Raw genomic sequence first — 72,089 nt, 5'->3', positions numbered from 1 at the left:
TAATCCTCAGGCACACAATGTTGAACAATGTTGGACATCATGTTTGGCTCACATGTGCAAGTGTGAATGATTGAGAAATGCAACTGTCAGCAAGATTCATTTTCTTTTAAAGGTTTTCTGCTGGATCATTTCAAAATGGTCATTTATGCATGTATATTTCAGAGACATCTTGTGGTAAGACATTACAAAGGGGTGTGATTTGCAAACTTAAAGCAGCTCTATTACTAGATTTCACAAAAAAACTGTACACATTACTAACTTGATCTTTAGGAGATGATGGAATAGCTGTCTAATCATTTTTGAAAGTTTAGCTCATTTTCATCTCACCTAACCTGACAGACAACTGCTAAGTATCTCTCCTCGCTGCTGCTGCTGCTGGGATCTCCCACCACTCAGTATAAGCAGCTGTCAGGTTGGGTGAGAAGAGACTGAATACACTTGGCATCTTGAGGAATTTCATTTTACAGTAAGCTCATAGAATGCTAATCTTAATATAAATATTATAATGCCAATCTGATGTCCATTTTCAAAGTAAGTTCATCAGTCTCATCAGTTCCAGTAGATCTATTCAATAATGTAAATAGTTTGAATTGTGAAATCTGGTGATCTGCTTTAACACATAGACAGAAACTAGACACAGAAATAGATGCATTACTACAGGTAATGCAAGAGGTGCAGTTGCCATGTAGCTTGAGAGGAATCAAAGATCCCTATGTCACATAAAAAGACACCTGTATCATAAAAGTTTGCCCTCTGATAGCGACAAGCTAGATGATTTCAGGCTGGATCTATTAGAGGGCTGTGGAGTGGGAGAGAGCATCTTTAAGAATCTTTAGAACGACTTCCATTATTCCAATGGCAATTTTGGAAAGAAGCAGATGAGGGACCAGACCTCCCACAATGGGGCATGAAAGTTCCCAAATAGGGTGTAACAACCTTGCTCGCATCGCTGCATGGCCTCCCATTACCCACTCAGCAACTTGCTCACTGCTCTAAGCCATGCTGTGATTTCTGTCTGCTGCCAGCTCCATGCTCTGTGCTCTATTCCTCTGCTCTCCTACATGCTTCCTGGCTGTGTGTGTATAGGGGGGCAGCGCCAGAACTGTCTGGTTCATATGGAGTCAGGGTGCACCTGTCTAATATGCCCCTGACCAATTACCATGAGCCCTCTAGTATTTAGGGCAGCTCCATCCACTGGAACCTTGCCCGTGCAATATGTTATCTCAGTTGGTTTCTTGCTGCTGAGTAAGCCAGGCCCTGTAATATGTCTTGCCTTCTCTGGAGGCCTTATTGCTAAACTCTGTGTCTCTGTACCTTGCCTAGTACTTCTGTCTGCCCTCCAGGAGGAAGAATATCCTGGTCTCTGTGTCTTTGTCCTAGCTTTGTCTTGTACCTGTCTTGCCACCTCCAGGAGGCAGAATTTCCTGGTCCCTGTGTCATTGCTCCTTGTCTTGTCTTGGTCTTAGCCTAGCTTTGTATCTGTGTATACTTCATTCCCTGTACCTTGTATAGTACTGTTTCCCTGTCTGAACTCTTTCCTGCCTCTGTCGGTCTCCTTGTCTGTGGTTCCTTTCCCTGCTGTGTCTTTCCTGGTGTCCTCCCTGTCTGCTTGTTCTCCATACTCTAGCAGTTCCGCTCTGTTCTGCCTTTGCTCCGCTCCTGCTGCTGCAGAACTTCTTGCTGCAGCTCCTTTCTGCTTACCTGTGGTTCCGCTCTGCTCTCCTTCTCTGTGGCACCTGCTGCTGCAGAACCTCTTGCTGCAAACTGCAGTTTCTCTCCGTAGACTTGCGGTTCTACCCTGTTTCGCCCATTGCGGTTCTACCCTGCTCCGCAACCCTGCGGTTCTGCTCTGTTTCCGTTCCATGTTCTGTGGATCCTTACCCTGCCCTTTTGTGATGGTTCCTGAACCTAGTTTTTGCATCTTCTGTCTGAACAGCTCTCTACCTGTTCCATCATACTCCACTCTTTCCTGTTAGTACCCATACCTGTTCCTCCTGTGTGAACAGGTCCAAACCTGTCCCATCATATTCCACTCCCTCCTATCAGCACCTGTACCTGCACCTCCTGTGTGAACAGGACCCTACCTGTTCCTCCATATTCCATTCCTTCCGGCCAGTACCAGCACCTGCTGTGTGAACAGGTCCCTACCTGTTCCTTCATAAGCCACACCTGCCTGCCTTGTGTCTCTGCCATGCCAGCCTACCCTGTGTATCTGCCATGCCAGCCTGCCCTGTGTCTCTGCTGGGTCAGCCTACCCTGTGTTTCAAACCGTGCCCACCAGCCCATGTCTCCGCTGTGCCTGCCTGCCAGTGTCTCAGCTGTGCCACCATCTCCCCAAGTGGGATCAGCAGCCACAGCCAGACACCACCCTAGAGTGGCACCTGGCAGCTGCCTGCTGCACAAGCATGACCTCACCATTAGAGGCTCCAGAGAAGACCAAGGCAGCTGTCTTAGTCATGCCCCTTCCAGGGTAGTCTGGTTTGTGGCACAGTGGGGCGACAACCCCCTGGCTTGTGCCCACCATTCAGGGCATGAGCGTGACATAGGGCAAATTAGACTAGAGTGTTGGTTTAATTGTAAATTGAAGGCATTGGCATGTTTATTGTGTGGCCCAAGACATTGTGATCCCAAAACAAAGAATGGTAAACACAACCCAGCAGCTTTGTAACTTCAGTTTGCTTACACCTTTAGACATTAGACACTGCAGCATCTAAACTTTAAGGCAAAGTACAGTCATAATATTCAAAACGAATAGTAAGAGGACTTTTCTCCAATTTAAGCAGGTAAAACTGTCCACACCATTAATAGTGGCTGCTGAATAAAAGGTAGTTTTTATTTTAGAATTATTAAATGGGAGTGGTATACTTATTCCCCTGCTTGAGGATGACCAATCATAAACAGGCTGCAACATACCAGAGAAAAAAGTACACACCCCTATAAAAGTGTAGAACAGGATTCATGCAGAGGAAAAAAAATCTCTGGCAATGCCCTCTTGGACTTAAAAAGGATTTCCAATACTTTAATATTTATGTCCTATATTTAGGAAAGGTCATTACTATCAGTCATTATCAGATCAGTGGGAATGTTTCATCTATCAGGATAAGTTGTTTCTGATGCCAATGGCGGCCAGGTGTAATGCCGAACTGCACTGCACAAATGTATGGTAACTGAACCCTAGATCTGCAGTACCTTGCTAAGGCAACTGTACAGTTAATGTACCTGTGTTTTTCTGTTCCACAACTGATTACATCCAGTTACTGCGGAAATTGCGAACAACTGATTTTAAAAGGAGCCAGGTAAAGCACCCCCACAGATCTGAGACTGATGACCAATCCTAAGGAAAGGCCATCAATATGAAAAGACTAGACAACTCCTTTTACATAAATTGTAACCTAAACTTTACAAGCTAATATCTCTTCAATGAAGAGAAGAAATTAAAAAATATAAACTACACTTTACTCAGCTCTGCAGCCACTGTTACTTGATGTTGCCAGTTTAACATCCTGAAACTAATGAAAGGTCCACCTTAAAGTGAAAGACCCAAAAAACATTATTTACTAATCTGTGCTAATAAGTTAGATGGGACCAAAAATATAAACATAATAGTGCCATAACAGCATAAATAGAGATGAGCAGATCATTTGAAAATTCTAATTCGCCAAATTTTCCCCAAATATTTGATTTGTCATAAATAAATTTGTGTGAATCTCAATACTGGAAAGCTTGTTGTGATTGCTCATAATACATGTTGGGGGAGAAGAGAGAGAAAGCTCCGCTAACCATAAGAGCTTCCACTCTACAGGAAATAGAGCGATGGGATCCTGCTTACCAAACGAGCTTACATTCTACTTTGCAGAAGAGATATAAGGGACTCTGTTGACTGTGAGAGTTTACATTCTACAGGAGAGAGAGGACCCCACTGCTCACACTCTTAAGGAGAGAGATAGAGGACCTAGTTTACCATAAGAACTTACACGCTACAGGAGGGAGAGAGAGAACCCTGATGACCAAAAGAGCTTACACTTGCTGCGCCCTGCAGGGCTGGGGAACTCGGCACCGGCCGGAGAGTTTTCCAGGGGGTTGTCACGGAAGCAATGACCCGGTCTGTGGCCCTGGGTGTGCAATGTAATAAAGGTGGGAAAAGTAATAGGGGAAAGTTTGTGATGCCATTAGTGGTGTTTGGCAATAAGAAGATGGCCGACGCTGCGATTCAGATCCACTGGGTTGTTGATGATGCAGCTGAGATTTTTCAGCTCTCCACAGGTAGAGATAGGCCCCAGGGCAGTCATACAGTTAAAGGCGATGGAAATGGTTGTAGTGTAGGGAAGCTGACACAGCAAATAAATCTGAGGACACAGCGGGGTACAGTTTTCACACTTTTACTCATGGTTTTTCAAGTTACAATCCCCAGCCGAGGTGCTGTGTCCTCCGGGTCAGTGGTCCAGCAAGCTCTCGGGTAATTTTGAGTATACTTTACCAGAACCCCCTTATGTTCCGTCTCTGGTCGTCTCCCACCTTTCCTGCCCTGCGCCTCACACACAGTGTCCCAAGCCAGCAGCCTCGGATCCTGTCAGGCAACATCCTCCTAGTCCCCTAGATCCTATGTGGCTGCCTTTTCAGCGAATGTATGTGGATTTGACTGTCGCACTTATAGTCACTACAGCCTCTGGTTTTCTAGCTGAGTCTTGCAGTATCTCCACTTGTCTGGGGTTGGTCGCCTCCTGTAACCTGGTCCCTCCACTCGACTACAGTCAGCGTCGATTCGGGCGCCACGGGTGGTTTCCTCACTTCCCATACCCCTAGGACCCCTTCTTACTCTCTGGAGCCCCTCTCTGACTCCTTCGTCACTCCTCTATTCTCTCTTGTCCTGGGACGAGCTACTCACTCTTCCAGTCCCTTCCACCAACTGTCCTCTCTCTTCCAACAGTCACTAACTCTAACTCCTCCCCATCTCCACTTCCTCCACCCACACTCTCTGCCTAGTTCCCCCCTGGCCTGGAGAGGTCTAGTGTTCAGTGCTAATGTGTGGGTCCTGGGTAGTGCCCCCTCCTTACCCAAGAGCGGAGTACCACACCTCTGGCTGAGGTGCAGTACCTCTGTGGTGACTGGACCCTCAGGTGCACCACACACTCCACACTGCTGAAGAGAAAGTGATGACCACATTGACCATAAGATCTTAAACTTTAAAGAAGAGGGAGACTTAGCCAGTGTCTTTGGAAATGTGCAGCAATAACATTCCCCAGCACTATTTGGCATTTGTATGTGGAGACTGCCACACACTGACCAATCAGAACTTTGCGGAACTAAGAGGAAGAGTTTCAGAGAGGTAGAGTCTAGACAAAGCACTGGGTCATGTGGCCTTGATGACGCAGTTCCCTTATATAAGAGGCCAGAGCATCAAGGCGGGAAGCGATTTGGCATCAACCGGTGAGATGATCAGGATTTATGTGCAGGGGGACACTAAGGACAAGATCCTGGAATAAGCCAGGAGGTCTGAACAAGCAGGTTAACGTGTGCCCATGAGCAGGTTCCAGACAACGCTGGTCAAGGTTCGCGAATCAGACCACACCAGGCAAAATCTGTGTTCTAGATCTATGCCAGGCAAGATCCAAGAACAGTCTGTGCCAGTCAACACTCGGGGCTCAGCCCCCATTCATCCAGGCTCAATAGATGACCGTTGCAGGTCAAGCACCGAAGATCCGGTGGGGACAGCTATTGGAAATGGACTTTCGTAGCGCTGAACGGGAAGCACAAGTGAGCCACACCATTACTTCCAGCACTGCTGTACGTCACAGAGTGCAGTCTGGGGTAGTGCAGCAGACAGGACAGGGACCGGCCAGTGTGAGAAAGGCCCAGACAATATTGTTTGGCTTTGTCAGAAGGACTTGCGGCCTACCAGGAAAAGATGGAGACCCCCACTAAGACCTAGAAGAAAGGAAGAGGAACATTATGATAATACGTTACATGTTAGTGGATATGATTATCATAGGAGATTTTCTAGATAGTATAGAGAACTTTCTATAAGAATCACAGTGTGTTGATAACAATATTGTATATTTCATACTGTATTTACTCTGTTCTATATATCATATCTTCCTGTTAAGCCAATCTCTCCTATTCCGACATCAGGCAAATTCAAATAAACAGTTAAGTCTGTTACTTTAGCTTTGTTCCTATCTGCATTGTGCATCCTGTGACCTGTTTACAGCTGGGCACAAACTGTGCTCTTCTGATCTCTCATGATCTAGGTCCTGACTACCATTTTACCAGGTATGATAATCCATAAGATGTCATAGCTGCAGGGCATTATGACAATGCAAAATGACTTTATACCGCTCTCTGATGCTTCAGAATAGTGGGGAATGGTGTACTATAGAAAACGCTGCTCCAGCACCTCAATATAATAAAATTCCTTCTTTAATTTGTTCTATAGATTCTATGACTAAAACCAGTGCATTCCCAAAACATGTAAGAAAACCGACATGGACCAGTGAACTATGTTTTAATCGATCTCAATAAAGAAGGAAGTAGTTCAATTTGAAATGGTATGTAGAATATTTTGCCAGACACGATGCTACATCCAATCTGTTTTATTTTTATTTTATAGAGACTATAAGACTGTAATTCTTATTTCAGCAATAAATATATTTCAGATTATCTAACCACAACAAGTAAAAAAAATAAAAAAATACATAAGTGAGGCTGGTTTCACATTCGCGTTAAAACAACGCTGCGCCCTGCGTCGTTAAGCCCCGCCCTGAGCCGGCTCCCTGCCCGCCCCATCCGGGATCACCGCCTACTTTCGCATTTGCACGCATGCGATCGGCGCACCCTTTCTTTAGCATAGGGTGCGCAGATCATGCGCTGCCAGTGTGAAAGTAGCGTGCTGCGTACTTTTGACGGTGCGCCGTGCGCGCCGAAATGCAACATGCTGCATTTCGGCGCGCACGGCGCACCGTCAAAAGTGCGCAGCACGCTACTTTCACACTGGCAGCGCATGATCTGCGCACCCTATGCTAAAGATAGGGTGCGCCGATCGCATGCGTGCAAATGCGAAAGTAGGCAGTGATCCCGGATGGGGCGGGCAGGGAGCCGGCTCAGGGCGGGGCTTAACGACGCAGGGCGCAGCATTGTTTTAACGCGAATGTGAAACCAGCCTGAAACATGATATGAAACAGAAACCTATAATAACTGCAGTATTCCATATCGGTAGGAAAACCCTGTTCCTCTATGGTTTTCTCGTATAATTTTACTCCAAACTTCTGATTTTCTAAGAACTGGGGATACAGTCAATTTAAAGATTGCACTAGGTCACTGTTCATCTAGAAAAATGGATAGCTTACCAATCTGTGGGTAATATAATAATTCAACTTAATAGTGTTATTAACACTAAAAATCAGCAACGAACTACTCATGCTATGGAGGCTACGAAAGTCACCTACTTCTTTCCGGATTTGCAAACTGTGCACAAATATTTATAAAGATGAAGCAATGCTGACACACCACTCTACATGCACCTGATTAGCAAGGGGTCATGGGTAATTTGCTGAGGGCAGCCTCTACTCTGGAAATACAAGTTATAATCATGTTTTCACAGAATTTTTAGGACATAACACATCTATATATAGTGTTCTGTTTAAAGTTTTAAAAAGCAGATATGAATTATTTTATAGAAAGAAATCATGACGGCATCACAACCCCAGAGCAAGGAGAGAATACCACAGAAGAACATCAGTTTTTATCAAGCTACTAAAATGCAGTGTATCTGTATTCTGATCTTTTTATTACTGCAATGCCAGAGATAAGATTATTAAAAAAAATATGCAAATGACATTTAGGTCAAAAAAGCAAGACAGATATTTTATAGTCTATGCAAACCTTTGTAGGAGAAACATCTTAAACAGAGAGAGAGAGCAACTGTAATCATCCCCTGAAACTTTGATTGACAGCTTTCTCTGCAGTATATGCATGTGCAGTATACGTGTGCATAGTAGGTTATCCATCAATATGCAGGAGAGTGAAAAAAGTGAAGTCACTGTATAGTGAGCAGCAGCTGTAGCAGCTCATTGTACCAACCCAATGACTGGAATTGAGCTACAAGGAAGACAGAAGTTCATTTTCTCCATGTAGCTGCTGCACCAGTAAGACAAACAGGCAGGATTTTAACAATATTTGCCTTCTGATTAACTCTGTACAGCGACATGTAAAGGTTTGGGCACCCCTTGTCAAAATTACTGTTATTGTGGTCTTTTACAGTCAAGTGGGATTTTGCCTTCCCTCTCTAGCATTCCTACAAGCAACTCTCACTGAAATTTTGCTTGGTCTTCGAGACCTTATCTTGTCCTCCACTGTTCCTGTTAACTGCCATTTCATAATTACATTTTGTACTGAGGAAAGGGAAACTTGAAAACCCTTTGCTGTCTTCTGATAGCCTTCTCCTGCTTTGTGGGCCTCCAACATATTAATTTTCAGAGTGCAAGGCAGCTGCTTAGAAGAATCCAAGGCTGCTGTTTTTTGACACAAGATTAGAGGAGGCTCAGATTTTATAAAGCTGTGAAATTTGCATCACCTAGCCTTTCCTAGTCTAATTAACATCTGAAACCATTGTCAAAGTTATCTTGGCACACAAATCTGCAAACTTTTGCATTGGCCCATTTCCTATTTGAATTTTTTTAACCCCTTCCTTACCAATGACGGAATAGTACATCATCGGTAAGGATCCCCTGCTTTTAGGTGGGCTCCGGCGGTGAGCCCACCTCAAAGCCGTGACATGTCAGCTGTTATGAACAGCTGACATGTGCCCGCAATAGGCGCTAGCGGAATCACCATCCGCTTGCGCCTATTAACTAGTTAAATCACGCTGTCAAAGCTGACAGCGGGCATCTAAATAGCACTTCTGGCGGCCGGGCCGGATGTGAGCTCATTGCCGACCCCCGTCACGTGATCGGGGGTTGGCAACGCATTGCACTGACAACCAGAGGTCTCATAGACACCTCTATGGTTGTTGCAGGCAGATCGCTTTGAGCGCCGCCCGGTGGCCGACGCTCAAAGCACAGCAGTAAATCTCCTACATATGGGCGACCTGCTCATCGCCCATATGTAGCAGAGCCAATCGAGTTGTGAATGCTTCAAGCCTCCTATGGAGGCTATTGAATCATGCCAAAAGTAAAAAAAAGTTTAAAAATAAAAAAACAAAAAAACCTAAAAGTTCAAATGACCCCCTTTTTGCCCCAATCAAAATAAAACAATAAAAAAAATCACACATACACATATTAGATATAGCTGCTTTCAGAATCACCCAATCTATCAATAAAAAAAGCATTAACCTGGCGTAGCGAGAAAAAAATTCAAAGCGCCAGAATTACGTTTTTTTGGTCGCCGTGACATTGCATTAAAATGCAATAACGGGCGATCAAAAGAACATATTTGCACAAAAGTGGTATCATTAAAAATGTCAGCCTGCCACACAAAAAATACGCTCTCACCCGACCCCAAATCACAAAAAAATGGAGACGCGACAGGTCTCAGAAAATTGCTCAATTTTTTTTTCTTTAGTAAACTTTGGAATTTTTTTTCACCACTTAGATAAAAGAGAACATAGACATGTTTGGTGTCTATGAACTCGTAATGACCTGGAAAATCTTAATGGCAGGTTATATTTAGCAATTAGCGAACCTAGCAAAAAAGCGAAGCAAGAAACAAGTGTGGCACTGCACTGTTTTTGCAATTTCACCGCACTTGGAATTTTTTTCCCGTTTTTTTAGTACACGACATGGTAAAACCAATGGTGTCGTTTAAAAGTACAACTTGTCCCGCAAAAAATAAGCCCTCACATGGCCATATTGTCAGAAAATAAAAATGTTATGGCTCTGGAAAGAAAGGGAGCGAAAAACGAAAACGAAAAATCGAAAAAATCTCCGGGACCGAAGGGGTTAAAGTACAAAGGAAATGTGTAATTTTTAATTTTAGGCCTCTTAGAGATGACTTCATCTTCAACTTGCTTAACTGTTTACATTAACAGCAATTTTGACCATGTGAGACCAAACTTTTACATGCAACTGTATATTCAGATAAATACTTCTATCTTTTTTTTTAGAAATTAATAGCAACCATTTAATGGCAGATAGCATTTGATTTTGTATTACTCTTTGTTCCCTTTTTTTGGATACCATTTTCTCATGATCTCAGTCAAACCCCCCATTATGTGATTACGTCAAGGAACTTGATTGACCTAAGAAGATTATTCTTTAGTCCGAGTTTCCAATTCATTTTAGGAGTATATGCACATAATATCTTTAAGGCCCTGGTGATTGTTTAAAGCAGTGGTTCCTAAACTCCAGTCCTCGCGGACCCCAACAGGTCATGTTTTCAGGATTTCCTTAGTATTTCACAGGTGATGGAAGTACCATCAAAGCATCAGGAATTCCCTCACATGTGTAACACTATGGAAATCCTGAAAACATGACCTGTTGGGGTCCGTGAGGACTGGAGTTTGGGAATCACTAGTTTAAAGCATAAAACACTCCAGGGAACTATAGGCCTTGTTTTTCCTGAAGTGTCTTTTTCATTGTCTCACTGTTTGTCTTTTTTGTGGCGGCTTTAACTCCTGCATTTTTTATTTAAGTTGCTTCCAATGGAAGCCACCTGATGAATGGACATATCACTTCTTTTTGTCACTTTACATTTTTTGAAAACCTGAGATAGTTAATAGACGATCAAAAGACAGAACAATTTGTTACACTGTATTTCATATGTTCATTCTTTTTAGTGTTTCTCTCGTGCTTTTTCTGGTGAGTTACTGAGCGGAACTACGTGAAAAAGGCATAGCGTGAACTTACCAGAAGAGTTTATTGACAAAAACAAAAAGGGTTCCTCAGACTTAGTTTACCCTGTATAAGACACACAGTGGATCTACCATCCAGATGTATTCTCGTAAAACACTAAAAAGTTCATAAAATATTGTTATGTTTTCTACATGTTATAGAAGTTACTTAGTAACATTCAATTGTTCTGAATTATAAGTAGATTTTTCCACATGTTTATAGCAGAACAAGGTCCTGGTCTTCATAAAATGGTTGCATGCTTCAATTAATTATTATTTATTAATACATAAATTCTGTTCTTCTGAGGATTTTCCGAAATGTCTCCAATGGTAATATGAAGTTGGTGATAAATTAAGCTTTTTTTGAAGTTTTTTTTTGTGTAATGTATGTCATATGGCATTTGCTTGGCTTCTTTTATGCCAGTAGATAAAGCAAATTCCCTTTGGATTAATTTAGTCCAGTCTATAGCAGTGATCTTTAGAAGTCAGTCTGCAGTTAAATTGACATCCCAAATTAAGCCGAAATTCCTTTTAATGTAGTGATCTTCTCCATGCGTTTTGATGAGCTTTGTCCAAGTACTTCGCCTTTATCAAGGTCTTTAACATCCAAAGCTAAACAATTTATAATATACAGTTTAATAGAAAGGAAAGGGCTCAAAACTCTCTAGAGAAATACGACCTCATAAAAAGTCTCAGCATAATTCATATTTGATTGTGGTTTCTTTTCAAAACTCTAATATTGAACACCCTGACTTCTGGTTTGGTTTCAATATTGCTGGAATAAACAATTACAGGGGTTTATATAAACTCTACAATCGGCTGCAATTATCCATTAACCACAATACTTTTCTATCAGTTTCACGTACATATATCAAGCCATATAGAGCTATAAAACAATGTTACACGCGTAACAAGAGTTACAATGGCTTGACAAGTTGGAGATGTTTCTGGCTGTTACATTTATTTGAAGGGTTTTTGGGGATATGTTCGAGAAATATATTTTGGCAGTACGTGGCTTCTGTAGGGAAGTGAAATTAAGTGAAGAATATATTTTGATATTATTTTCTAGCAATATAGTATAAGCAGAGATTGTAAAATAGTTTTGCAGGACTTAAGGCCCCGTCACACACAGCGAGATCGCTAGCGAGATCACTGATTTTGTGATGTCACAGTGATCTCACCAGCGACATCGCTGTGTGTGACACACATCAGCGTCCAGCCCCCCCGCCAGGTATCGCTGATCGTGCAGGATCGTCCTGGGCCATTTTTTGATCATTGGTCTCCCGCTGGCCAGCACGCATCACTGCATGTGGCAGTGGGAGAGCTACGATCAGCGATGCTGCACGTTGGTATCTAAGGTAAACAGCATGTATCTAAAAGCCGCACGGCTCTTGGATACCCACTGTTTACCCTGGAAACCAGCGTGCACGCTGGTATCTAAGGTAAACAGCAGGTAATAATAATCTTTATTTATATAGCGCCAACATATTCCACAGCGCTTTACAGTTGAACAGTTTCAAACACAACAGTCATAAGTAATAACGTTAACAATACAATAATTAAAGCGAAATAAGACGACCCTGTTCATGAGAGCTTACAATCTACAATGAGGTGAGGGAGATACAAAGTACAGGTGTGTATTTACAATTGTATATTTACAATGAAGGTCCAGCCATCTTCAGGGGGTGGGGGATAGATGGAGATAGTGAATGGGCTACACACCCACAAGCATAAAATGACTTTGATTACTGAATGTGATAGGCCGCTCTGAACAAATGTGTTTTGAGCGAGCACCTAAAACTATGCAAATTGTGGATGGTCCTAATATCTTGGGATAGAGCATTCCAGAGGATTGGCGCAGCACGGGAGAAGTCTTGGAGTCGGGAGTGGGAGGTACGGATTAGGGCAGAGGTTAGTCGAAAGTCATTTGCAGAGCGCAGTGGTTGGTTAGGCCGATAGACAGAAATGAGGGAGGAGATGTAAGGGGGTGCCGCACTGTGGATAGCTTTGTGGGTGAGAACAAGTACTTTGAATTGTATCCTGTAATGAATGGGCAGCCAGTGTAATGACTGGCGAAGAGTGGACGCGTCTGAGAAACGATTAGCCAGATGGACAACCCTGGCTGCTGCGTTAAGGATGGACTGGAGAGGGGAGAGTCGAGTGAGGGGGAGGCCAATTAATAGAGTGTTACAGTAGTCCAGGCGGGAGTGGATCAGGGCGACAGTGAGGGTTTTTGTTGTTTCCATGGTGAGAAAAGGGCAGATTCTAGAGATGTTCTTTAGGTGTAAGCAGCACGAGTGGGCAAGAGATTGTATATGGGAGGTGAAGGAGAGATTGGAGTCAAACATAACGCCCAGACAGCGTGCCTGCTGTCGGGGTGTTATTATGGTGCCACCCACGGAGAGGGAAATGTCAGATTTAGGGAGGTTAGTAGATGGCGGGAGCAGAAGAAGCTCAGTTTTGGAGAGGTTGAGTTTCAGATAGAGAGTGGACATGATGTTGGAGACTGTAGACAGACAGTCACTGGCGTTCTGTAGTACAGCGGGGGTAAGGTCAGGGGATGATGTGTATAGTTGTGTGTCATCAGCATAAAGATGGTACTGAAAGCCATAGCTGCTGATGGTCTGTCCAATTGGGGCTGTGTAGAGAGAGAAGAGAAGAGGGCCAAGGACTGAGCCCTGAGGTACCCCGACAGTGAGAGGTATCCAAGAGCCACGCGGCTCTTAGTTACCCACTGTTTACCCAAGATACCAGCTTGCACGCTGGTCCTGATCGCTGGTGAGTCTGTCTATGTGACAGGTCACGAGCGATCAGCATAACGATGTCCCAGCGATCCCATCCACGTCGGATCGTTGGTGGGATTCCTGGGACATTGTTGTGTGTAACGGGGCCTTTATTGGCCTGGTCATCAATCTGTGACCACTGGATTGCAGGCATACAAATCTCCTTATCTTACCCCTTCTTTTTATTAGCCGGACTGGCACAATGTCATGTGTGCGTCATGCTGCAATAATGACATTACACCAGCTGAACTACTCAAAAAAACAGCCAGGAGGTAAGGAGATTTGCATTCCTGGAAAACAGTGGTCATCGAATACTGGCCAGGTCGATGAACTAGAGTCTTGTGAATCAATTATTTTATCTGTAAGTACAAGCTTCAATTTTTTATTATTTTTGGAAAATGAACATTATGCGTCCTGATTTCAAGATATAAAAATGTCCATGTCTCAGTTTAAATAAAGTTGCAGAAGTGCATTAAGGCTAATCCTCATAACATACAGATTGCATGGTGGTTATATGGCTTACTAGTACAAAGGAGCACAGTCCCCATTCGCTGTATTTCTGTACTGGTTCTGTTGGACTCAGCATGTATCGAGATGTTATCTCTAAGAGCTATTTCATCTACGGAAAATAATTATTGTATATATGCTCAGTGGCTCAGAGGTTTGCATTGTAGGCTTCTTGCAGCCCAGGGTTCAAATCCGACCAAGGACAACAGTATTTTTAATCTATCCGCCTCAAACTAATTTCTGAAAGTTGCTGAGATTTGTAATTGTATATCTTTCTATTTAAATTTTTTTGCCCTTAACCTACAAAGGAGTGTCACATCTTTAAATATGTTATTGATCTTTGCCATGGAGTTGTCACCCGGCCATTGCCCTTATTATAAGGGTCTTGACACACATAAAAGACACAGCGTTTGGCATAAATATTAGAGATTTCTCTCACTAAGAATTTTTAATAATGAAAAGTCATTAATTTTAGATAATTTAAAATATACCTGTGGCTTTCAGGTGTTTAGCATAAAATATTATTAAGAAAGGAGAATGGCAGGAATATTTTTGTGGCTGAGACATCACAGTCACACTTGCCACTGCATTAATTGTGCCCTGCCCTCATATCAAGGGTGTTTCGTCTCGTGTAATTACATAGAAATTAGATGATCACCTATGAAAGAGGCCTTTGTAATTCTAAATATACAGATTTGCATTGCTGTTTTCGTTTTTGAGGATTTCATCTGCAGAAATAGATCTCAAGAAGAACTTTTCTCTTTTGGGATGATTTGCTTCCATTGTTTCTCAAGCGATATTGCGATAGGGTTAATTTTGAAGGCGATGACAAAAAAATGCTATAAAATCTTTCCGAAGGAAGTATAACATTAACTAAGTTAAACATTAACATATAACATATACAAAATTTCAGTAAGGTTTGCAAGATTAGATTTTTCTTTTCCGTGTGACCTTCTGGGAATGGAGACATAAGAGAGAACTAGGGTGGAGTGTCTAGAGAAGAGCTTATATAAATCACCCTCAGCTTCTTACTAAGACCCACATTTCCAAGGTCAAGTGTAAGAGGGCCACATCTCACCTCTAATGAAATCATTTAGACTCCGAGCGCTGTGACATTTCAGATATATTGAACGCTCTCAGTATATTTAGGCCCATATGAGAGAGGTCAGTCTCTAGGTCCAAAACATAAATTATTAGCAGAAGGGTTTTTCCCCATTCTCCGCTCTACGTTATGAATGAGTTACAACTCCTATGAGCAGCTAATTCCATCTAATTTTTCTTTCAGACCAGATTTTTAATATCAAAATATTTAATTAAAACCTTGCAAAAGGTTGAGACTTTATATTACATTTTTATTTATTATTATGCATTCACCTATGCTTAACGCACTTTTTTCTTTTTTTCCGTCATTATTAAATCCTTTTCGATTTTTAAAAGCAGCGACCAAGTATCTATAAATAAAATCTACTGGAATGATTCAAAATGACATTGTCAAAATTATAGAGTCATCATGTTTAATGTATTGGTTGCATGTTCTTTTGTGGTTAAAGTTGATAAGTTGATGTGATGTGGGTCTTATGAACCTGAAAAGCTCATTTGTAGGCAGACGACCATAGTGTACGGATGGCACGTAGTTTGACTTAAAACTGTAGAATACCATTATTCAGTCATGGTATTTGCTTGCACGTCGGATATGACTCTATGCAATATGCAAAAAGGCTTAGAGGGGTTATTGTTTTATCTTCAAAAAGGGGTAAATTCGCAAACTTCTTATGAAAACAAGAGACTTTGCAACCTCTTTGTTCACAAGAATAGAGGCATTTTTTAATTCTAAAGTTGACAATCACCAATAAATATTGTAGGGATTCACTCTTCCGTAGGCATTAGGTTATGTTCATATAAGCACTGAATTATTGAATCAAAACAATGTGACATTTCTTTTTCACTGGTTATACAGTACTAAAAGAAAACCATAAACATAAATCCCTAATGTTGTCTAAGCGCTAAGCAACACATACCCTGGCTACTTCAGACACTGCTGAGCTAGCCCCAGTTCAGTCAAGCAAAACTGCTATCTTTCATAGCAACCACTAATACTGACAGATTGGTGCACACAGCCTGTAAAGTCTCTTCTCAGAGAGATTCTGGCCTTTCTCTCTCCTTGGCTACAAAAAAAAATCCAGTCTGCTCTGTCTCCCCAGCAGACTGACTTTGATTAACACCTAGCCTGTTTACTTGCAGTGCTAGCCACATGCACATAGTCAGAGCCTGCAGAACTAGGATTTAACCCTAGCCTACATGGCAATGCTACATATCCTCTCCTCTGCCCAAAGCCGAGGGCTGGGCACCATCTGTCAACCTATTGTGCCTACAGGGGGCCACTTTACGAAAACTGACTTTGTGAGGGGGCTTGGCAAGTTCCCTTCTAAGGGCCCCGTCACACATAGCGACTCACCAGTGATCCCAACAACGATATCAACGTGTCAGGATCGCTGGTGTGTCGCTACATGATCGCTGGTGAGCTGTCAAACGGACAGCTTCACCAGCAATCAGCACCAGCGACGCCGAGCGTGCGGCGTCACTGTGTACTTTAGTTACCAGCGCGCTGTTGCAGGGAGCTGGTAGCTAAGGTACACATCAGGTTTCTAAGGGACGTGCATCACTTAGAAACCCGATGTGTACCTTAGTTACCAGCTCCCTGCATCAGTGCACTGGTAACTAAAGTACACATCGGGTTTCTAAGTGACGCACGTCCCTCGCTTGTCTCCCGCCTGTCACACGCAGCAATGGGTGCTGGCCAGCGGGAGACCAGCGACCAAAAAAATGTCAAGGCTTTCCAAGAGCGATCAGCGATACCGGCAGGGGGGCCGGTTGCTGATCGCTGTCACACACAGCAATCTCGCTGGTGAGATCGCTGTTGTGTCACAAAACATGTGATTCGCTATGTGTGACGGGGCCCTAAGATTACCTCCAGTTGGGCCTCAGGAATTCTACAGGGTCTTTAATTGACCCCTGGGGGAGGCTCATGTTAATGACACTAGTGTGATATAGTAACTACAAGGACTAGCTTCTTTTTTTGAGCACCAATTTTCGGGAATGTTGCTTTTAGGAAGTTGACAAATTTCCTACTACTTTGACGTGTGGAATATTGGTTTCTAACTGGGCTACCAAGCAAGCGGTTTCAAGTGGGTCCCTGCCACTGGGTAAAGAACCTGTTCTGCCCTGCGGGCACTAGAACAAGTACCTGGTACCCAGGCTTAATGTGTCTTATTTGATCCAACCAATTAAACCCCCTGAATTTTTCCTCTTGGGCTTTGAAGAGGCTCTCTTTAAAAGTTTCATCACTTTAGTCCCACGACACAACCGATTATTATGTCAGGCCACTTGCCAAAAACTGATCGCCTCCCATCTCCTGGGGAACCTCATTTAACAAACTTACATTTTCCAGAGTACATTTTACCTTTAAGTTCTAGAGCTAGGCAGTCCCATAGTTGTCCTGGGACTCCTCCAGGCCAGGGATATTCTTCTTCATCGTTCTTCCTAGCTACAATAGTGAATAGAAATTCACTGTTTACATCATGTGACTTTGTTATCATATCTGACTGCTGGTGGCAACCTGGACTACTGGGTGCTAAAGCTTTAGCCCATAAGTACCAGAACAAAGGAAAATCTCAACCCAATAACAATAATATACCACAAGTCCTTGACCATTCCCAATTGGTGGCACATAGAATCACAGTCTGTGAGTACATCAATCTGACGCATGAGATAGTTCTTGCTGTCTCCATTGACACATCTTACCCCCACTCTATTCCCAGGTACTATCACATATGGAAGTGTGGACATTATCAGGGTCTCCAAACTCCCGAAGTCCATGAGTCCCATCGCTTGGACACCATTCACAGTCACCTGGAATTCCTAAGGTTCCTCGCCAGGATGAGGATCAGCACTAAAGGTGGGTAGGCAAAGTAGGAGTAGAATTGGCCTATGCTTCAGTCCATTGGCTCTGGAGTCAAGGGTCAATTGGCTGATATATGACCCAAGACTTGACATCGCCAACAGACAATGGTACAAAATGTACCCTTTGAACCCAGTTCTGACCCCTCCTGCATCTTTGTCCACCCCTCAGACGCGGCCTTCTTTTGGGTCTCCCAGAAATTTGACCTCAATTTCCCTTGATTGCTCTGAGAGTTCTCCATGGCCAAGTATCTTTCCACAAGGCTCACATGGTCATCTGCATTCTGGGGATCTCCTTGGGTAGTTTAGCACAGATTTCTGTAGTAAGTGGATAAATAAGTCCAGTACTACTCTTTCCACCATCTCTGCTGGAGAGCATGTATCGGGCTGCAGTCATTTTTTCACCAGATGTAACAAGTCGAAATTCTAGAACCAGGGAAATTTGTCCCTCTGGTAGCACCAGAGGTGCATTCGTTGTTCCAATGCCAGGTTGAAGCCAAATCATTCAATAATCTCTGCCTTCAGCTTGGCATTCTGCAGGTAAAGGTCATAGTATGCTTTATGCCATTCTCAATTAAGGTATGGAGCTAGGACCTCCGCCCATTGATCTGGGGGGCAGTTTTTCTATGTCTGCAATCCTCTCAAATACAGTCTGGAAAGCCTTGATATAATCATACAAAGTCATCTTCTGTAAGGCTTCTCGTACCTTTCATTTCACTCTGTTACATTGTTACCTTTGCATTGGCTGGTGTGTGATGCCATCTCCCTTGCTTGGACAGTATCTGTCAGGAGCGCCTTCTGCTGCTGATGCTGCTGAAACAGCTTTTCTGCTGAAGCTGCTGCTTCATCTCCTGCTGCTGAAACTGCTGGATCAGGAGTTTGTTAGTCTCCGGTTGGGTCTGCTGCTGCTGTAACTACAGTTTGGCCTAGATCAGTTTCTTAACAAGCTCCTTCATGCTTTCTGACTGTGATCTTTACACTACAATTGCCGGTGTTCTCTGGGACTTCATGCCCGCATTCTGCACCATTTCTAGGGATTCACTCTTAGGTAGACATTAGGTAGGGTTCACACAGGCAATGGATTCTTGTTTCAAAACAAAGCGATGTTTATTTTTCACTGGTTTCACAGTGCCAAAACAAAACCGTAAACATAAATCCATAACCTTGTTAAGCTACTAACTGAACAATACAGACCATGGCAACTTTAAACACCGCTGAGCTAGCCTCATCTAAGTCAAACAAAACTGGTATCATCCATAGAAACAGTGATACTTACAGTTTTTTGGAGATGACCTGTGCAGTCTCTTCTCAGAGAGGTTCTGGCCTCTCTCTCTCTTTAGCTTCAACACAAATCCAGTCTGCTCAACCTTCCCAGCAGACTGACTTAGATGAACACCTAGCCTGTTTTTATGCAGAGCTATACAGGTGCACCTAAACAGAGTCTGCAGTGCTAGAATTTAACCCTAGCCTAACTGGCATTGCTTTAATACAAACAACAATAAATTTTCATTTATTAAAATGTATCTATCTTGCAACATGAGTCACTGTGAGAAATTGTATTTTATTTCAATTTGTCTAGTCTAAATTGAAACTAAAAATTAGACAGAATTAATACATATGTTCCAATGTTATTCAAGTAAGATGAAAGAGTAGCAATATAACATACAGTAAATTTTTAAATACAAAAATTATGGATTTAAAAGGATTTTCTTGAATTGTAATATAGATAACCTATTCCTCCAATTTACCATTAATATTTGGTTGGTTTGGGTCTGTTTAGTTAAATGGAGGTGCAATGCCCCTTTATTATTTTTACAGGCACAGCGCCATCCATAAGGCTGTGGTGGAGCCTGATACTGCAGGATACTCTTTACTCAGGAGAGATCAGTTACATAAGAATCTTTTTCTGCCCTAGAATAACTACCACCGGATGTAACTTTTTCTAGGGAGATTAACATACTTTTATAGCCACTTCAGAGAGTCTACTAACCTATGTTCCTACCTTAACATGTTTGATATGTGACTGACTTAATCTATTTTAATGGATTTGCTCCTATAGAAAAAGTTCAGACCCTTCTGCAGTTTCACATTTCATTTGCAGTGTCTTCTGCCTGGTGTTAAGAGTGTTAAACATTTTATGAACAGCCCCATAAATCAGCTGACACCCAGGCCTCAGAGAGCCAGATGAGCCGGTATCATCTATCTGTAATAAAACGCAACTAGCATAATTCAGGTTGTGCCTGGCTTACTACAGAATACTCATGACATAGGTATCCTGGCGTCAGGTGGACGAATAATGTCCTGTTCCTACAGTGAGTGTCAATGAGAAGTAGGAAATTATCTGGTTAAATCGGAGCATGGAAAAAAGTTGATAAAAATAAATAATTTTCTTCTATTTTACATGACTCATGTTTATGAAAAAAAAAACACTATTGGCTTTGGCTTTAAGAATTTCCACCTTCTGTGTTGGAAGATTTGTTTTGTTTGTCTTAAGAGCAAAGCAAATCCTATAATATCTGATGACATCCCATTGCAGCCTTCTTATGCCTACCGCCAATATCAGTCCTTAACAAAGACCGAATTTTCACTTTGAGGCTCGGCAGAGGCCAACAACTTGGCTTGCACTGGGTCTTTGTTAGAGCCAATAAGTATATCATTTTTTGCTTTATACACATTCATGCAGTTTGAATTTTTTCCAACCCCTTTACTTTTACTCAGGAATGAAAGAACATTTTAATTGTTTATCTTAAATATTTTACACTAATAAGCTCTTAATCTCAAATAATACACACGGTTTTAGGGGGAATCTGTCATTAGGTTTTTGCTACCCCTTCTGATAGAAGCATAATATAGAAGCAAAGACCCTGATTCTAGTAATATGTCACCATTCTCTGGCATTTTGTTAGCATCACTAAGCTTTGTAGACCCGCCCACATCACTGATTGGCAGCTTTCTGGCAATGCACTCAGGAAGCTTCCAATCACTGGTGGGGGTGGAGTTGTACAGAGAAATAAAGGATTACTTGGCAGTAGCTTTACTAGTCCTCTAGTGTTAATCTCCTGCTGATAAAACTGTGATTTTATTACAACTACACTGAGCAGCTCAGTAAGTGACACATCGCTGGAACCAGGGTCTCTGCCCCTACATTATGCGGCTATCATAATAAGTGGCAAAACCTGGCGACAGATTCCCTTTAACAATCTTCTTTAACCAGAGACATATTTTCAAATTCCTTGGCCCCTGTAAAGAGAATCTGTCATCAGGATTTCAACCCCAAAACTGACCCATCCAATCCTATGTTACTGAGAAATCAGATTTTATCTGATATACAAATGAGGCTGAATGGCTATTGCAGATCTGAAGATTCTGTCACTCCAGCTCTAATCCCTACCCAGTGCCTCTTTGTCTTGCTTTATTGACAGCATCTACTGTATGTTGTGTAACTTCCACCACCTGGTTCCAGCTGGTCTGTGCTTTAGGATCCTGTCCTCAGTACACCGAAATGCCCTAAAATTTCTGCTCAGCTGAGATAGGTCACTGTTGAGACCATTTCTCTCCATTTCAGGTTTGTTGACTGCAGGACAAGGTGGCAAGGAGCAGCAGAGAAAGGTTGAGTGCCGTAATGGGACAAGGGGCAGATTGGTTTGTGTGAGCATTGATTGTTTTATTATGCTTAACTGGTTTGAAACCTTTTCAATATAATTTTAAAGATAATTTTCATAGCCTCAAAAATCACTTTAAACCCTTTACGCACCAACCTTGTTTTCACCTTCATGACCAGGTCAAATCTTACAATTCTGACCACCATTATTACCATTGTGCGGTAATAACTCTGGAATGCTTCAACAGATCCCACTGATTCGGAAAATGTTTTTTCATGACATATTGTACTTCATCATAGTGGTAAAATTTATTCGATAAGGCTTGCGTTTGTTTGAAAAAAATGGAAATTTGATGAAAATTTTGAAAATTTTGCCATTTTCAAACTTTTATTTTTTATGCCCTTGAATCAGAGTTATGTCACACAAAATGGTTAATAAATCACATTTCCCACATGTCTATTTTACATCAGCACAAAGTTTTTAAACATTTTTTTAGGACATTATAAGGGTTAAAAGGTGACCAGCTATTTTTTCTTTTTTCTAAAAAATTTACAATGTAGCTTTTTTTAGGAACCACATCACATTTGAAGTGACTTTGAGGGGTGTATGTGACAGAAAATACCCAAAAGTGACACCATTCTAAACATTGCACCCCTCAAGTTGTTCAAAATCCCATTCAAGAAGTTTAGTAACCCTTCAGGTGCCCCACAATAATTCATGGAATATGGAAGGAAAAAATGAACATTTTCCTTTTTTTCACCCAAATTTTTTTATTATAGCAAAGGTAATAGTAAAATATAGACCACAAAATTAGTTGTGCAATTTCTCCTGAGCATGTCAGTACCCATATGTGAGGGAAAACCACTGTTTGGGCCCACGGCAGAGCTCATAAGAGAAAGAGCGACATTTGACTTTTTGAATATAAAATTTGCTGAAATAATTAGCGGGCGCCATGTCATGTACAGTGAGCCCTTGATGTATCTAAACAGTGGAAACTGTGGAAACCCCTCAGGGAATTTTCGTAGATGTGTGGTGAGCACTCTGAACCCCCAGGTGCTTCACAGAAGTTTATTATGTTGAAATGTTTACCCCAAATTTTGCATTTTCACAAGGATAACAAGAGAAAATGAATCCCAAAATGTATTGTGCAATTTCTCCTGAGTACGCACACGTCAAGGCATTTTAGGGAAGGAGCACCTAATTTGGTCCTCCCTTTAATAGTGACTAAAATACAAATAATTCTTTAAAACCATCTTATTGGTGGCCTTTTTTAAATGGGATAATTATATTGTTTTTGATTCACTATTACTGTCACTTTATCACTTTTGTCACTTTTCTCTAGAATATCTAGGGCATAACAGGGCCAGGGAGGGAGAGCCGTCGAGGAGCGGGATTGCCATATCGCAATACTAGCATGCTAACCTCTGTGCTAAGGAAGGGGCATCTATTGAGGCTCATATAGAGCCAAGCCCACTCCCCCACTTTGACATTAATATAATTATAAGTCCCCCACTTTATGATGATCTTTAACTTTGGGAGAGCAAAATTGGCTGGAATAATTAGCGGACGTCAGTGGAAACCCAGCAAAAATTACTCAATTGTGGAAACTAGACCTCTTCAAGTAATGTTTCTAGATAAGTGGTGAGCACCTTGAACCCCCATGTGCTTCACAGAAGATTATAATGTGGAGCTGTGAAAATAAAAAAAAAATCACATTTTCTCCGCAAAAATATTATTTTAGCCCCAGTTTTTTATTTTCACAAAGTGAAAATAGAACAGGAGAAAATGTATCCCAAATTTGTTCTGCAATTTCTCCAATATGCTCAGATATGTAGGGGAAAACTAATGGTTTGGCACACGGCAGGCCTCGGAAAGGAAGCCCACAGCCCACCATGGTATACAGCCCCCCAGCATGGTATAGTACAGCCCAGCATGGTATATAGCCCCCCAGCATGGTATAATACAGCCCAGCATGGTATATAGCCCCCCAGCATGGTACAATACAGCCCAGCATGGTATATAGCCCCCCAGCATGGTATAATACAGCCCAGCATGGTATATAGCCCCCCAGCATGGTATAATACAGCCCAGCATGGTATATAGCCCCCCCTGCATGGTATGATACAGCCCAGCATGGTATATAGCCCCCCCAGCATGGTATAATACAGCTCAGCATGGTATATAGCCCCCCAGCATGGTACAATACAGCCCAGCATGGTATATAGCCCCCCAGCATGGTATATAGCCCCCCCAGCATGGTATATAGCCCCCCCTGATGCCAACGCAGGTCCGTGCGTCCCTATGTTAAGTATAGGGATCTAATCTGGATCAGGATTGCTACACATCACAACGCACCGTACCAAAACACTAGTGGGCTGTGTCATACCATGCTGGGGGGGCTACATACCATGCAGGGGGGGCTATATACCATGCTGGGCTGTATCATACCATGCTGGGGGGGGCTATATATCATGCTGGGCTGTATTATACCATGCTGGGGGGCTATATACCATGCTGGGCTGTATTATACCATGCTGGGGGGCTATATACCATGCTGGGCTGTATTATACCATGCTGGGGGGCTATATACCATGCTGGGCTGTATTGTACCATGCTGGGGGGGCTATATACCATGCTGGTCTGTATTGTACCATGCTGGGGGGGCTATATACCATGCTGGGCTGTATTATACCATGCTGGGGGGCTATATACCATGCTGGGCTGTATCATACCATGCAGGGGGGGCTATATACCATGCTGGGCTGTATTATACCATGCTGGGGGGCTATATACCATGCTGGGCTGTATTGTACCATGCTGGGGGGCTATATACCATGCTGGGCTGTATTATACCATGCTGGGGGGCTATATACCATGCTGGGCTGTACTATACCATGCTGGGGGGCTGTATACCATGGTGGGCTGTATTATACCATGCTGGGGGGGCTATATACCATGCTGGGCTGTATTATACCATGCTGGGGGGCTGTATACCATGCTGGGCTGTATTATACCATGCTGGGGGGCTATATACCATGCTGGGCTGTATTATACCATGAAAAGCAGACTTTGATGGAATGGTCTGAGAGTGTCGTGTTGTATTTCTCAGGTGTCAAAACAATGGAAACCCCACCCAAGTTACCCCGCTTTGGAAACTAGACCCCTTAAGGAACGTATCTGGATGTGTGGCGAGCACCTTGAACCTCCAGGTGCTTCACAAATGTTAATAACATAGTGCCGTGAAAATAAAAAAATCTAATTTTTCCCACAAAAATGTTATTTTAACCCCACAATTTTTTATTTTCACGAGGGTATCAGGGCAAATTGAACCCCAAAATTGTTTTGCCATACCTTCTGAGTACACTGATATCACATATATGGTTAAAAACTTTTTTGAGCTGCAATGCAAAGGTCAGAAGGGAAGAAGAGCCATATTGGAGTTCAGATTTTGCTATACTGATTTGAGGGTGCAATATCACATTTGCAGAGCCAAGAGGTGCCAGAACAGCAGAAACCCCCATAAGTGACCCCATTTTACAAACTACACTTTTCAATAAATTCATTTAGGGGTGCAATGATCATATTGACACCACAGGTGTGTCACAGAATTTTATACTATTGGGCATTGAAGAAAAATAATGACTTTTTAATACCAAAATGTAGTTTTAGCACCAGGTTTTACATTTTCACAAGGGGAGATGGGCAAAAATGTCTCATTTTTCCCACAATTTCTGCTGAATGGAGACACACCCCACATGTTTCTGTACAATACTGCTTAACCATACAGAAAGACTCAGGAGGGACGGAGCGCTACTTGCCTCCTGGAGCACAGATTTTGCCAGAATAGTTGCAGACTCCATATACAGAGCCCTTAAGTGATAGAAAAGCAGAATCCCCCACAAGTTATCTAATTTTGGAAATTATACCCCTTTGTGAATTTACTGTATCTACAGGCGCAGTGAAGATTTAGACACCATGGGTGTTCTCCAGAATCAAGAAATAATGGATGTTGCTGAGTGATAATTGCAAACTGCCATTGTAGTGCCCATACTTTGTAGCCCCCAGAATGTTGCAGTGCCCAGTATGTTGCAGTGACCAGTTTGTTGTAGTGACCAGTTTTTTGTAGTGACCAACTCATGCTTCTGGAGACATGCACCAATAAATTAGGTGGGCTTTCATAGCTATAGAAATGCCAAACGTGGTTGCTAAATGTGGTTTAAGCACACTGGGGCTCAGAAGGAAGAGGGCATCTGGATTTGGGAGCACAGAATTTGCTGAATTTCTTTTGTAGGGCGAGGAGTCATTTTGCTTTTCCAATACCTTTGTACTACCAGTTACATGCAAGCCCCCTATATTTCCAATAACTGATGACAGACCTGAGTGGGAAGTTGCTTTTTTGAAGACTGATTTGAAGCTTTTGAACATTTTACATAACATTTGGGATCACATTTATTCTGCGCACTACGCTGAGGGGGTTTCCTCTTACTTTTGGGCTGCCATCTAAATTTCCAAGTGACATGATACAGATGAAACCCCCAAGAGATCCTTTTAGTATAATGAGGCAGCAGAGTTAGGCCAGGATCACACATGTGAGAAACTCGGACGAGTCTCGCATGTTAATATCCGGCACTGCCGCCTGCACTCAGGAGCGGAGCGTGCGGCTGCATGTATTGCTATGCAGCCGCACGCTCCGATCCGAGTGCTGATGGCAGTGCCGGTTATTAACATGCGAGACTCTTTTGAGTTTCTCGCATGTGTTGTCCAGGCCTTACTCTGGACTCCATCTGGCTTCTGTTCAGCATTGTCCTTTCTTTTCAGAGGTGCACAAAAATGTGGTGGACCGTGCTTTTATGCACATCTGAAAAGACGGACAGCGCCGGATCATAGGCAGCAAGATAACATCCACAGTGCCTCCAATTGCTTCATTATAAGGAATCTTCCACTGGGGTTCCATGTAAATAATGTATTTCAGAGATTTACATAGAAACCCCGATGTAAACGCTCAATGTAGAGCGCAGGATAAATGTGAGCCGAGCCTTACTGTAATCTTTGTGAGGCAGAAAGAACAAATCAACAGCAGGTGAAGAATTGGTTTTATTTAGTTTTTACACCGTTTCTCATGCGGTGTCAGTGATTAGACGACTTTATACTTCTGGTTGGTGCGATTACAAAGAGAACAGATTTATATTATTTTATGTTTGACTGCACTCACACATTAAAAAAGGCTTTTTATTGCAAAAATGCATCACCATATTTTAAGAGCTATAATTTTTCCATATTTCTGCTAACATGTGAAGGCTGTCATGTGTCATGTGAAGGCTTGTTTTATGCGGACAAGTTGATGTTTTTATTGGTACAATTTTTGGGCACATGTAATTTTTTTTATCTCTCTCTATTCAAATTTTTGGGAGGCAAAAAGAACAAATATCTGCAATTCAAGAATTGTTGTTTTTTTATGCCATTCCACGTGTTCTTTTGTGGGGGACAAGATGATGTTTTTATTTGTCTTTTTATCACGTTTAATTCCACTTTTTGTTCAGCAGTATGATAATAAGGTATCCTGTGTTGCCTATTTTTTTTACGATGTTCATTGAAGGGGTTAGCTAGTGGGATAGTTTTATAGGTCGGGTCATTCCAGATGCGGCAATACCAAACATGTGTACTTTTATTTATTGCTACTATATATATATATATATATATATATATATATATATATATATGTTTTTACTATTACCGTATATACTCGAGTATAAGCCGACCAGAGTATAAGCCGAGGTACCTAATTTTACCTTAAAAAACTGGGAAAACTTATTGACTCGAGTATAAGCCGAGGGGGAATGGCAGCAGCTACTGGGTCCATGAGTCTCCCCTCTCCCCGCTGGTCCAAGAGTCTCCCATGGGAATGATTCTTACCCCCTCCTTCACTGCAACAGCGGTGGCTGAGCAGCGCAATCCTGGCATGTATTGAGTCCCTGAGGTAGCAGCATGGAGCAAGTGGTAGTCAGAGGATGCTAGAAAGAGGGTAATGGAAAAGGGAAAGTGAATATAGGCTGTAATAAAATTAAATGCCGGTAATCTCCTCATCATTGAATATTACATATAGGAAGCACATCGGCAATGCAGCCATATTATTGTAGCATAGCTACTATTTGCAGTGCAAACTGCCCTAAGAACACTGTATATATAAATCACTGCCAGAGGTCTCCGATCAGCTCTTAGATGAAGATCAGGGAGACCATCAGGTAATGTGTCTGGGAGAGCTATGTCAGTAGTGCTAACACACAGTGAAGCGGATCAGCTCTCAGTATTAGTATGTTTAAATAGAAGCAGGGTGTGCTGGCAATCCACACTGAAGTCTGTTCCTTACAGGTCTCACATTACAGAGACCATGCTGCAATGAAAGTACTCACGTGATCCCTGTTCCTCTGACCCAGCGTCTCAAGCAGAGAGCTAGCAGGGAGGGTGAGGACAGCGTGCAGTAGCTAATAGTTAAGATAAGTCCCTGACACGCCAGGGAGTCGGCTTTTTATAAGGCAGGTGGAGGAGGCGACCTGTGTTTTCAGTGCTGCAGCCGCACGCTTCACTTCCAGTGACGTCATGAATATTTATAAGCCATAATGAGCGGGACCGGAAGTGAAGTGTGCATAGCTGCTGCTGTGAAGGAGGGGGTAAGAAACACCCCAGGGAAGAGATACCGTATTTTTCGCTTTATAAGACGCTCCAGATAATAAGACGCACCCCAAATTTTGAGGAGAAAAATAGGAAAAAATGTTTTTTAATAAAATGGTGGTGCTTCTTAAAATCCAGGCGTCTTATTGCTTACCGGTCTGTCCCCAGGGTGCTGTCGCCCACTCTGTCCCCGGGGTGCTGTCGCCCACTCTGTCCCCTGGGTGCTGTCGCCCACTCTGTCCCCTGGGTGCTGTCGCTCCTCTCTGTACCTGGTGCTGCCGCCACCGCGCTGGGTCCCTCGGGTGCTGCTGCTACCGCCGCCGCGCTGGGTCCCTCGGGTGCTGCTGCCGCCGCGCTGTGTCCCCGGTGCCTGCCACCACCACTGGGCTCTGTCCCGTGCTGCGTGGGGGGCTCTGCCGTTCCATCCATGCCTGCGCGGTGGCTTGCTTCCTGGAAAATGGCCGCCGCGCAAGCGCAGATGGAGATCTCTGCACTGAAATCTCGGGAGATGAGATTTCAGCGCTGAAATCTCATCTCCCGAGATTTCAGTGCCGAAATCTCCATCTGCGCTTGCGTGCCGGCCATTTTCCAGGAAGCAAGCCACCGCGCAGGCATGGATGGAACGGCAGAGCCCCCCATGCAGCACTGGACAGAGCCCGGTGGTGTCGGCAGGCACTGGGGGACACAGTGCGGCGGCGGCAGCAGCAGCACCTGAGGGACCCAGCGTGGCGGCGGCAGCACCCGGAGGACCCAGCGCGGTGGCGGCAAGTAACGGACACCCGCAGCGGCAGCCCAAAAAACGTATGTTTGCATTGTAAGATGCACCCCTATTTTCCCCCCAAAATTTGGGGGAGAAAAAGTGCGTCTTACAAAGCGAAAAATACGGTATACTAGGGGAGACAGACCAGTGGGGGTGACTCGAGTATAAGCCGAGAGGGGCACTTTCAGCCCAAAAAGTTGGGCTGAAAATCTCGGCTTATACTCGAGTATATACGGTATTTTGTGATTTAAAAAAAATATTTTTACAACTTTTTTCCAACTTAATCCCACTATGGGGCTTTCACTTTTCACAGTCTTATCACTATTATAAAGTATTGCAATGCAGGAGCATTGCAGTCGTTTATAACCTGTCAGCCATGCAGATGTAGGTGTCGGCGAGGGCAGTAGTTGTGGCTGAGCTTACCTGGCTTTGTATGCCCTGGCCTCCTTCTAGATAAATAGATTGTCTCTTATTCTGCATGGCACGATTTGTACTCACGGTACTGGTAGAGTCCTTTCCTTCTTGCTGGTGTCCTGTAGCCACAGGTTTCTGCTGAATAAACATACCGTCCAGGGCAAATCTTAACTGAACAATTTTTATTGCTTCAGGACACAGCACATCCATTTCTGACATGGAATTTCATTCACAGTTCACACAGCATATCCTTTTGTCTTTCCCTTCTCTCTTCCCTGAGTCACTTAGCAACTGCACAGGACAGCACATACCAGACGGCCTTTCAGTATCCTCCGCGTTCAATGTCACCTCAGTAAAGCGCTCCCTTGCCCCTTTTGCCCCTGGTCAGGAGGGATTAAGCCCAGGAGGTGTTCTGTCACATTAGGAGCGACATTTCGGCACAGTTTTGCTGTGACCTCTGTGTGTTTCTCTGCTTCCTTCCGTTGTGATGCTGCTCTGTCAGTGGGAGCTGCTGCCATATGATCTTTTCCCCCTGAAACCTGGATAGCTGGGCACGTGCTTCAACATTGCGGGGTATCTACACTGCTCGGGCCAGGAGCCAAACCGAGCTCTTTGGGCATCCTTGCTCTACTCCTAACTAACTCTCTACAGGAAGCTCCCTTCCTCTACCCAAAGTGACCCCTCCTACCGTTAACTATTTACATTATCCTAAGTTCCTATTATGTCTATGCTACTATACTCCCTACCTCCATCTAGTGACAAAATTACTAACTGTGGTCTCCCTAATATATATGGCATAATAAAGCATAAAACGACTTAAATCACGATAACACATATCCACGGCAAACCTAAATATATATACATTAGCAGTGTTAAAGGGATAGGTTTTACACCTCCCTACACAGACATAAGTTAAACTTTCTTGATAGTGTCTGTTGACCTGGATGACATCATGATGTGGGAGGTGCAGATCCTGGCACTGAGTGTGCGGTGTCAGCTGTTGGTATCAACTTGCCTCTGTGCGCAAAATCACCTGGACATATCCATACATCCAAGGTGGGTAAATACCTACCGAACTGGATATTTCCAAGGTCATAATGGGGTTAAAATACTGATAGTATATATCTATATTATGCCTGCATTGTTACCAACTGCATGGTTGGAAAACCCCAAATATCACCACAACCACCAATTTGAAACAAAATAGCAGTTGGCCAAGAAAATCAATTGCAAATCATTTGCAAACTGTAGAAATTGGAGGAAAATCAACAGGAGCTAATGAGGCAAAGAGCCTTGTTAGCACCAATGCAGCTATTCTAGTAATCAGCAAGGTCTCAATGCTTTCACTCCCACTCATAAGATGTTAAAAGCATATCATATCATGAAATCAATATTTTAAGTCAGAAAACTACCTTACGTTCTTGAAGATGGTTATGAGTATTACTATAGATGCCTTCATTAACTTTTGAGAGACTGTGTTACCCTATTCTCAATGATTTACAGATCGGTCTCTTTTACTTGTCAACTCCAGAGTCACTTACTTTTTCCTGGAGTCTTTAAATCCAATATAATGCCCAGAGAAAGGTTTCCCTCAAATAGTTTCAGAACACTTACATGTCACAGAAGCTAAATCTTTACCATTACATTAAGAATATGACAGTGGTCCAGGGCCTCTCACCAAATGTAATGATTGCCTTAGTAATCTTGTATTTAATTGTGGTTAAATAAGTCATCTTGAGATAAAGCTCAATTTGCATTTCATTATTACAATGTCCTCTTACAGCCCATGCTTTTCATTACTACAAAATGAAATATAATGCTGAATACCGCATCATTGGAAACTGTTACCAAAGGGACTTTGTATTACAAGGAAACTTAAAGAGTAACTAAACTTTTAACACTTTTTTATATTTCAGAGTCCATTTACTGAAATCGCAAGCAGACGGATGTAGGTCCAGGTCCTGACACCCCCACCGATCACTTAAAAAAAACAAACCATACCTCACTTTGTGTGATCAGTGAGGTAGGAGCTTGCCCACCTGCGCACCCCTTTGGGAGAGTTTTTAATAATAGGTGGAGGTCTCGGGACCTGAACGCCAACTGATCTGCTTGCAATTAAAAACTCCTAAATTAAGTAAAAAATATAAGGTGTCATTGTTAGTGCATATCCATGTTGCTATTAGACGAGCACGAATAAAGGCATCTTTTAATATATAGTAAGTGTAGTACAGTTGTGCTCAAAAGTTTACATTCCCCAGCAGAATTTTTGCTTTCTTGGCCTTTTTTCAGAGATTATGAATGATAACACCAAACCTTTTTTTGCCACTTATGGTTAGTGGCTGGGTGAAGCAATTTTTGTCAAACTAATTTGTTTTTTTCTTTTTAATTCATAATGACAACCCAAAACATCAAAATGACCCTGATCAAAAGTTCACATACCCTGGTGATTTTGGCCTGATAACATGCACAAAAGTTGACACAAATTGGTTTGAATGGCTACTAAAGGTAACATCCTCACCTGTGACCTGTTTGCTTGTAATCAGTGTGTGTGCATAAAAGCTGAGTGAGTTTCTCAGATCCAGACTCTTGCATCTTTCATCCAGCCATTGGCGTTTCTGGATTGTGAGTCACGGGGAAAGAAAAAGAATTGACAACAGATCTATGGGAAAAGGTAATTGAACTGTATAAAACAGGAAAGGGATACAAAAAGATATCCAAGGAATTGATAATGTTAGTCAGCAGCATTCAAACTGTGATTAGCAAATGGAAAATCAGGGGCTCTGTAAAGACAAAACCATGGCCAGGTAGAACAACAAACTTTTCAGCCACAACTGCCAGGAAAATTGTTCGGGATGCAAGGAAAAACCCACAAATAACATCAGCTGAAATACTGGAGTCTCTGAAAACTAGCGGTGTGGCTGTTTCAATAAGGAGCCACTTGAAGAAAAATAGGCTGCATGGTTGAGTCGCCAGAAGAATGATATTACTGCGCAAATGCCACAAATTCTCTTTCTTGCAATATGCAAAACAGCACAGAGACAAGCCTCAAAACTTCTGTAACAACGTAATTTGGAGTGATGAGACCAAAACTGAACTTTTTGGCCACAACCATAAACGTTACATTTGGAGAGAGGTCAACAAGGCCTATGATGAAAGGAACACCATGCCTACTGTAAAGCACGGAGGTGGATCGCTGATGTTTTGGGGATATGTGATCTACAAAGGCACAGGAAACTTGGTCAAAGTTTAAGGAAGATGAATGCAGCATGTTATCAGCAAATACTGGAGGCAAACTTGCACTCACCAGCCCAGAAGCTGTGCATGGGACATACTTGGACATGACAATGATTCAAAACACAAGGTCAAGTTGACCTGTCATTGGCTATATCAGAACAATGTGAGGGTTCTGGAGTGACCATCTCAGTCTCCTGACCTCAATGTCATTAACCCACTGTGGGGAGATCTCAAGCACGCAGTTTATGCTAGACAGCCCAGCAATTTACAGGAACTGGAGGCTTTTTGCCAAGAAGAGTGGGCAGCATTACCATCTGAGAAAATAAAGAACCTCTTCTACAACTACCACAAAGACTTCAAGCTGTCATTAATGTTAGAGGGGATGATACACGGTATTAAAAAATGGGGTATGTAAACTTTTGATCAAGGTCATTTGGATGTTTGGGTTGTCATTACGATTTAAAATGAGAAAACACAGTAGTTTGACAATAAATGGCTTCACCCAACCACTAACCATGAGTGGAGAAAAAGTGTTTGTGTTATCATTCATATTCTCGGAAAAATGGCCAAAAATGCAAACATCCTGCTCGGGTATGTAAACTTTTGAGCACAATTGTAATACTACTTTAAAGGCATCATTCTCAGCCACAAGAAAATGTACTAAACTGTGCCACTTCTGGTGTAACACAGTACCTTTAATGAGCTGGGATTGGGGTTCTCAACAATGTGATATTCATGACTTATCCCAGGAAAACATCAGCAATATTTAAATGCCAAAAACCTTTGTCAACATAAAATTGTAATTCCCTTACTATTACTGTCCCCTAATTCCTTTTTAATAGATCACATAATTTCTCTCTAGCAGTAGATAAATACTATGTACTTATAATTACTCATTTTGCCTTTCTACCCAGTTAATTCTTCTCTTTTCTAATTTCTTTGCTGTATGTAGAAATAGGAAGTTTTTATCCCTGCATGAGTCATCTCCCTCTTCAACTCCTGACCCAGTTTTTCCACTCTTTTCCCCTAAAAGGAACTTTTGCAGTGAATCATGAGTCATGCAGATAAAATTGACCTCCTGTCCCTACACAGAGATTAAAAGGATTAAGATAGTCAGTTCTTAATCATGTGATGTCATAGACCTAATAAAAAATAAAAGAATTAGCTGGGTATAGGGCAAAAACAGCAACTGTAAGTAGACAGTGCTATATTATATGATGACTAGAATATATTAATAGAATAAAAGCTTTAATGGGAGTGCCTCTTTAAGACTGGTATAGATTCCTGTTTGTGCTTGCAAAACTTAATGTCATAAATTGAAACATGATAGTTATGGTAACTTGTGGTTGTGGTAGCTCATCACAACTAAAGTCATACACGCTAAATATAAAGAAATGATTCAAAGCTATAATGAAAAATGTCCCACAATTTTATATTCATAGCTCCTGGGCAAAGCTATATGACTATGTATACAAACAGCAAACCCTATGTAGTGTTCTGATTCTGCAGTAACACCCCCATACAGTATAATTATGAAATAAGAGATTTCACGGTATTACCAAAAATTATTATTAATGTATTGGTATTATATAGTGATGAACGAGCGTACTCATCACTATTCGTCAGTCGATCGAGCATCAGTATGCTCAGGATGCTTGTTAATTGGCAAGTAGTTTTTTAATACTTGAGTGGGAGCTCGAGTCCCCGCCCCACATGTTTGGCGCTTTTTAGACAGTGACTCTGTAATGCCATAGCCATCTTTGTTGTGGCATTACTGTTATTGGCTGGACGCATAGCGGCATCAGGTCTATATAAGACCCGTGACACTATGCAGAGAAGGGAGAGATGCTGGTAAAAGAGGGACAGAAATGTAGCTGCAAATTAGCCAGGGATGCAACTACATTAACATTTCTTTTAAGTACAGCAGCCCTTCTTAGGGCTAATGATAATCAATAGTAATACTTCTGTTAGCATCACTTAGTGAGAGATTGTGCTATGGGGATCGTGTAGGACAGGATAGTGTGAATTGCACATCCTTTAAGCTGCAGCCTGCAACTCATACCAAAATTTCTTTTCAGGTCTAATAATATTCTTTTTGCTCTTAATCCTGTGTGAAAATGTAATCCCATAAAACGATTTTTATTAATTGGTATTAAAAACACCTACCTAGTGTGACAAACTATAGACAATCAGTTTGCAATAACCCTGCAAATTGTTCTGAGCAGTGAAATATTATACACCATTTTTACTCTGTCAGTTGTGCATCAAAAGCATATAGCCAGACTTGGTTGAATCTCTATAGCATTGCTATATTGCTCCTGCAGTGCAACCAGTCCACCTCAGGTGTACAAATTTTCCTGCAATAGTAATACTGCAATTTTTTTCAGCAGTGAAATTTTAAACTACTCCAGTTGCACCTCAAAGCACAAAAAAAACTGTTTGGTAAGAAATATCATCGCTATATTGACACAGCAGTCTAAGATGTCCATCTGACATGGGCAAATTTTCCAGTCATTGTCATACTACAACATTTTTTCAGCAGTGGAATTTTATACGGCATTTATTGTGCTCCTGTAGTGCCTCATAAACAAAAAAAACATTGTTTGATTAGAAATAGCTTCACTATATTGATTCTGCATTCTAAGAAGTCCATCTGAAGTAGGCAAATTTTCCTGCCATTGTAAAATTGCAATTTTTTTTAAGCAGTGCAATTTTATACAGCATATATTCTGCTACAGTTGTGCCTGAAAAAACACACAAAAAAATTGTTTTGTAAAAAATAGCATCGCTATATTGATACTGCAGTCTAAGACATCCATGTGAAGTGGACAAATTTTCCTGCCATTGTAACACTTCAAAGTTTTATAAAATGGGCAAGGTGCATGGTAAGGGATGGGGAAGTGGACATGATGCTGATGGTGAGGGCAGAGGCTGAGGCCAAGGTTAAACTGTGCCTGCAGTGGAAGCACAGCAAACACACACATCATGTCATTCCAGCTTCCTGTCCCACTTTGTAGGGGGCTCGGAACACCACTCATGAAGCCACAGCAGTGTGAAAAGGTAGTTTGATGGATAGCAGATAATGCTTTCTGTCACTTTGCCAGCACCACCATCAGGCACATGCAATGAAATCACCAGAATACTTGGGTCAAACTCCAGAGACAGTATATCAATGCGACACCACTGCATCTTCCCCTGTTCTACGTGCATGCAAATCCCCTGTCCATGATTTAGGTGAAGATGCCTTCCGCCTTGCACCTGTCATTGCACACTTGCAACCACCATCAGCAACCACACCCACATCCTTGTCCCAGAGCAGCGTTCAATTGTCCATACCTCAGTTCTTGGAACGCAAGCGCAAATACGCAGCCACCCACCCACAGGCTACAATACTAAACTGTCACATTTACAGACTGCTTGCCCTGGAAATGTTACAATTTAGCCTTGTGGAGATGGAGCCTTTCTGTAACCTCATGGCAGCGGCCATCCCTCGATAATCAATCACTAGTCACCACTAGAGATGAGCGAATTTGCCTTTTTTTCGAGTCGAGTTTCATGAAACCCGACTTTCTCAAAAGTCGGGTCGAACGAAATCGGCCGATTATTGTGAAAAGTCGAAGGCCGACTGAAACACGAAACCCAGTGCAAGTCAATGGGGAACCAAGGTCGGCAGGGAGTGGAGGACAGGAAACACACCTACAGTGCCCATTTTAATGCCAAAAACATCAATTCTTATTACTTAAGCTTGTCAACCTTAATTTACTTTATAATAATAGTTAGGCATTGAAAACTGGGGGTTATTTGGCTAAAGTTGTGGGGGTGGGAGGGCTGGCTCCAGATTTTCGTGGGCCCAGGGCCAAAGAGTGTCAATGGGCTCCTTTAACACATGCCACAATTCATGATCCTCTGATTTGGCAGAGAAATAGCGGTATAGTACAATGAAAAATACTTCACTTCTTACATCTCATGACTGATATCCATTTTAAATTCTCCAATAGCTCCAAAAACGGACAGTATATTACTCCATACAGCATTATGGCCACCGCATAGTGCGCTATACAGAGTAATGAGGCCCATATATTTCTCCATACAGAATACATTGGTCCCATATAATGTTTGAAACAGTATATGATGAGCTCCACATACTGCTACAGTATATGTTGGTCCCCATGGATGAACATTCACTGTGTTATGGGCTCAAATAATGCTCCATATATAATGGGCCCCATTTCTAATGCTCCAGTGCATAATGGGCCCTGTAAATGCTACTCCAGTGTCTGATGTCCACCTTTGGAATGCACCAGTTTATGGTGGGCCTCATATATCATTCTCCAGAGTACAGTGCTCCCCAAAGCGGTACTTGAACAATCAGTCCACAACATGGTCATGAAACCTCTGTGTCCAACGCCACTTTGGCTGTGTGCACCACGAACACCTCTTCCATGTTGCCCCCTACGGCTTGTTGGAAAAACATCACCGCCGCTGTGTGATGGGAATGCCTCAAACAAACGGTTTACCAGAGTTGCTTGTTTGTTAGCCATTATTAGCTCTAGGTTCTCCTGTGGCATGATGTTTTGGAATTTGCCTTTATAGCGTGGATCCAGGATGCTGGCCAACCAGTAGTCATCATCATTCATCACTTTGGCAATGCGGGGGTCCTTTTTTAGGATCTACAAGGCATAATCAGACATGTGGGCCAATGTTCCAGGTGTCAATGATGCACTGCGATTGCTGGGTGGAGGAGCACTTTCATGCAAATCCACATCCCTCCTGTCACGCACAAACCCTGTACCTGACCTTGCCACGCCAACATTTTTTTTTGCCCCCTGAGAAGCATCCTCCTCCCCAAAATAATCATCCCATTCATCCTCCTCCTCCTCCTCTTCTTCTTCATCCTCCACCTCGTCCACGAGACTTCCCAGAGCAGACAATGGCTGACTGTCATCAAAGCTTCCCTCCTCCTCTTCCTACTTGGCTGCAGACACCTGCTCCTTAATGTGCGTCAAAGTTTGCATGAGCAGACGCAAAAGTGGGATGCTCACGCTTATGTTAGCGTCGTTTGCGCTTACCAGCCGTGTGCATTCCTCAAAACACTGAAGGACTTTACAGAGGTCTTTCAGCTTCGACCACAACACACCAGAGAACTCCATGTCTGCCTGCAAACTGCCTGCCCGTGTATCCTCCCACAAATGAATTATAGCCTGCCTCTGTTCGCACAGCCTCTGAACCATGTGCAGGGTGGAGTTCCACCTAGTTGCAATGTCGATAATTAGGCGGTGCTTGGGAAGGTGGAGCAATCGCTGCAGCTTCTGCATACGACTGGAGTGTACGGGCAACCGGCGGATGTGCGAGCACAGTCTTCTCACCTTATGGAGCAGGGGTGTTAACTCTGTATAATTATTGAGGAAGCACTGAACCACCAGGTTCAAGGGGTGAGCCAGGCAAGGTATGTGTCTGAGTTTTGAAAGGGCTATGGCTGCCACAAAATTCTGGCCGTTATCACTAACTACCTTGCCTGCCTCAAGATGTAGACTGCCCAGCCATGACTCAGTTTGTCGCTGCAAGTAGTCGGCCAGTACCTCGGCGGTGTGTCTGTTGTCGCCCAAACACATCATCTTCAGCACAGCCTGCTGACGCTTACCACTAGCTGTTTGATAGTGGGACACCTCGTGTGCAACACTGGCAGCTGTGCATGGAGTGCTCGTGCGACTGCGCTCTGTGGACGAGCTTTCGCTTCTGGAGGAGGAGGAGGAGGGTCGAACGCCTACAGCCAACTGTTTCCTATACTGTGGGCTAGGCAGGACTGTCCCACCGCCGTTGTCCCCTGTGGACCCTGCATCCACCACATTAACCCAGTGCGCAGTGATGGACACGTAACAGCCCTAGCCATGCCTACTGGACCATGCATCTGTTGTGAGGTGCACCTTTCCACTCACTGATTGCTTGAGTGCATGGACATTGCCGTCTTTCACATGCACGTGGAGGGCTGGGATGGCTTTTCACGAAAAGAAGTGCCGACTGGATAGGTCATGGCGTGGTACTGCGTCGGCCATGAGCTCGCGGAAAGCTTTGCTTTCAACCAAATGGTAGGGCATCATCTCTAACGAGATTAGTTTGGCAATGTGGGCATTCAAAGCCAGTGTACGCGGATGAGAGGATGAGTACTTTCTTGTCCTACTCAGAGTCTCTGGCAGGGTGAGCTGGACTTGAGAGCTGCATATGGTGGAACTAGCGGTGGACATGGCGGACTGAGAGAGGTTTGGTGATGGTGTTGGTGGTGTTGCTGATGGCCTAGATTCAGTCTTTCGTAGCAATAACATTGTGATTCCATGACTGCTTTGCCCTTGCGACGACACCTCGACATTTGCTGCTGGTGGTGTGCTAACCGGTGGGCTTACAGTGGGGGAAGCGATGTAGCATTGCTGACTACCTTCATTCGGAGCAGGTGCACATGTGGTACGTGAGGTTTGGTAGTTCGTCCACGCTTGCAAGTGCATGGTGGTTAAATGTCTAAGCATGCAACTGGTATTCAAATTTCTCAGATTTTTCCCTCGGCTAAAGGTCTTTGCGCACTTCTTACAGATAACCTTTGCCTGATCATTAGGATTTTGTTCATAAAAGTGCCACACTGCACTCTTCCTACTGTGGAAGACATTTTGAGACCTTGCACGCTGTGCTAATTTGACCGTCTGGCCAAGCTGTCCTGCAACTCTTTTGTTTTTTGTAACCCGTTTTTGGACTGCTATGGTCCTGCCAGATAACAGCTGTTGCGATGTCGTTGCCTGCTGCGGATCCTCCTCCTCCTCTTCTGAGCTATTGGCAGCGGCACCCTCTTCCCCCAGTGGATGCCAATCTGGGTCAACAACAGGGTCATCCATCACCTCCTCTTCAATTTCATGTGCACCTTCCTCTATGTCACCGTGTAAGTTGGTATAGTATGCGGGAAGGGGCACCTGAGTTTCATCAGGGTCTGATTCTGGCTCAGTACACTGCGAGGACAATGTAGTGCTCTGAGTGAATGTACCAGCAGAAAAATCTAGCAGTGGCTGTGCATCAGTGAACTCCATGTCAGATTCATCTTGGACTGGGGAATTCACGATTTGACTTGCTAATACAGACATGGTATGTGAAAATAGCTCCATGGAGTAATCGGTAGTGTGGCCTGCCACATCCTTCACTTTTGGTAGGGGTGAAGGACACAAGGAAAGGTGTTGCTCCTGACCAGGAGCCTTCAATGACGACTCAGTGCTTTTATTTTTTGAAACTTCAAAAGCGGAGGCGAGAGAGCTGGAGACTGTGTCAGCAATGTAAGCCAAAATTTGTTCCTGAAGCTCCGGCTTTAACAGTGGTTTACCTACTCCCAGAAAAAAGAGCCTTCGAGGCTTTGTGGAGCCAGACGATGACGCAGGCTCAACACCTCCTGCCTTAAGTGCTATTGTGCTTTTGCCACTACCAACAGATGCAACACCATCACCATCAGGACCAGATGGCAACCCCTGCCCACATCCATGGCGTCTTCCACCATAGTTGCTCATTTTTGTGAAAATGTACCCAAAATACCACCAGCTATATGGTACTGTAAAAGAAGGTAGAAGGTGTATCTACTAATGGTAAGAATTTGAATCTCACTAGAGATTTGAGGACGCAGAACTATTGTCTCTGGCCCAGTAGAGATTACACCTCAATGTAACAAGCTGAAATTGGATGGTGTATGACAAAGTGTAGGGTGTCTATAGGAATGGTGAGATTTTGAATCTCACTATAGATTTGAGGATGCAGAACTATTGTCTCTGGCCCAGCAGAGATTACACCTCAATGTAACAGGCTGAAATTGGATGGTGAATGACAAGGTGGAGGGTGTCTATAGGATTGGTGAGAATTTGTATCTCACTATAGATTTGAGGACGCAGAACTATTGTCTCTGGACCAGTAGAGATTACATATCAATGTAACAGGCTGAAATTGGATGGTGAATGACAAGGTGGAGGGTGTCTATAGGATTGGTGAGAATTTGAATCTCACTATAGATTTGAGGACGCAGAACTATTGTCTCTTGCCCAGTAGAGATTACACCTCAATGTAACAGGCTGAAATTGGATGGTGTATGACAAGGTGTAGGGTGTCTATAGGATTGGTGAGAATTTGAATCTCACTATAGCTTTGAGGATGCTGAACTATTGTCTCAGGCCCAGTAGAGATTACACCTCAATGTAACAGGCTGAAATTGGATGGTGAATGACAAGGTGGAGGGTGTCTATAGGATTGGTGAGATTTTGAATCTCACTATAGATTTGAGGATGCAGAACTATTGTCTCTGGACCAGTAGAGATAACACCTCAATGTAACAGGATGAAATTGGATGGTGAATGACAAGGTGGAGGGTGTCTACAGGATTGGTGAGATTTTGAATCTCACTATAGATTTGAGGATGCAGAACTATTGTCTCTGGCCCAGTAGAGATTACACCTCAATGTAACAGGCTGAAATTGGATGGTGTATGACAAGGTGTAGGGTGTCTATAGGATTGGTGAGATTTTGAATCTCACTATAGATTTGAGGATGCAGAACTATTGTCTCTGGCCCAGTAGAGATTACACCTCAATGTAACAGGCAGAAATTGGATGGTGTATGACAAGGTGGAGGGTGTCTATAGGATTGGTGAGAATTTGGATCTCTCTAGAGATTTGAGGATGCTGACAATGATGCTCTCAGTCCAAGCATGGACGCAGGCACCCTAATAAGCAGGACTGATGCACAGTGCGCACACAAAAGGGTGGAAAAATGAACGCTTGGTAACTGTGCAGAAAAGAGGAAAAAAAGTATTTTTGCTTTTAAAAAAGCAGTTTGCACAGCAGTGTGCAAACAGCAATGCAGCTATCAGGGAGCCTTATAAGGCAGCCTAATAACCAGCAGAGCTGATGCACAAAAATAGAGCCTCCTCTGTCACTGCACACAAAGTGTTGTGTTGTAAGTGGAAATTGCTAACAGCAGAAGCAGTTTTTTTGGTTCTTCTTCCCTGCCTAATGCTCTCCCTACAGAATCAGCAGCAGTAGCAGCTCTCCCTATGCTAAGATCGGCATAAGTAAGATGGCGGTCGGCGTTTACGCCCTTTTATAGCCCCTGTGATGCCACACAAAGCCAGCCAATCACTTGCATGCCCTTCTCAAAGATGGTGGTGACCGATGCCTATGTCATCGTGTTGCCCACAGTGTGCGTCCTCCATCATTGGCAGAAAAAGTGCGCTGGAAGCATCTTTTGAAACGCGACTTTGGCGCTCTGGTCGCCAACCTCGTGGCCGACCTCACGCTATGGTCGGATTTCGCTTCATGAAACCCGACTTTAGCAAAAGTCTGCGACTTTTGAATATGACCGACCCGTTTCGCTCAACTCTAGCCACCACTATTTATCCAGGGGTGTGCCGTCTCCGCCTTACACAAGCACACATCCCATAACATCAGCTGTGCACTGACCAGCGCTGTCACTAGGAAGTTACGACAGACACGTGGACAAGTGGTTGTAGCCAGGGATGTTACATTTACCTGGTGGCACACTGGGTGAACACTGTGGAAACCAGGACCCAATCGGACACAGGGACAAAGCACATACTACCTACACTGAGGATTGCAGACCATGGTTCAATCAGGGTTTTCCCCACATTCAACAGCAGTTCATGCACCTCCACCTCACCCTCCATTTCAGAAGCATTAACATCAGTCGCAAGCTGGAAGCATTGCAGCACTGCTTTGGCCAAGAGGCAACGAGGTCTGATGAAGCTAATATGCTCAGATAACAAACCGCACATCACCCCGGAATTGATGAAAGATCTACAGACCAGACTGACCTGTGGCTCTTGCCCCTGAACCTACAACTAGGCATGGTCGTGTGTGACAATAACCGCAAACTGGTGGCATCTCTGATGCTGGGCAACCTCACATTTGTACCATGCCAGAACCATGATCCACCTGCACTCTTTCTGAGCAAGGAGACGCTTGATGTCGCCTCCCCTGATACCATTCCTGATGTGTTGGATCCCCCTGACAAGGAAAGTCTTGGGATCGCAATTGTGTGTTGTTTTATAATGCCGAGGAATAGTTTTAAGTAATGTCAAATCAGTGACTGTCCTGGCTGCCAAAATATCACGGACATGTTCTCTAGTCCGTGTTTTAAGCTGACGGCTAGTCAGCCCAACATATATTTTTGGGCATCCACATGTTGCGTAATATATCACCTGTGAGGTATTACACGTTATGTGTTGACGTATCGAAAAAGTTTTTAAACCGTCAGCAGACTGAAAAGATGAAGTACGCAATATATTTTGGCACGCCACACAGTCACCACAAGGGTAACATCCCAACGGGGGGCCACGAGAATTGAAAGGATTTTTAATGGGAGGGGCATAATGGGAATGCACTAATATGTCGCCCAAATTTGGACTTCGACGATAGGTCATAAGGGGACGTTCAGATAAAATGTTAGCTAAAGAGGGTTCTGTTTTCAAGACGTTCCAATGTTTGCTGAGTATGCTCCTCATACCATCCCATTCGCCATTGAATGTAGAGATGTATCTAACATCTCCTCGCTGTTGTTTTTTATTGTTATTACCTACAGTAGGATGTAATAGAGATAGCCTGTTGGTCCTTTTTGCCCTATCAAAGCCCCTTTTGACACATCATCTGCTGTAGCCTCTATTTAGGAAACGATCCCTCAGATCCTCCGCCTGATCGTAAAATTTTGTCTCAGATGAGCAAATTCCGGTGATGCGTAAAAATTGGCCAACAGGGATGGCACGTATGGTTGTTTGAGGGTGGCAGGATCTAGCATGGAGAAGAGAGTTGACGGAGGTGGGCTTTCTGTACATATCTGTTTGTAAACTTAGGTGCTGATCCACCAGTAGTTTAATGTCCAGAAAGTCCACCTCCACTGCACTAGATTGATAAGTCAGTTTAATATTATATCTATTACAATTCAGATTCTCCATGAACTCCTGTAGTTGTAATTGTGACCCTTGCCATACCATGAATACGTCATCGATATAACGTAGCCAGCACTGAACACGGTCCGCGGCCTGCCCGCCACCCCCCGCAAAGACCTCACGCTCCCAGTATCCCAGTAAGAGGCCCACGAAGGAGGGCGCACAGGCCGCGCCCATGGCAGTGCCGCAAAGCTGCAAATAGAATTTGTCCCTAAACACAAAAAAATTGTGTGTTAAGATGTATTCCAATAATTCCAATATCAGATCGCATGTAGGGCCATCCCAGTTGCTGCCCAAAAGAAAAAATCTACAAGCGTCAATGCCATCTTGGTGGCGGATAAAAGTGTATAAGGAAACAATGTCCGCCACAACTAAAGACATGTAGACATGTCAGGTTCCAATGACATACCATCTATTCGGGCCAGAACGTCCATTGTGTCACGAGCATAGGAGGGCAGTGCCTCCACTAAGGGTTTCAAATAATGGTCAATAAATTTGCAAATGGGTTCGCACAGCCCCCCAATGCCCGACACAATTGGACGCCCTGGTGGATCCGCGGGATCTTTATGGATCTTAGGTATAAAATATATAGTGGGGATCCTAGGGAACTTGGTGAGAAGACCCTCATAGATCTGTTTTGGGATAATACCCGATTCAAAAGCCCTAAAAAGGATCTCCTCTAGGCTATCAGCAAATGCTTTTAAAGGGCTCTGATCTAATTTCCGATAGGTCACCTTATCTCTGTAAGCTTGCGAACAGGGCCCTCATTCCTCTTGGTATTTGTTATAATCTATGTGATTATTGTTATGCTGTAATGTCTATTGTCTGTACAAATCCCCTCTGAAATGTAAAGTGCTGCAGAATATGTTGGCGCTATAGAAATAAAATGTATTATTATTATTGTTACTTTATGCTACTGGAGCTGGAATTACCACTGCTGAGTGCTTTATTTCCAGTTATTTTTGGGTGCGTCTTTAAATATGTTTGGGGTCATTGTCCTGCTGGAAGACCCTTGACCTAGGATGCAAACCCAGCTTTCAGACCCGAGGCACTACATTGCGGCCCAAAAGTCTTTGAAAATCTTCACATTTCATGATGCTTTCAACACAGTCAAGGCACCCAGGGCCAGTGGCAGCAAAACAACTCCCAAATATCTTTGAACCTCCACCATATTTCAATGTAACTACTGTGTTATTTTATTTGTAGGCCTCATTCCATTTGCAGTAAACAGTAGAACGATGAGCTTTACCAAAAAACTCATCTGTCCTCAAGATGCCTGCTAGCCCTCCAAAATAATGTAGGCCACCTGCTGCCCCACTATAAGTTGTGAGAGCTGCCTGCTGGCCCTTCAAGTTTCAAACTTTACAATATTATTCTGAAAAAGAAAATTTACCCACCTCACTTGGATAAATTATATTGCAGTAGCAATATGCTGCTATACAAAACATAGCAGTCTGCTGCCACTCCAAAAATGCTTTATAAGGGCTGGCTGCTGGCCCTCCTAAATTAAGGTGAGGGCTACCTGATGGCCCTCAAACAATAGTAAGGGCCACCTGATGGCCCTCTGCAAGTTGTGATGGCCACCTAATAACCCTGAAAAAAAAATTGTGACTCTGGATGATAAAATGATAAAATTATATTTCCTGTTGAATGTTTTTTTAACCATCGAAAGCAATGCAGATGTGCAAAAACAATACGTGTGAACATAATCTAAAGTGTGGTGAAGCATTTTTTTCTTCTCTTATTTTATTTTGGCTTATATACAACTTATTATCCTGGAAAGAATGCTTCGTCACATTTTTCCAGTCAAATCCATTTGTATATTTTCAATCCATAATATTGGCATACTACACAGGTTTTTCCCAGCAGCAACCTGAGATTCGGTGATGCTCCCATTGGTCTTCCCAGTGGTGTTCCCATGCTATTTCAGCACTCTTTCATTCATTTTCAGCAATTTTTAGCCCAGTTCCAGACCTCTGGGGGGTGGGGTGGCCGTCAGAAAAACATTTGAGTTTCCCATTGATTTCCATTATATTAATTCCTTGGGTAGACCACTCGAATATTTATACAAGTCCAGTGGGTGGTCCCACCCAGTGATTGACAGCTATCTCTGCATGTACAGTCATACAGGGAATACTGTCAATCACTGAAAAAGACCGACCAATGGACTCATATATACATATAGAAAATACAAGTTTTACAGAAACTTTTCCCATAAAAATGTATGTAATCTAATCAGCTCCTCCTGTTCTATAACACCCTGCCTGTAGATCAGATAACATTTTCAACATGGTAGGTTCCCTTTAAGATGCATTGAACAAATAGACAAAATAAAAAATATATTATTTAATATGAAAAAAAAACATGATTAGAAAAAAATATCAAAGAGGTTTGAGGTTGTAAAAACTCAATTACTACCTGTAACTCCATAACCAAGTTGTTAAAAGTTTTCATGTTGGTATTTCAACCTGGTAAATGTGATGCTGCTTCTGTCAATTCGAAGCATATACTGATGTATTCCTCATTATTTAGTGCATGCACATCAACAAGAAGGATTTTCCATTGAAGTCCATAAAATTACATGTCACCAAAGTAATTGGCACCCCAACTGTCTGTCTTCCAAAACACAAACTACCACCATAAAACAGCTTCCCTAAATGAGCTGTGTTATACTTTGTCGGAAAAAAATTTCTCTAATCTCCTAAAATCAGAGCGTTCACACAAGCAAGGAAAAGATGAGCTCCAGGTAATTTCTCAGGCACCAACAAGAAAGTAAGATTTGTTTTTAGACGTTAGGGACATGAAGGGCAGAGGCCAACTTCATGGATTAGAAAAGAAAATTTGCAACAAATGAACGCTGATGTTCCAAGCTATTATAATGCGGCTCTATAAAGCTCCGATATGCATTAATAATAAAGATCATTGTAGCCTTCTAGGGAAAATTGTAGCATTCTTTTAATTAACTTAAATTTTTCATCAATTCTATTGAAAATGCTCTCATCCTCTCTGCTTTCATGTGGCTGTACATTTTGTGCCAGAGGCATAGACTGGTTTTATCTCCTGTATTATGTGTTTCAAAATATTCCGCATGACTGGGGTTTCAAAAATATCACAGCAACAGGCTTGCAGCATGAAATGTGGAAGAGATATTGATTACCTTTCATGTAAGCTTCTTTTACTAAACAATATCTAATGTAAAAAGGTTTGTAAAAACACATTATGCGCATAAAGGCAATGATACAAGAGTGACTCTAATACATCAGGTCTTTTGAGGTAACACAGAGGACACAATAACAGCAGAGCTTGTCAAAGACCACCACAGAAGATTAAGGTTAACTTCTGGTATATGGACTGTTAAAGTGATGGTCCAACATACAAATTAATTTTCATCATTTTCAAGATAACTTTATATTCTATTTTAAATGGTTTTGAGGTTTTTTTTTTTATAAGAGATGAGGGCTGGCCTAAGACACATATTTGTGGTTTTTGCCATCTGACCTTAGTACTGTTTATAATTTGAGGAATCTCGCTTAGCTTCACCTTGATGACCTATAGTCATCTGTTAGCATTAGTACAGGTGCAGAGTGACAGACAGGATGCTCTTTCAAAACCCTCTTCATCTGTGTCTTAGATCTGTCGGCACATATTACCTTCTGTAAGCACAAGGACGTCATCCCTGGGCAATCACAGATGAATATGGCTAAGGAAATAGCTCTGCCCATCATTCCTCTAACCTGATACAGGTGAGTTCTAACATACAAAGATCTACAAATACATGTAAGAACTACATACTAGCCAGATATGTCTGGACCACACACTTTATCATACAGATTCCAATTGAAGCTTCATGTACACTCATCCCAAAAGAAAATCTCATTCAGTTTGTGGCGTTCTCCTTTACACAGCTTAGTTTTTGTTTCTTTTTCATTCCTGTACTACTCTTTCATTGCCTTTGACAGAAATACTGTATATTAGATGGGCTGAGCTGTAGCCATAATCTTTCTTATACTACTACTTCAAAATTGTATGGTGTTGCAAAAATAAGGAATAAGAAGAAAAATGCATGTTGCCTATAGTGAAATATGGTGGAGGCAGTGTCCTTGTGTGGGGATGCCGGGGAAGGTGAGCGTTCCCCCGGCCCAGCTGGCGGCACTACAGACAGATCCCGCTCCCATGCACAGTGCACCAGACAGGTCCCCGGGCCTTGACGCCAGCCATCGGCCCCATCGGCCAAACTCCCACTCTCCAGCAACTATGGCCCTGGATGACGTTACTCCTCCTGACCAACATCCCGAGCTGCCCCGCCTGGCGATACCGGTGCGGAGCCAACCTGCGGCTGTCCCTGCCGTGATCTATCTTCCGGCCGTGGCCTGTTCACCGGAGCCTGCTGTCCCTTCGGGCCCCCCGCAGGTCACCGCAGCCTACTTACCGACACCCGCAGCCGCCGCTGTTCCATCTGCGGACATGGCTGTGGCCTACTTATCGGAGCCCACGGCCACCTTGATTCTGGCTGCGGCCGACTACACAGCCTACCCGATAACACCTGTGGCCATTTCTGCCCCATCAGCTACTCCGGTTGCGGCCTGCTCCCCATTGTCTGCGGCCGCCTCTGCTCCACTCACGGCTGCGGCCCGCCCACCGGACTCTGAGGCCTATACAGGACCCTCTGCTTGGGTTATGGAAATTATTGAAAAGAAGAAGACCAAGGAACGGGAGGTGTGGGCGTTACTCCATGAGAAGGGGGAGGCCGCCATGTCTGTTCCACGGTCACACGGACGGCTGGTATGTATGGACACTGACAAGGGCTACGGCTTTATTAGAAACACCACCGGATACAATGTATATCTGAACTTGGCCTCATTTAAGCATGGCCGGGTTCCGCGGGATGGAGACCTAGTCTCCTATTACAAAGAATATTGCCCCCGCGGCTTCTATGCTGTGGCCGTCATCGCGTACCCAGAAGGGTACGAGCCCGCATAAAGAGGTGAGGACTCCTGGGTCTTGAGCATCAGGGACACTCGAGGCCCAGAGATATTGTTGGCATTCCAGAGACTCTACGGCTGTGGAGTCCCCCTGTTTTGGCGAAACATCGGAAGCCAGGAGGTGGCCCGGAGCACCTGTACAATAGACAGTGGGGACTGCAGTGCACTGTTGCACAATAAAGGGGACTGTTCCGCACTCCCATGAGAAAGAAGATCCTCCTCCTGGAGCAGCGGGAATGCCTAAAGGGAGTGTTTTTCTCAAAGGAAGGGGGATTAATATTTTTTTTTGCTTGTTTGTCTGGAGTGTATTGTTTTTGTTAAAAAGAAAAAAGGTAAAAGGCTAAAAAAAAAATGTATTGATAAAAGACATATTGCAGTAAATATGGTAAAGTGTGTAGTAAGTTTGACATGTTGAAATGTTATAAAAAAAAGTGTGTGTTCAACAGGTCCCGGGTACTGGGAGCATGCCGACCATGACAAATTTAAGTTGGCAGGACGACAAAACAGGAAGAGTGTAGACAGACAGTGGTCCTTGAGTCAAGCCCCAGTACCACATACCCCCAGAAGGTTGGTAGGACGTTGACGATGACCTGGTAGGTTAGGGCCTCGGTCATGACGTTAAGAGGGTGACAGAAGGGGAGAGCAGTGGGAGGTACACATCTGTAGAGTAGTATCGCGGGCTTGGCTCAACAACCGGTCTGACAAAAGAAGGTGGGAAAGTTTCAGAACGGAAAAGAGGGAGACAAGATTGTCAAGGACGACAATGGACAAAGGAAGGGAGAATGTGGGGAGGTTGAATTGACAGCCAGGTCTGCCAGTGGAGAAAAGCAGAGGTATAGCGCAGTATAGGCTGAGATACAAAGAAAGGGGTGACATGTGGCAGTTTGACCATTAGAGGGCAGTGGGGAGTGTAGGAGAGAGTGACTGTGTAACTGCCATTGGTCAAAGTAACTGCCATTGGTCAAAGGTAACTGTCAGGTGATAGTGGGCGGAGCTACCAGGACTGGGAGTATAAAGGCTGAGGGAAGGTTCTGGAAGGTCCAGTCAGCCAGGGGAGCTCACTAGGAAGGAGGATCTGCCATAGGGAGAAAGACGGTAAAAGCCTTCAGAGAGTAGCTGACAGTGGAGATGGTCACAGGGGGTGACCCAAAAGGACAGTAGCCGCAGACGGAGACGGTCTGGGGGTACCAAGTGGACGGTGTACTTTGAAGGGTAAAATGCTGAGGTGGATGTGCCTAGGGCAGCCACGGTGGAAAGAGCCACAAAGGACGCCACGACGGTGACAATAAAAAGTGAAGGTACACGGGTCTGTGAGCAAGAGTACAGTGAAATTCCTTTGATGAAGTGCCGTGGTCGTCAGAGAGGCGGCCAATAAAAACGGACCTGTTGAATATAACTCCTGTCTCTGTCTCGTGTCTGTCGGTGGCAAGACGTGGGTCACCCCCAATCGTGTTGAATCAGCACCCCCCTCGCCCTATCCTACACTTTTGTGGGGCTGAATGAATTCTGCTGGTGTTGAGGAGCCACATTTCATTGATAATATCATGTATTCACAGTTTTACTGCTCTATTTTGAAAGTCCAAACTCTAAAGAGCATAATAATATCCAAAGATTTTTTGCACTGGAAGACACACTCCTTTCAGAAATTACCATCAAGAAAAATAAACAGGTGCATAACGTCTCATAAAATCACAAGAGCTAGTGTGACCTCTGGTCCTGTGTGCCCCAATGCACCTTTCGCCCAAGCTTCATCAGGGGGAGAGTTGACACATTGTTACAGGAAGTGGCCAGGATGGGAAACACATTATAACAGGAAAAGGCCCAGGACAGGGATCTTATAACAGGAAGGGGCCTGGGATGAGAGGCATTATTACATGATGGGGGTAAGGGCAGGGGACATTATTATAGAAAGAGGCCAGGACTGGGGACATTATTACAGAATAAGATCAGGATGGGGGGCATTGTTACAGAAAGGAGACCAAGATCAGAGACATTAGTACAGGAAGGGGACCGGCCTGGGGACAATATTACAGGAAGGTGCCATAACAGGGACACTATTACACATATGTATTTAAAGGATCTAGGACGCTACAAAAGCCCTTTTATCATGGAGGTGGGGACCAGGTTCAAATTTTACAATGGATTCATGGGACTCTAGTTAAGCTGCTTCTTTTATATCTGTCTATCTCAGGTCTCAGCTATGAGCCCTGAAAACATAGTTACTTACATGGAATCTAAAAGAAATTAGAAAGTTTTAAGGTGGTAATAGGCCACTTATCTATTGGGAATTTCCCTCTCCATCAGCATCTCTGTGCAGGCTGTCTCTTCTCTTTAGGCTTCTTCCTCTTCAGACTGTCTCCTGCAGCTTCCTACTATACTATATTGCATTTTCTGCCTTTTGGGGGTGCATTTGCCACAATGTGCCATATTCCCAAAATTGCTCTCCCAGCATTGTATTGTGGCTACTTTCCCATCAATCTTGAAGCTTTTCCATTTCTAGAGTCCAGTGGACCAGAATTCACTTTTACAGTTTATAACTGGGGCCCTATTCATATTGTGACTAAATGTGGAGACCCCTTCCTGTCTCGTTGCACTTGCATTAGGTCATGCAGACAGCACAGTGTAGACAGGTCATCTTCTACTCACAGAACATGTTCTCTGCTCAGTGGTCAGCACGATTATGGGACTCGTCTTCTCCCTCCTTTCAGTATTCCTAGTTGATGTTGATTTTATTTTTTCCCTAGGCAACAGTCTCAGTAACACAGAAATGAGAGCATTTACCAGAGTAGAGATAATAGAGGACAGACAGGGCAGATGTACTTAGGTGAATTATATGCTGACAATTCAGTGACATTAGTGATGTCGGGGAGAAGATGATACATCTGATACATAGATGTAAATTCATCACTAGCTGCAAGTGAAAGGGAATTACATGAGATGTTCTGATTTGCGGTCTTCTTTCTAAAGAAACTTAACAAAAGGAACCTATGCAAGAATCAAAAACCCATTAATTACTCCATCAATTAGCCCCTAGAAAATGAAGAATTTTTCTTATATTGTATGTGAATGAGGCAGAGTAATGCTGTGCTATGTCATTATCAGAGCTATGCTTTTCCCACTGAAATTCTGTATTTCTAGTGGATTTTTAGTTTTAGGTCAGAAGAAAATAACCATGATTGTTTACTAGAAATGAATAAATCTGCTAAGATTTAAATTCGGCAAATTACACAAAAATTCAATTTGCATCAGAGTTATTCTATGCGAACTGAATGCTCCATATTATGATCTGAGGGTCTCTTTGCTAAATGAACTGATAAATCATATGTACATTCAGTAACAGGCATGGCACTCAAAGAATACATCTTCTGCACTGATCAGAGGTATAAGCTCAACAGTTTAATGTGGCGACACATTTCTGACATTGGTTTTTAGACTGAAATAGTAGTTACTATGATGGCCTCCATCTTTCCTTCCTGTAAAGGCCATATGGGTCAAGGTGGGATGCTATGGCCCCTCACCACTATTCTCAACTTCTGATTCTTGTGGGCCACCCGTATCCGAATGTGCTGCTGCATCTTAGTATCTGTTTACACATGCTGCAACTCCTTAGGAGTTAATGTGTCCCAGCCTGGCCAGTCTTCGCTTTCACCCTCAGGTCTGGCTACACTGGAGCTTTCCTATCTCGTATAGATATGTAAGGGACACAAAGGAGTGTCCGTAAGTGTACAGATATATACGTGTAAATATATTTATATATATATTTAATGTCGGATGTTATGTACCCTTTCCCTTTAATGTTATTTATATTTATTGTACATGCCATTTAAATGTCTATTTATTGTATCTGTTATATGTATTTAACACTGGACATTGTTATATAGATAGGGAAAGTGTAGTACCCTAGTTTGCCCACTAGATGGGGTTAGAGATGCTCAGCTTGTAAATAGATAAAGTAGGAGGGGCTATCAGCTGTTAAGCCAGGGAGATTCTATAATTTGGGTGGGAGTGCCCTGACAGGGCTGTTGGCTCTGTAACGTTAAGAGCCCTGTCATACAGAATTCGGGCCAGTATCTTATCGGGGAGTAAAACCAGCAGAAGTGCTGACAGTGCAGAATTAGTGGGTCTGCAGTTGCCAGAAGAAGACTAAACAGTACAGGCAGGTCACTCAGAATGTGGCAGCTTATTTCATCTGTGGATATTCTTGAGACCAGGGCTAAATGGTTAAGAAGGTCCCCTACTGGAGTAAGACTGAGCAGAGTTGATGCTGAAAGACCAGAGCGCTCTGTCCATCCCAGAAGTGAGCTTAGTGGGAGAGAGAGAAAGACAGGGACAGAGGAGAAAATGTCCATTGCCAACCCTGATGCTGATGCTGGAGTGAATATGTATGCACTGTGTAAAGGAAACCGCAAAGTTGATTGTTCAAGTATTGAACAGGACTGTGACTGTTTGTTCCACTTCGTCTGAGGGGAATGTGCAGCGCATAACAGAAAGCCATGAGGGGGAGCTGAAGAAAGAGACAGGTATGCTGACAGAAAACTGTCAAGTCTATGTTAGGGGAGGCCAGGACTCCGTTGCCCCGGAGTCCTCGGCCACGACTACGGTCCTGGCTAAACCTTACAGATACGTAACACTTCCTGTAGGTGCCCTACTTGCCTGCTATGAATGATCATTTCTGCCATTTTGTACTTGATTGTTGCAGTACTTGCAATCCTTATATATAATCTTCTGTCTTCTTCATACATAACACTTTTAACCAGTGTTAGTCTGGAAAACTGTCCCTCTCCTTTCAGGATAGAGGATACTGCGCAAATGCTGGCTGTGCCATCTTGGGCGAGGCAATTTTTTTTTCTCTCTAGCCAGATTCTAGTCAGATTGCCCATAGCTGCTACTGTGCAGGCACGGCCAGTGCCATTTTCAGACACTTTTTTATTAATTTATTTATTAATTTATTTATTGCATTAAATAAAAGAATAAACTGCACATTACACATGTGACCATGATGCAGCACAGGTTCCTGTCTGCTGGAAGTGATTTTCTTTTTCTCAATATATATATAATATTCATTATGTAAAATAGAGGGCAGGTCACTGAGGGATCAGTGACCTGTCATAAGCCATCAGTATGAATATGTAATCAGAGCACCACATAAAGCCTCGCCCATAGCCCCACCCTGGAGCACAAGCATATCATTAACTCAAAACTGAAAATAATGAAATAATGATTAAACAACAACCACAAGATGGATTTCCTCAACCAATGTATCATTTTAATCAGTATAACAGCGCCAACCTGACACTGTGTGTAGGTTACTCAACAAAATCCCACTGACAGGTTCCTTTTAATGTCTACTGTTTATCATTATAATTCTTAGTTTACATTTATTATTATATCATTTATGCACAGCCAAGAGAAGACTAGGTACACCCCATTTGATTTCTATGGTTTTACTAATCAGGACATAAAAAATCATATAAATAACAAAAGTCTGACTGTCACTTCCAAACAGAACACTGGTCTGAACAGGAGCATACTAAGAGTAGCCATCTCCATACACAACTAACAAATAAAGTTGCACTCTGTATATTTTGAAATGCTAATGCATGTAAACATGACATATGAAATTTCAATTGCATTACTCGTCTAGAAAATAGGAAAAAACGATAATTCTTAGCACATAATTTGTCCAATTGATACATGCCCAGTACCCAATGAAAAGGTGATCTTCTTATGCTGGGAACCTATCCTAAAGTGAATCCTCTCCTTTGATGATAGTCTATATTTATGTGGATAAGCAGGATCCTGCTGTAATTACCACCGCCATGGTCTGATTGGTGGAGTGCAGGCCTATGCATATACAGTATATGTAACAAATGACTGACAGTCACTTCCAAACAGAATAGTGGTCTGAACAGGTGCATACTAAGAGTAGCCATCTCCATACAAAACTAACAAATAAAGTTGCATCCTGTAAAGCATGTAAACATGAAATATATGAAATTTCATTTGCATTACTGCTCTAGAAATAGGAAATATATTAAAAGTACCCATATAAATGTAGGCTATCAGCCCAGGAGAGGAGTCGCATTAGGATAGGTTAACATCATAAGAAGATTGCCTTCTTGTTGGCTGCTGGGCATGCATGTATTGGCCAAATTATGTGCTAAGAATCAAATTTTCCTATTTTCTAGCGCTGTAATGCAGTTCAAATTTCATATAATTCATGTTTACATGCTTTAGCATTTAAAAAAATACAGAGTACAAATTAAGTTGTTAGTTAATAATAAAAAATCATCTCGTTCTTAGAGGGTCTTAAAATTAGTTAAAAAAAAACTCAAAATGGCTGAAAAAGATTTGAATCAATGCAACTAACTCAGTCAAAGTCCAGATCTCAAATCAATTAAAATGATGTGTGGGGATCTTAAAGGTACCGTTACACTTAGCGATGCACCAGCGATCCCAACAACGATATGGATCGCTGGTGCATCGCTAAGTGGTCGCTAGTGAGCTGCCACACAGGCAAATCTCACCAGCGACATAGCAGGGGTCGGAGTCGGGGTCGCTACTTACCTGTCAGATGCGGTGATCCTGATGTCCTCCCACCCGCGTCCATGCGTCGCTCGTCGGCACCACAGGAAGCGCAGCAGGAAGCGCCCGACGAGAAATGATCCAGGACATTCTCGCGCGACCAGCGATGAGCAGCTGGGGAGCCGGTCAGAGGTAAGTATCAGACATATGCACAAAATCGGTGACGTTACAGCTTAAGAGAGCCCAGCATAAACAAATGCACACAAACCTCAAAGGACGTAGGAAAACTATCATCTCACAAAACACTATTTAACTGCAGACATATAACAGTAATCTGCAGGTAAATAGTGTTTAAAGCTGTCTGGCAGGCTTACTTGAGTAGCAGCAGCAGGGAGAAAATTAACTTATTTTCTCTCTGCAATAACAATCACCCCTTTCTCTGACGATGACAATGTGATGAGTCATTTTTACTGTTTGTTATTTTTACTTTTTAGAGGCTTTTTAAAAAATGTGAAAGGGTAAACCTGAATCTTTTAGAAAATAATATAGTGTTTTCAGTTTACTTATTGGCAAAAACAGTAGACAATGTAAGCGGCATAATCTTAAAAAATCCACTGAACATATTGGGATTTGCACATAGAATAGATAAACATTAAAACAACACTAATATCTAAACAGGAAAACAAGGTTGTCATTTAAATGGAAATTGCCTGAAGAAAACAATCACATTGCCCCATTTACTTATCATATAAGGCTGTATATTGTTATATCCCTTCCTGTACCTGCTCCAGCAACATCTATCATTCTCACCATGAGCTGCCATTTTCACTCTGTGGGTGGTGCTGGAGGAGGCAGCATTATCAATATTACTTGGTGAGGGCAGGCATTGTCTAACTAGAAATAAGTGGCAGAATCTTGTGGTGTCACCCTGACAAGGAGAATGGGTTTGTATGCTGTCACTGTTACTCAGCAGATTAAATCAATTCCCTGCAGTTGTCTATGGGGCAGTGCCACATCATATGTAAACTCCCAGAATTCTGCTGCGGTTGCTAGTTGTTGTCTTTCGTTACCTCATACATCTGTAATGCTGTATCTGCTAATATCATGATAATCACCAAGTTAGTTGCACTAGTTTTTCCTTTGGTTTGTTCCTCTAGCCCTCTTTTATTCGATGGATGCAACTCAGGGGGGCCTCACTGTATATTCAGATCCCAATAAAGGGGTTTTAAGGCTAAGTCCAAGTTGCTCTGGGGCCTGCATGGCTGAGTTACTAGGTTGCTGTTATGGTACTGTTACAGGAGTACTCAGGGAAAGGGTCTCCTTCCCTATCCCTCACAATAGGGGGCACCCTTTTCTATCCCTGTCCCCCGGATTACCCTGGAAGGTGGAGATGCCAGGGTCATCTGCCTTACTATGCTCCTGACTTACCCTTATCTGCTCCCTCCTCCACCCAAGATGGTGTGAGGTCGAAGTGTATAGGATTATACTAACCAGACATCCAAGGAAATACACTCAAACAAAATAGGAAGCACACTGTAGCGCCATAGCATGCAAACATGAAATCTGAAAAGTGAATTGCATTACTGCATTAGAAATACGAAAAATTGAGAAAGCTTAGCGCATAAAATGGCCAATTTGTGTGTACCTGGAAGCCGCGGTAAGGCGTTTCTCATTTTCCAGGACTCTAACCTAATGCGAATGCTCACTTAGACTAAAGTCTCTATCTGCATGGGAAACTATGTAAATCCTCTCCTTAGACTGAAGTCTATATCTCTGTGGAGGGGTGGTGGCCCTGCTGTGATTAAAAACGCCTGTGGCTAAAAGGTGGAGTGCTCAGTCAGAAGGTTAATGAATAAAAACCTCAAAAAACTGACCGTCACATCCAAGCATAAACTAAATGTGAACATGTGCTTAACCTAGAGTCACCAACTCATATACACTCAAACAAAATAGGAAGTACACTGTAGCACCATAGCATGCAAACATGAAATATGAAAAATGAATTGCATTACTGCATTAGAAGTACGAAAAATTGAGAAAGCTTAGCGCATAAAATGGCCAATTTATGCGTACCTGGAAACCACGGTAAGGCGTTTCTCGCTTTCCAGGACCCTAACCTAATGCCAATCCTCACTTAGACTAAAGTCTCAATCTGCACGGGAACTTATGTAAATCCTCTCCTTAGACTGAAGTCTATATCTCTGTGGAGGGGTGGTGGCCCTGCTGTGATTAAAAATGCCTGCGACTAAAATGTGGAGTGCTCAGTCAGAAGGTTAATGAATACAAACTTCAAAAAACTGACCATCACATCCAAGCATAAACTCAATGTGAACAGGTGCTTAACCTAGAGTCACCAAATCATATACACTCAAACAAAATAGGAAGTACACTGTAGCACCATAGCATGCAAACATGAAATATGAAAAATGAATTGCATTACTGCATTAGAAATACCAAAAATTGAGAAAGCTTAGCGCATAAAATGGCCAATTTATGTGTACCTGGAAGCCACGGTAAGGCATTTCTCATTTTCCAGGACCCTAACCTAATGCCAATTTTCACTTAGACTAAAGTCTCAATCTGCATGGGAACCTATGTAAATCCTCTCCGTAGACTGAAGTCTATATCTCTGTGGAGCCAAGGAAAGACAAACAGGGATAAATGAAAACTGTAATCATACAAAAGACACTCATCAAACAGAGTGGAACAGAGGGAAGGGTAAGGAAAGTGAAACTAAATGGGAGAGGATGAGGATGAAACTCCAAACATCAAACAGCTCCTCCAACTCCAAACCAGGCAGAATGAACTATCACGGGCAATTCCCAAATGCCAGTAGCAAGCATGTATACCAGAGGGGAGTGTCAAACACAGAACAGCTGAGGCAATTCATGATGGATTGCTCCAAGAGTTAAACTGAACTGATTAACCCTAGCAATGCCAGTGGAAAGAAAACCTGCACTGTTTAGTATGATGATGAAGCAGTTCTAACCAGTGCAGATGTTTGGGTAACCAGACGCGGTAAACTTCAGTTCCCTCTCTTTCATGGTATCCCCATGACAGTTGCTTTTTGAGCCAACAGTCTCTGAGAGACTTTACATACTGCAAGTAAAGGACTTGGTTGTATACTTTTCATTATCTCATCATCAATCCAACCAGTATATTGGTTTTACAAGTTCAACATTCATGGCCTGATTATGGCCAGTAATGTTTTGGTCCAGCCCTGAGTCTCTTGTATTGAACTTTACAGTCTCATATATGCCTATGAGATTGTTATGTTTGTACCAGGAGACTCATTGCCAGCCCAGAAAGCAGGGATGTCACTAGCGCTAAAGACCTGGGACTGGGGCCTCTGACTTCTGTCTTGTAGCCCTGGATGAGCAATTAGAAATACAGTGAACTGTATCGGCATCAGCATGCTACTTATACAGTTTGAACCATTGGAAGTGCAAGGAGCCACAGGCTCCCTGCCATATAATTCACTGTCTTGTAGGCCACAGGTGGCTGTAGAATTATGACCTTAAATACTTCGGCATCCTGGCACAGAAAGTGCATTGAATTCACCATATTGCACCACCCGTGCAAGCCCACTTTTACTAACAAGGGCAGAGGAGGACTCGGTGGCTTTGGATGTCAGGGAGAACATTTTTCTTTTTATTGGGGTCACTGATGGATCAATATTGCTATTGGTGGCACTTTGGGGAATAATAAATTGGAAGGGCATTCTAGGAACATTATTACTGATCAGGAACTGTGACTGTTTTGACTGAAGAAGTCACTAATCGATTTAATATATTTGGAGGGAAACCTCAAGATGTATTATTACTTTAAGGGTGAATTTTGAGAGCATCACTACTGGAGTGGGGCACGCTCAGGGTAATATAATTGAAGAGGGTATTATTACTTAAACTACAGAATTGGAGTTGGTAGCAGTATGTGGAGTTTGTGGAGTTTAGGAATAGATAGAAAGGGTGATGGAAGTGTGAGAAGTAAAATGGGACTTGTGTTACAAACTCTGCAAACAAAAAATATCCTATCGATCTGGGCCAGATGGAAAAGACAAGAAAAGTGACAAAAAAAAAGCTATTTGATAAAACATCATTTGTAAGTGACTAAACTGGAAATAACTGTTCTGTAATCACTTATAAACTCTCCAGAACTTGTATCTGCCACTAAATTGCGCTATATATTGGTAATGTCTGCTTTTTTAAAGTGTTTTTTGATTCAATAAGTTTGGTTTAGCAAGTCAGGGACTATGTAATGGTATGTAGTTCACAACAGCCTATAGAGGTATATTTGGCAATATTTGCCTTTGTATAGATTGGTTTGTACTATGGAATTATTATTTACTCACTATTTTGTGGTAATGGTAGTGGTCTCTGGGCTTTTAACCTCTTTACCTCATGTTAATGATCGCATATTTTTAAGATTTTGAGCACTGTCCCTTTATGAGGTAATAACTCTGGAATGCTTCCATGGATCCCGGTGATTCTGACACTGTTTTCTAGTGACATATTTTACTTCATGATAGTGGTATAAAACCGCACCTCTGAAGGTGCTCAAAACTACATTCAATAAGTTTATTAACCCTTCATTTGCTTCACAGGAATTTTTGGAATGATTAAAAAAATGAACATTTAACTTTAAAAAAAAAAAATCATTTCAGATCTAATTTGTTTTATTTTACCAAGGGTAACAGGATAAATTGGACCCCAAAAGTTGTTGTACAATTTGTCCTGAGTATGCTGATACCCCATATATGCAGGTAAACCACTGTTTGAGCGCATGGCAGAGCTCGGAAGGGAAGGAGCGCCGTTTGACTTTTCAATGCAAAATTGGCTGGAATTGAGATCGGACGCCATGTCGCATTTGGTGAGCCCCTGATGTGCGTGAACAGTGGAAACTCCCCACAAGTGACATCACTTGGAAAGTAGACGCCCTAAGGAACTTATCTAGATGTGTGGTGAGCACTTTGAACCCTCAAGTGTTTCACAGAAGTTTATAATGTAGAGCCATAAAAATAGAAAATCTTTTTTTTTTTACAAAAAATGATTTTTTGCCCCCATTTTTTTCTTTTCAACTGGTTTATTTAAACAGGCTTCATAAACCAGCGCAAACAAAATACATAGACATCTTCAGTCATCTTGACATAAACAAAAAGACTCCCTATAGTGCTTGTGTAGGGAGTTTGCTATAGTACGGTTATACCTTTGCCTTTCTCGTTTGTCCTGGTGCTGTATATTATCAGTGTCTGTATATTTGTTAATACATAATGGTACTGTTACATGTTTAAGTGTATTACCATGTCTATAGAATGGTACTGCTACACTGTTATGTGTATTACTGTGTTTTGCTAAATGTATACTGTATATGTATAATGTTACACCGTTGCAGTGCTGCTATGTATAGCGTATAGGGTAAGTGCAGTTATTGTATTGGCCACTAGATGGGGGCATTATAGTGTACAGAGCTTTCAGCTAGTGTATAGCATAGGAAAGGGTTAACTATAGGAGGGGTGGCTGTGTGGTAAGCTAGGAACATTCCCTTAGGTAGTCAGAAAGGCACAGGCGCCCGAGGAGTCTACATGGGCTCTAGGCCCAGGAAACAACAGCAGTCACACAAGTTTAGAAGAAGAGAAGCCTAGCCATTCACAGTCTATAGGACAGAAGTATGGTATAAAGCAGCAGGATTGCAGCAGTTCATAGCTGGAGAAAGGAAGCAGTCCGGAATAGAACAGGGCGCAGATTGTTCAACGTGTGGCAGATTATTGCATGCTCTCAGAACCGGGGTAAAATGGACCAGAGAATCCTCAAGCATAGTGAGTCTGAAGGGAGAATGCTGTGGTACAGCTTAAAACACTATTACCCCGTAATGTACTGGAGGATGTGGAACTAAGTGCAGGGAAACAACAGAATGAGAACGGCATGGAACTTGCTGTTGATATTGTAACTGACAAGAATGTGCTGCCAAGTTATTCAAGTAAAGTTTCACATGTTGCATTTGAACTGGACTGTGTCTCAATTCTTGCGAAACCAATTGCAGAATGGCTTCAGCACCATAGTGGTATCCCTGATTGCGCAGTGAGAGAAGACCCAGGTATGTTGGTGACAGAATGCTATTTTCATGTGAGGGAAGGCCAGGGCACAGATACACCGGATTGCTCAGCCATGATTACGGCCCTGGCAGCCTCTTACACTTGTAACTGAGGGGATCCGCCCACACAGGAAAACAGGTTTCAGCTCTGTTTACCAAGAGCCCAGTCCTGGAGGACAGCTCCTCCAGAGTACACAGAACACTGAATGAGCCCAAAGGCTCCACATTTAGCTTCTGAACTCCCACCCACTCTTCAATTGTTTACTAAAACCCAACCCTTAAAACGGCTAATTAACCTCTCTCAGGACTTAGTGTGCTGGAGTATTTTTCCAAGTTCGTAACACTGAGGCTAACATCCTGAGCGACACATATCTCCCCTCCAGTATTGTACCAGTGACCTTCTCTCAATTAATCTAATATATAAAGCCCAAAGTGTGTATGTGTGTATGTATGTGTGTGTGTGTGTATGTTTGTATGTCCGGGATAGGCATCCTCACCGTCGCAGCTACAGCTACAAAATTTGGCAGTCACACGTCTGGACCCCGAGAGCGTCCTAAGCTATGTTGCGAGGCGAAATTTTAACCCCGCGCGTTCCAATTCACCAAACAATTTTGCCCCTATCTACATACTGGGGGAAAAAGTGTGTGCGCGTCAAGCCCCGCCCCTCATTGTGATGTCACAATGCCCCTATTTGCATACTGAGGAAGCAGTGTGTGCGTATCAAGCCCCAACCCTCATTATGATGTCACAATGGTTGCCATGGCGACGCTGATGTCATCAAAGGTTGCAAGCCCTGCCGCCGCTCATTATGATGTCATAATGGTTGACTATGGGATGGAGGATGTATGATGAGTATATGGGCACTGGACTATGGGATGGAGGATATGTATGACGGGTATATGGGCACGGGACTATGGGATGGCGGATATGTACTGTATATGGGCACGGGACTATGGGATGGAGGATGTGTGATGGGTATATGGGCATTGGACTATAGGATGGAGGATATGTATGACGGGTATATGGGCACGGAACTATGAGATGGCGGATATGTATGATGGGTATATGGGCACGGGACTATGGGATGGCAAATATGTATGATGGGTATATGGGCATGGGACTATGGGATGGAGGATGTGTGATGGGTATATGGGCACTCGACTATGGGATGGAGGATATGTATGATAGGTATATGGGTACGGACCTATGGGATCGTGGATATGTATGATGGGTATATGGGCACGGGACTATGGGATGGAGGATAATTATAATTTTCTATAACTAACCACAGTTAGTTACTATGCCCGGGCAGCGCCGGGCTCTTCAGCTAGTCTAATATATAAAGCTCAAAGCGTGTATGAATGTGTGTATGTATGTGTGTATGTGTGTGCGTGTGTGTGTGTGTATGTTTGTATGTCCGGGATAGACATCCGCACCGTCGCAGCTACAGCCACAAAATTTGGCACAGTCACACATCTGGACCCCGAGAGCATCCTAAGCTGTGTTGTGAGGTGAAATTTTAACCCCGCGCGTTCCAATTCACCAAACAATTTTGCCCCTATCTACATACTGGGGGAAAAAGTGTGTATGCGTCAAGCCCCGCCCCTCATTATGATGTCACAATGCCCCTATTTGCATACTGGGGAACCAGTGTGTGCGTATCAAGCCCCGCCCCTCATTATGATGTCACAATGGTTGCCATGGCGACGCTGATGTCATCAAAGGTTGCAAGCCCTGCCACCGCTCATTATGATGTCATAATGGTTGACTATGAGATGGAGGATGTGTGATGAGTATATGGGCACCGGACTATGGGATGGAGGATATGTATGATGGGTATATGGGAATGGGACTATGTGATGGGGGATGTGTGATGGTTATATGGGCACTGGACTATGGGATGGAGGATATGTTTGACGGGTATATGGGCACGGGACTATGGGATGGCGGATATGTATATGGGCACAGGACTATGGGATGGAGGATGTGTGATGGGTATATGGGCACTGGACTATAGGATGGAGGATATGTATGATGGGTATATGGGCATGGGACTATGAGATGAAGGATGTGTGATGTGTATATGGGCACTCGACTATGGGATGGCGAATATGTATGATGGGTATATGGGCATGGGACTATGGGATGGAGAATATGTATGATCGGTATATGGGCATGGGACTATGGGATGGAGAATATGTATGATGGGTATATGGGCATGGGACTATGGGATGGAGGATGTGTGATGGGTATATGGGCACTCGACTATGGGATGGAGGATATGTATGATGGGTATATGGGCACAGGCCTATGGGATCGTGGATATGTATGATGGGTATATGGGCACGGGACTATGGGATGGAGGATAATTATAATTTTCTATAACTAACCACAGTTAGTTACTATGCCCGGGCAGCACCGGGCTCTTCAGCTGGTGTAAAATATATATCAAATAAAATAAAAATGACATCTGTTGTAGCTATCCAGTAACAGAATACATTAAATGCATATGTTTTTGCAATGTTAGAGCCACTGGGTGATATTCATGGCATGTGTTATACATATATATTTTTTTCAAACTTTGCCATCTCATGTCACACATTTCAGGACATATTGGTTTAGAGATAAGTTGGGGAAGCGACATCTACATCTAAAAAATTTAGATATTTTCATTATTCCTTTAATTGAAAATAGGCTTGGTAATGAAATAATTTTTCAAAATGATGATGTGTCTTTTCTTTGTAGCCAAAAAAAATATAAATCTCAAATTGATTTCAAAATTACAGTGTAAAGTATAAAAATTTGGCCCATGACAAGCCTTCATAATTCACAGGTGGTTGGCTAACTGTTCAGATGAAGTTACACTACTTTTAGATGAAAGGTAAGAGAAAGCTTGAATAGGCTATAAATATAAAGCTAAGAACACTTTTCTTACAATATCTGGTAAACATAATTTTTTTATAATGGGATCCATAATGCGGCACAATAATGGAATTATATTTGTGACACATTGTCTCATGCTAGAGTGCACTAAGAGGTCTCTACATCCATGGAAGCTGGTGTTGAAATCTTGTGTGTACATAGAAGAAGCTTCTTCCGTGGTGTCACTTCACTCTGTTAGACATCTTTGTCAATAAAATACTTAGAATTTTCTGCTTAATAGTGGATGCACTGCTAATGCGACACTTATCCCACTACCAATGCATCTTCCAATCAATGTCAATGTATTTCATGTCATTTAACATCATTTTGATTCAGCTGTGAGTGAGGAGGGTCAATATATTTCATTAGTTTGTTTCACCTGAAGGATACATAAATCAGTTTCCATTAGTACAGTGCATTGCCTACAGAACTACATACCTGGGTATGTAGCTGTCACAAAACATGACTGGCTTCCATCAACGGCTTGTGAAAATTCTTTAGACAAAGCATGACTAGGTCTTAACAATGGTTTCATTTCCCTTACAGCATACTGTCTCTCTACTGCCTTAAATTGTGTTACATTATCTCTTAACAGATCCATCATGAGAAGCCTAAAAGGAATTCACACATTTGTCATTTCCTTCTGTTAATAAAATGATTTAATTATTTCATCTTAACTAATGTTTAGCTGATTTACGCATACAACTGCAGCAATAATTCAGAAATCTGCCATTCATAGACTATTCAATCTTCAGCAACATGTAAACATGAATTCCAGAAGTCTTGAAAAATAATAATTAAACTTTGATACTAGAGAAGAACAGATCTGAAGAGATTTAAATTTGCCAAATTGCCAGGATTTTACAGGGAAATTTGTTTTGCAGCGAAGTTATTGAATGTGATTTGAATGTTCTTTAATGTACTCCTGGGATTCTCTAAGGCTAGGTTCACATTGCGTTAGGGCAGTCTGCACGCGTTAAATGGACTGCGCTAACGCAACTGCCTTTTTTTGATCGCGTTATGTGAGGGTCCGGCACAGTATGATAGCACATCGCTAATGCATGCTGATTATGACATGCGTCAGCGATGCGCTATGTTATGGCAGTCTATGGGTGCATTACCGGATGAGTTACATCGCGTTAATACGCAATCCATTGGACGGACTACTTTAACGCAATGTGAACCCAGCCACAGAGTATAATAAATGTAGGATATAAATACATATATATATAATAAATAAAGCTCAATGTGGGTGTGTATGTGTGTGTGTGTATGTCCGGGATTGGCATCCGCACCGTCGCAGCTACAGCCACAAAATTTGGCACAGTCACACGTCTGGACCCCGAGAGCGTCATAGGCTATGTTGTGAGGCGAAATTTTAACCCCGCGCGTTCCAGTTCACCAAACAATTTTGCCCCTAGGTACATAATGGGGAAAAAGTGAAAGTATGTATTTGCATCTGCACCGTCGTAGCTACAGCCCCAAAATTTTGCAAAGTCACACGTCTGGACCCCAAGAGCATCATAGGCTATGTTGTGAGGCAAAATTTTAACCTTGCATGTTCCTATTCACCAAACAATTTTGCCCCTATCTACATAATGGGGAAAAAGTGTATTATGTATGTATGTATTGGCATCTGCACCGTCATAGCTACAGCCACAAAATTTTGCACAGTCACACGTCTGGACCCCGAGAGCGTCATAGGCTATGTTGTGAGGTGACATTTTAACCCCGCACATTCCAATTCACCAAACAATTTTGCCCCTATCTACATAATGGGGAAAAAGTGAAAGGAAAAGTGTTGGAGGCAAATTGACAGCTGCCAGATGTGAACAAGGGGGACTTAAAGAATGAGAGTGATGACACCAAAGAGTATATACTGCACAGTTGCTAAGGTGGGGCCCTGACATGGGACACTCACCACACACGGGGATATGAACAAACACACAAAATGCGGCACACACTACCAAGTGCTTCAACACATATACCACCCTCAGCACACATTTCACCACACATACACCAACCTCGCCACATAAAAGTCAAAACACAAAAGTTGCCACTCAAAACTCGCCACGCTGTCCCAGAGCTGTTTAAAAGATGAAAAATGAGCTGTGATTAGTTGCTATCAGCAACCGTTTTCTTTGTAGACAGTTGTGGTAACTGAGGCCTATTATTCTTATTATTTCTATGGTGTTATCGTCCTTTTGTAAAGCTGGAAATAACACAATTCATTATCCTGCCAACACAGACCACCCTCTGACACAGACTGCAGGGGGAGCCGAGTATCACACAGGATAGGATTAGATACACAGCTCAGCAGTCAGTATCACACAGGAGAAGATTAGACACACAGCTCAGCAGTCAGTATCACACAGGATAGGATTAGATACACGGCACAGCAGACAGTATCACACAGGATAGGATTATATACGCAGCTCACCACACAGTACCACACAGAATAGTATTAGATACACGGCTCAGCAGTCAGTATCACACAGGATAGGATTAGATGCACTGTTTTTATGTGCAATATAATCATTATAATTTGTTATAACTAACCACAGTTGGTTACTATGCCCAGGCAATGCCGGGCTCTTCAGCTAGTATTAATATATATATATATATATATATATATATATATATATCAGAACCAGGTTCTCTTGCCCTGTCTATGAATGGTTTGTTCCAGTAGCTCATTTATTATCAGATTGTCCTGGTTCCTCGATATCTGACACAGATCTTGTTAATCCAGGCAACATCCGAGCCGGCATGACTCTCTTTGCTCTTGACACTCTCATATTTATTAAGGTAGGCACTATAGTGTTAGTAGTCTTACCCAGGGACCACTAATGGTGTCTGGGCACTTTTTACAGCTACCTAAGGTAGTATTATGGTGTTAGTAGCCTTGATATATAATTTACTTTAATTTATTTTCCAACAGGGCAGAGCTGGGATTTGAACCCCACTCTCCCCTGTCATAGGTTGTGCACTTAACCACTACACATTTATCAGGAGTGGGTGATAAATGCAGAATTGGTCCACGTGTTTAGGTTATACTTTTGCTCTGATTGTCCTACTCCTCGTTTTATTGATGTGAAATACTGACCAAATACTGAACATGGCCTAATCTTACACTTCCCCAGATGGGCTACTCTCGGTACTCTTCATGTTCCCAGTGATCTTGTTGTTTTGGCAGTATAATAGTTGGAAGAACTCCACCAGAATTACTCTAAACACAGATTTCCATGTATGCAATGACTGCTACTTTTTCTGTTTTAAATGTTTAAACAAATTCACACAGAAGAAATATTTGAACACCGGGTTAAATGAATAAGCGCAGTGAAATAAATAATATGGGGGGAGGCAATTCACCTTATCCAACATAATTAATATTGCATATGTGTTTCCAAGAGCGTGATACAATTTTTTTTCAAGTTAGTGTGTAAAGATGACATTTGTTATATATATATATTTTTTTTCTCCAGTCGTCAAACCTTCTAAAAGACTTTCAGTTTGCAGCAATAGAAGGGGCCTTTCATCTCTTGGCTGTAGTCCGTGAGAATGCTCAGCCCAGTGATGAAGCTTCCTGTGGCTTCAGATCAGGTTAAAGCTTTGAAATATTTGCTATCGCTTACCTCTTCGGTTTTTCATGTACATGGAACATGCTGCTGCCCCTAGCTCTCCTTTTCCCTTCCACCTTTTCATAATCCAGTGTTGGAAACACTTGAAATAAAATGAGAGAAGGCAAGACGCTATCATAACGGCCCCATGCTGTGGAAGTAGAACTTCAAATCCAGGAACAAACTTTATGACCTACTGAGCGGACTTTGTCATGTTTTAACATGGTTACAGAAGATTCTAATTTCCTTGGCCTAGTTTTGTGTCTACCCTTTCTTTCTAACATTAACAAAGTGAGTGAAAATGGATGACAAACCAAGAGGTAGATGTATAGTGAGCTTGTATTCTTTAACTATCAACCACAAATGTCTATGGCCACAGTAGGCGAGCCGCAATACACTATAGTTATTATTGAAGAACTTGTAGTTGTGCATTACCATTTGCCGTTTCTAATGCTATCTATTGGAGTTTCTGTTCTTCTAGTCAAAAAACCCTCAGAATCTGTAAGCTTTATGTAACTATTGAACTCAAAAGCATATTCTCATGAATGAAACTTGATGGAAATGTGCATTTTTAAAGGCTATGTTTATACACCATTCTGCAAAACTCATCTTTTTATTGTTTATTTGCTTTCTGAATGTAAAAGTTAAACAGTTTTCCAAATATTATTGATTGAAATGCTTTATTTGCTGCTGTTGATGGTCTGTAAATTCTTAATGTAGATTAGTGTTTTGCAAAAATTGAAATTATTTGTGAGAGCTCCTGCTTCTGGCTCTAATGGTTCTCTGCTATTCCAACATTTCTCTTAGGGTACCGTCACACTTGGCGACGCACCAGCGATCCCGACAATGATGCGACCTGGTAGGGATCACTGGTGCGTCGCTCAGAGGTCGCTGGTGAGATGTCACAGTCAGATCTCAACAGCGATGCAGCAGCGATCCAGAATGATACGACGGTCATTAGGACCCTGTCTCTCAGACCTGTAATATTGAGGTCGTTAGTCGTTGTCCCTGTCAAACACAGCGATGCATGCTGGCCAGTGGGACACCAGCGATCAAAAAATGGCTCAGGACATTCGAGCATGACCAGTGACATCGCAGCAGGGACCCCATCACAGCTATGTGTCACACGTAGCGAGATCGCAGGCGAGATCGCTGTTGCGTCACAAAATCTGTGACGTAACACCGATCTCGCTAGCGATCTCGCTATGTGAGACGGTGGCTTTTGTTTTAGAGATAGCAGCAGGGAGGGGAAGCAAGTTGTTGACAGATCTGGAGTAGAAAAGGATGACATTTCTGGGAAGGGGGCAGTTGGTGAAACCTTCAATGGGAACTTTGCATGTAGTGTTACTTTGTCGATAAATGGTATAGGAAAATGGCTTGCATAAAATAAACAGAATTGTTCATGCTCACAAACCAGTGTCAGAAAAATTTCTACCTGAGATATTTGATCTCAGGTTAAGAAAACACATATGCTCTATATATTCTTAAAATATTAATTAATTATTAGAAATCCATAAAAGGTTGGACAAATGTAAAACCAAGTAGAGATTTCACAATTGTAGTATAAAAATATCATCATCATGCAGCGATTTAAATAGAAGTACAAACACAGTAATTGACTGAAGAGATGCACAGATATATACTTCAATATATCGATAACAATGGTGATGAAAATAGAGTACTCAATGCAGAGCTTTGTTTTGGTGTTAAAGTCCAAGTGCATATGTACCCAAAAGGTTCAGCTGTCTAGAGTTAGTTTTCATCAGTCAATCACATTGAGGTTGATAGTCTGTTCAAAGTTCCATATGTTTCTACTTACAGTGTGGTAATGTGGAGTCTGCATGCATCAAGGCTACTAGCCTGACTATGCCATTTCGCCAAGCATCTTCTAGGGGGTCCCCTGGCTGTAAGCAGTTTCCGAGCAATCACAGGCATGCCAAGTATTGGCATGGCCGTAATTGGCTGGCTCACCACGTAACCTGGCCTGTATAAGTGCCACTGCCTTTCTGCTCAGATCAGTGTAAGGACAGAACACAGGTGAAGTAAGGACAGTATTAGACTTATTGTTTGCACATTCTGCTAAAAAACCATTGTGTGTATATTCTGCATGTGTGTCAGTGGGAGTACTGTGCCAAAAAGCTGCTCTGTGTACATTGCACCTATTTCTGTGGTAGTACTGTGCCATAAAGCCTCTGTGTGCAGTCTTCACGGCTGCCAAAATGCCGCTGTTTCTACTGTGCAACACCACCTGTGGAAGTACTGTGCCAAAAAGCCTCTGTGTGTACTCTGCACCAATATCTGTAGGAGAACTGTGCCAAAAAGCTGCTGTGTGTTCTCCGCACCCCTACTTGTGGCATTAAAGTGCTAAAAAAGCTTCAGTGTGTACTTCACAACCCCGCCTGTGGAAGTACTGAGACTTTTAGCCTCTCTGTGTACTCTGCACCCCTGTCTGTGGGAGTACTGTTTTAAAAAGCCTCTGTGTACTTTGCAGCTGTGTCTGTACAAGTAGTGGGACTAAAAATATAATCTAATATATAAAGCTCAAGTGTGTGTATATATGTATGTATGTATGTGTGTGTGTATGTATGTATGTGTGTGTGTGTGTGTGTATGTCCGGGATAGGCATCTGCACCGTCGCAGCTACAGCCACAAAATTTGGCACAGTCAAGCGTCTGGACCCTGAGAGCGACCTAAGCTATGTTGTGAGGCAAAATTTTAACCCTGCGCGTTCCAATTACCAAACAATTTTGCCCCTGTCTACATACTGGGGAAAAAGTATGCGCACGTCAAGCCCCACCCCTCATTATGATGTCATAATGCCCCTATCTACATAATGGGAAAACAGTGTGTGCGTATCAAGCCCCGCCGCTTATTATGATGTCACAATGGTTGCCATGGCGACGCTGATGTCATCATAGGTTGCAAGTCCCGCTGCTCATTATGATGTCATAATGGTTGACTATGGGATGGAGGATGTGTGATGGGTATATGGGCACTGGACTATGGGATGGAGGATATGTATGATGGGTATATGGGCATGAGACTATGGGATGGAGGATGTGTGATGGGTATATGGGCACTGGACTATGGGATGGAGGATATGTATGACGGGTATATGGGCACGGGACTATGGGATGGCGGATATGTATGATGGGTATATGGGTACGGGACTATGGGATGGAGGATATGTATGATGGGTATATGGGCAAGGGACTATGAGATGAAGGATGTGTGATGGGTATATGGGCACTGGCCTATGGGATGGAGGATGTGTATGATGGGTATATGGGCACGGGACTATGGGATGGAGGATATGTATGATGGGTATATGGGCGCGGGACTATGGGATGGTGGATATGTATGATGGGTATATGGGCACGGGACTATGGGATGGAGGATAATTAAAATTTGTTATAACTAACCACAGTTAGTTACTATGCCCGGGCAGCACCGGGCTCTTCAGCTAGTTATACTCTATAGCTGTGTCTGTAAAAGTTGTGGCCAAGGAAAAATGTAATTTTACTCTACCACTGTGTTTTTTGAGTTGTAGCTAGGCCTAAAAGATTATTTTACTCTACTGCTGTGTCTTTGTGTCTGTGCAAGTTTTGGCCGGGCCTAAAAAATGATTCTATTTTGCCACTGTGTCTGTACCAGTTTTTGGCTTAAAAAATCATAATCTGCCACCATCTCTGTGCAAGTAGTGTGTCTATAAACCACTTCCAAAAATGAGGAGAGCATCAAAAAGGGGACTTGAACAAAACGTGGTAGTGGTGGTCTAGCTGCTGCAAGGGAGAGGATGTGGTCATTATGTGCTTCCTATGTGCCCAAATAAGCACCTTCCTCTGGTACAATCAGGCGACAGGTAGTTCGGAGTCATTTTGTAGGGCCGAGTACCACTGCATGAAGGTGAGGCAAGAATATGTTAAGGCAATGCTAGATTGGATGGATGAGATTGCATCTAGTTCCTTCACATTATCTTTCACCTAGTCCACTGCAGAAAGTGCAGAGTTGGAACCTGGGGACCATGGTCATCTAGATTCCACCTCACCCCCTTGCAAATAAGCCAAATAGTCTGAGCCCCAAGTCATGCAGTAGTCTCTTCTACTTTTTGATGACTCCACTAGCTGGTGTTCCATGGCCCAGCCCCAGAATTGAAAGAGACTGAGCTCACTGATGCACAACCACTTGTTGGGTTGGAGGATGAGTACGTGGGAGAGCTAGTGCACGTGG

The sequence above is a fragment of the Dendrobates tinctorius genome, unplaced genomic scaffold (genome assembly GCF_039654945.1).
Source record: "Dendrobates tinctorius isolate UK_male_01 unplaced genomic scaffold, ASM3965494v1 ptg000022l, whole genome shotgun sequence".
In the NCBI taxonomy this organism is placed as follows: Eukaryota; Metazoa; Chordata; class Amphibia; order Anura; family Dendrobatidae; genus Dendrobates; species Dendrobates tinctorius.
Note: the sequence above shows the minus strand (reverse complement) of the source record.